The sequence below is a fragment of the Triticum urartu genome, chromosome 2A, assembly GCF_056163025.1.
Source record: "Triticum urartu cultivar PI428250 chromosome 2A, HENAU_Tu73, whole genome shotgun sequence".
NCBI lineage: Eukaryota > Viridiplantae > Streptophyta > Magnoliopsida > Poales > Poaceae > Triticum > Triticum urartu.
This window is the reverse complement of record NC_141874.1, coordinates 396,393,465-396,465,553: the sequence shown is the minus strand read 5'-3', so window position 1 is coordinate 396,465,553 and position 72,089 is coordinate 396,393,465. Positions and strand designations below refer to the sequence as shown.

The following is a 72,089-nucleotide window of genomic DNA, read 5'->3' as shown; positions in this document are numbered from 1 at the left end:
GAAATATTGCCTTAAAAATTGTTTTGGAATCGGTTTACTTACCGTACCACATACCTATTCCTTTTCGGAGTCTGAAACGTTTTGGAAAGTGTCCCTTATGAATTCCTCCGAGGTTACGGTTTCAATAGTATTGGTTTCAACATTTATGGGATTACCTGAGATATAATGTTTGATTCTTCGACCGTTTACCACCTTCAGATTTGTGCCTTCGAAGTTGTTGATTTTTATGGCACCGGAACGATAGACCTCCTCGATAACATAGGGGCCTTCCCATTTAGAGAGAAGTTTCCCTGCAAAAAATCTCAAACGAGAGTTGTATAGCAATACATAATCACCTACATTAAACTCACGCTTTTGTATCCTTTTGTCATGCCATCTTTTAACCTTTTCTTTAAACAACTTGGCATTTTCATAAGCTTGGGTTCTCCATTCATCAAGTGAGCTAATATCAAATAACCTCTTTTCACCGACAAGTTTGAAATCATAGTTGAGCTCTTTAATAGCCCAATGTGCCTTATGTTCTAGTTCCAGAGGTAAGTGACATGCTTTTCCATATACCATTTTATACGGAGACATACCCGTAGGATTTTTATATGCAGTTCTATAGGCCCATAATGCATCATCAAGTTTCTTGGACCAATTCTTTCTAGACCTATTGACAGTCTTTTGCAAAATTAATTTGAGTTCTCTATTACTCAATTCTACTTGACCACTAGACTGTGGGTGATACGGAGATACAATTCTATGATTGACGTCATATTTAGCAAGCATTTTACGGAAAGCACCATGAATAAAATGTGAACCACCATCAGTCATTAAATATCTAGGGACTCCAAACCTCGGAAAAATAACTTCTTTAAGCATTTTAATAGAAGTGTTATGATCAACACTACTAGTTGGAATAGCTTCTACCCACTTAGTAACGTAATCGACAACAACTAAAATATGTGTATATCCATTAGAGGCAGGAAAAGGTCCCATATAATCAAAGCCCCAAACATCAAATGGTTCAATAACAAGTGAATAATTCATAGGCATTTCTTGATGTCTACTAATATTACCAATTCTTTGACATTCATCACAAGATAGGACAAACTTACGGGCATCCTTGAAGAGAGTAGGCCAATAAAAACCGGATTGCAATACCTTATGTGCAGTTCTATCTCCCGCGTGGTGTCCTCCATAAGTTTTGGAGTGGCACTTGCGTAGGATCTGTTCCTGTTCATGCTCAGGTACACAACGTCTAATAACACCATCTACTCCTTCTTTATAAAGATGTGGGTCATCCCAAAAGTAATGTCTCAAATCATAGAAAAACTTTTTCTTTTGTTGGTATGTGAAGCTAGGTGATATGAATTTAGCAACAATGTAATTAGCATAATGAGAATACCAAGGAGTACTACGGGAAGTACTTATGACATTTAATTGTTCATCAGGAAAGCTATCATCAATAGGTAGTGGGTCATCAAGAACATTCTCTAACCTAGATAAGTTGTCTGCAACGGGGTTCTCAGCTCCTCTTCTATCAACAATATGTAAATCAAATTCTTGTAGCAAGAGAACCCATCTAATAAGTCTAGGTTTAGCATCTTTCTTCTCCATAAGATATTTAAAAGCAACATGATCAGTGTGGATAGTTACTTTAGAATCAACAATATAAGGTCTGAACTTATCACAAGCAAGTACAACTGCTAAAAGTTTTTTTCAGTAGTAGCATAATTTCTTTGAGCATTATCTAGAGTCTTACTAGCATAATGGATAACATTTAATTTCTTATCAACTCTTTGCCCTAGAACAGCACCTACAGCATAATCGCTAGCATCACACATAATTTCAAAGGGTAAATTCCAATCAGGTGGCTAAACAATAGGTGCAGAGACTAATGCTTTCTTAAGTATTTCAAATGCTTCTACACAATCATCATCAAAGCCAAATGGTATATCTTTTTGTAATAAATTAGTCAGAGGCTGAGAAATTTTTGAGAAGTCCTTAATGAACCTCCTATAAAATCCGGCTTGACCAAGGAAACTTCTTATACCTTTGATGTCCTTGGGACATGGCATCTTTTCAATAGCATCAACCTTGGCTTTATCAACTTCAATACCTCTTTCAGAAACTTTATGCCCCAAGACAATACCCTCATTAACCATAAAGTGGCACTTTTCCCAATTCAAGACAAGATTAGTTTCTTCACATCTCTGCAAAACTCGATCAAGATTGCTCAAGCAATCATCAAAAGAAGATCCATAGACGGAAAAGTCGTCCATGAAAACCTCACAAATCTTTTCACAAAAGTTAGAGAATATAGCCATCATGCATCTTTGAAAGGTAGCAGGTGCATTACATAAACCAAAAGGCATGCGTCTATAAGCAAAAGTACCAAAAGGGCATGTAAAAGTAGTCTTTGATTGATCTTTAGCCGACACATGTATTTGAGAGAAACCAGAATAACCATCTAGAAAGCAGTAATGTGTATGTTTGCATAATCTTTCTAGCATTTGATCGATAAAAGGTAAGGGGTAATGATCTTTCTTAGTAGCCTTATTTAATTTGCGGAAATCAATTACCATCCTATAACCTGTAATAATTTTTTGTGGAATCAATTCATCTTTATCATTAGGAACAACAGTAATACCTCCCTTCTTAGGGACACAATGAACAGGACTTACCCACTGACTATCAGCAACGGGATAAATTATACCTGCCTCCAGCAGCTTTAGTATTTCTTTTCTTACCACTTCTTTCATTTTAGGATTCAGACGTCGTTGAGGATCACGAACTGGTTTGGCATCTGCTTCCAAATTTATTTTATGTTGACGCAGAGTGGGACTAATGCCCTTAAGATCATCAAGAGTATATCCAATAGCAGCACGGTGCTTCTTCAGAGTTTTCAATAATCTTTCTTCTTCATGCTCTGAAAGGTTAGCACTAATAATAACAGGATATATCTTCTTTTCATCAAGATAAGCATATTTAAGATTATCAGGCAACGGTTTAAGCTCAAACACGGGATCACCCTTAGGTGGAGGGGGATCCCCTAGGATTTGAACAGGCAAATTGCGTTTCAGAATAAGTTCCTGTTTAAAGAATACTTCATCTATTTCCCTTCTTTCATTCATAAACATATCATTCTCATGGTCTAGCAAATATTGTTCTAAAGGATCACTAGGAGGTACGGCAATAGAAGCAAGACCAATAATTTCATCCTTACTAGACAATTCTTCTTCATGGTGTTGTTTACTAAATTTAGAGAAATTAAATTCATGAGTCATATCATCTAAGCCGATAGTAACAACATTCTTTTCGCAGTCTATCTTAGCATTAATAGTGTTCAAGAAGGGTCTACCAAATATAATGGGACAAAAGCTATCTTGTGGGGAACTAAGAACAAGAAAATCAGCAGGATATTTAGTTTTCCCGCACAAGACTTCAACATCTCTAACAATTCCCACTACTAAAATAGTATCTCTATTAGCAAGTTTAATTGTGACATCAATATCTTCTAACTCAGCAGGTGCAATTTCATGCTTGATTTCTTTATACAAGTCATAAGGTATAACACTAGCACTAGCACCCATATCACATAAGCCATGATAACAATGTTCTCCTATTTTAACAGAAATAACAGGCACGCCTACTACAGGTCTATGTTTATCTTTAGCACAAGGTTTAGCAATTCTAGCAGTTTCACCGCAGAACTCAATAACATGCCCATCAATATTATCAGAGAAGAGATCTTTAACAATAGCAACATTAGGTTCAACTTTAACTTGTTCAGGAGGTATATAAGTTCTAATATTGCTTTTACGAACCACAGTTGAAGCTTTAGCATGATCCTTTATTCTAACAGGGAAAGGTGGTTTCTCAACATAAGAAGTAGGAACAATAGGATCATTATAAGTGATAGTCTTTTCTTAATAGGTGCAGCTACTTTTACTTCTATGGGAGGATGATATTTAAACCACTTTTCCTTAGGGAGATCAACATAAGTAGCAAAAGATTCACAGAAAGAAGCTACTATCTCGGAATCAAGTCCATATTTAGTGCTAAACTTACGGAAATTATCGGTATCCATAAAAGATTTAACACAATCAAACTTAGGTGTCATACCTGACTCCTTACCTTTGTCAAGATCCCAATCTTCAGAGTTGCGTTTAATTCTATCCAATAAATTGTTGGAAATATGCCCTAGAGGCAATAATAAAAGCATTATTATTATATTTCCTTGTTCATGATAATTGTCTTTATTCATGCTATAATTGTGTTATCCGGAAATCGTAATACATGTGTGAATAACAGACACCGACATGTCCCTAGTGAGCCTCTAGTTGACTGGCTCGTTGATCAACAGATAGTCATGGTTTCCTGACTATGGACATTGGATGTCATTGATAACGAGATCACATCATTAGGAGAATGATGTGATGGACAAGACCCTATCCTAAACATAGCACAAGATCGTATAGTTCGTTTGCTAGAGTTTTTCAATGTCAAAGTATCTTTTCCTTAGACCATGATATCATGTAACTCCCGGATACCGTAGGAGTGCTTTGGGTATACCAAACGTCACAACGTAACTGGGTGACTATAAAGGTAGACTACGGGTATCTCCGAAAGTGTCTGTTGGGTTGACATGGATCAAGATGGGATTTGTCACTCCGTATGACGGAGAGGTATCACTGGGCCCACTCGGTAATGCATCATCATAATGAGCTCAAAGTGACCAAGTGTCTGGTCACGGGATCATGCATTACGGTACGAGTAAAGTGACTTGCCGGTAACGAGATTGAACGAGGTATTGGGATACCGATGATCGAATCTCGGGCAAGTAACATATCGATTGACAAAGGGAATTGCATACGGGGTTAATTGAATCCTTGACATCGTGGTTCATCCGATGAGATCATCGTGGAGCATGTGGGAGCCAACATGGGTATCCAGATCCCGCTGTTGGTTATTGACCTGAGAGTCGTCTCGGTCATGTCTGCTTGTCTCCCGAACCCGTAGGGTCTACACGCTTAAGGTTCGGTGACGCTAGGGTTGTGAAGATATGTATATGCAGTAACCCAAATGTTGTTCGGAGTCCCGGATGAGATCCCGGACGTCACGAGGAGTTCCGGAATGGTCCGGAGGTAAAGAATTATATATAGGAAATGCTGTTTCGGCCATCGGGACAAGTTTCGGGGTTATCGGTATTGTACCGGGACCACCGGAGGGGTCCCGGGGGCCTACCGGGTGGGGCCACCTGTCCCGGGGGGGCACATGGGCTGTAGGGGGTGCGCCTTGGCCTACATGGGCCAAGGGCACCAGCCCCACTAGGCCCATGCGCCTAGGGTTTCCATGGGGGAGGAGTCCAAGTGGTGGAAGGCACCTCTGGGTGCCTTGGGGGGAGGGAATCCTCCCCCTGGCCGCCGCACCTAGGAGATCAGATCTCCTAGGCTGCGCACCACCCCCCTTGGCCCTCCTATATATAGTGGGGGAGAGGAGGGACTTGACACACCAGCCCCTGGCGCCTCCATCTCTCCCTGTTACGTCTCTCTCTCGTAGTATAGGCGAAGCCCTGCTACTATGACGCCCTGCATCCACCACCACGCCATCGTGCTGCTGGATCTCCATCAACCTCTCCTTCCCCCTTGCTGGATCAAGAAGGAGGAGACGTCTCCCGTCCCATACGTGTGTTGAACGCGGAGGTGCCGTCCGTTCGGCGCTTGGTCATCGGTGATTTGGATCACGTCGTGTACGACTACATCATCACCGTTCTTTGAACGCTTCCGCACGCGATCTACAAGGTATGTAGATGCATCTGATGACTCATTGCTAGATGAACTCCTAGATAGATCTTGGTGAAACGAGTAGGAAAATTTTTGTTTTCTGCAACGTTCCCCAACAGTGGCATCATGAGCTAGGTCTATGCGTAGTTCTTCTTGCGCGAGTAGAACACAATGAGTTGTGGGCGTAGATTTGTCAACTTTCTTGCCGTTACTAGTCTTTTCTTGCTTCAGCGGTATTGTGGGATGAAGCGGCCCGGACCAACCTTACACGTACGCTTACGTGAGACCGGTTCCACCGACTAACATGCACTAGTTGCATAAGATGGCTGGCGGGTGTCTGTCTCTCCCACTTTAGTTTGAGCGGATTCGATGATCAGGGTCCTTATGAAGGGTAAATAGAAGTTGACAAATCACGTTGTGGCTTTAACGTAGGTAAGAAGACGTTCTTGCTAGAACCCTAAATCAGCCACGTAAAACTTGCAACAGCAATTAGAGGACGTCTAACTTGTTTTTGCAGCAAGTGGTTTGTGATATGATATGGCCAAAGTTGTGATGAATGATGAATGATCTATATGTGATGTATGAGATGTTCATGCTATTGTAATAGGAATCACGACTTGCATGTCGATGAGTATGACAACCGGCAGGAGCCATAGGAGTTGTCTTTATTCTTTTATATGACCTGCGTGTCATCGAGAAACGCCATGTAAATTACTTTACTTTATTGCTAAATGCGTTAGCCATAGTAGTAGAAGTAATGGTTGGTGAGCAACTTCATGGAGACACGATGATGGAGATCATGATGATGGAGATCATGGTGTCAAGCCGGTGACAGGATGATCATGGAGCCCCAAGATGGAGATCAAAGGAGCTATGTGATATTGGCCATATCATGTCACGTTAATTATTTGATTACATGTGATGTTTATCATGTTTTGCATCTTGTTTACTTAGAACGACGGTAGTAAATAAGATGATCCCTCATAACAATTTCAAGAAGTGTTCTCCCCTAACTGTGCACCGTTCCTAAAGTCCGTTGTTTCTAAGCACGCCGTGATGATCGGGTGTGATGGATCCTTACGTTCACATACAACGGGTGTTGACGAGCCTAGCATGTACAGACATGGCCTCGGAACACATGCAAAACACTTGGGGTTAACTTGACGAGCCTAGCATGTACAGACATGGCCTCGGAACATAGAAGACCGAAAGGTCGAGCATGAGTCGTATAGAAGATACGATCAACATGAAGATGTTCACCGACGTTGACTAGTCCGTCTCACGTGATGATCGGACACGGCCTAGTTAACTCGGATCATGTAATACTTAGATAACTAGAGGGATGTCTAATCTAAGTGGGAGTTCATTAATAATTTGATTAGATGAACTTAATTATCATGAACTTAGTCTAAAATATTTTACACTATGTCTTGTAGATCAAATGGCCCACGTAGTCCTCAACTTCAACGCGTTCCTAGAGAAAACCAAGCTGAAAGACGATGGCAGTAACTATACGGACTGGGTCCGGAACCTGAGGATCATCCTCATAGCTGCCAAGAAAGATTATGTCCTACAAGCACCGCTAGGTGATCCTCCCGTCCCACAGAACCAAGACGTTATGAACGCTTGGCAGACACGTGTTGACGACTACTCCCTTGTTCAGTGCGGCATGCTTTACAGCTTAGAGCCGGGGCTCCAAAAGCGTTTTGAGAGACATGGAGCATATGAGATGTTCGAAGAGCTGAAAATGGTTTTTCAAGCTCATGCCCGGATCGAGAGATATGAAGTCTCCGATAAGTTCTTCAGCTGTAAGATGGAGGAAAATAGTTCTGTCAGTGAGCACATACTCACTATGTCTGGGTTACATAACCGCTTGTCTCAGCTGGGAGTTAATCTCCCGGATGATGCGGTCATTGACAGAATCCTCCAGTCGCTTCCACCAAGCTACAAGAGCTTTGTGATGAACTTCAACATGTAGGGGATGCAAAAGACCATTCCTGAGTTGTTCTCAATGCTGAAATCAGCGGAGGTAGAAGTCAAGAAAGAACATCAAGTGTTGATGGTCAATAAAACCACTAAGTTCAAGAAAGGCAAGGGTAAAAATAACTTCAAGAAGGACGGCAAGGAGGTTGCCGCGCCCGGCAAGCAAGCTGCCGGGAAGAAGCCAAAGAATGGACCCAAGCCTGAGACGGAGTGCTTTTATTGCAAAGGGAAGGGTCACTGGAAACGGAACTGCCCCAAATACTTAGCGGACAAGAAGGCCGGCAATACCAAAGGTATATTTGATATACATATAATTGATGTGTACCTTACCAGTACTCGTAGTGACTCCTGGGTATTTGATACCGGTGCCGTTGCTCATATTTGTAACTCACATCAGGAGCTGCGGAATAAACGGAGACTGGCGAAGGACGAGGTGACGATGCGCGTCGGGAATGGTTCCAAGGTCGATGTGATCACCGTCGGCACGCTGCCTCTGCATTTACCTACGGGATTAGTTTTAAACCTCAATAACTGTTATTTAGTGCCAGCTTTGAGCATGAACATTGTATCGGGATCTCGTTTAATTCGAGATGGCTACTCATTTAAATCTGAGAATAATGGTTGTTCCATTTATATGAGAGATATGTTTTATGGTCATGCTCCTATGGTGAATGGTTTATTCTTAATGAATCTCGGGCGTATTACTACACATGTTCATAATGTGAGTACCAAAAGATGTAAGGTTGATAATGATAGTCCCACATACTTGTGGCACTGCCGCCTTGGTCACATAGGTATCAAACGCATGAAGAAGCTCCATGCAGATGGACTTTTAGAGTCTCTTGATTATGAATCATTTGACACGTGCGAACCATGCCTCATGGGTAAGATGACCAAGACTCCGTTCTCAGGAACAATGGAGCGAGCAACCGACTTATTGGAAATCATACATACTGATGTGTGCGGTCCAATGAGTGTTGAGGCTCGCGGTAGCTATCGTTATGTTCTCACCCTCACTGATGACTTGAGCAGATATGGGTATGTCTACTTAATGAAACACAAGTCTGAAACCTTTGAAAAGTTCAAGGAATTTCAGAGTGAGGTTGAAAATCAACGTGACAGGAAAATCAAGTTTCTATGATCAGATCGTGGAGGAGAATACTTGAGTTACGAATTTGGTGCACACTTAAGAAAATGTGGAATAGTTTCACAACTCACGCCGCCTGGAACACCTCAGCGTAACGGTGTGTCCGAACGTCGTAATCGCACTCTATTGGATATGGTGCAGTCTATGATGTCTCTTACTGATTTACCGCTATCTTTTTGGGGCTATGCTTTAGAGACTGCCGCATTCACTTTAAATAGGGCTCCGTCGAAATCTGTTGAGACGACACCGTATGAATTATGGTTTGGGAAGAAACCTAAGCTGTCGTTTCTAAAAGTTTGGGGATGCGATGCTTATGTCAAGAAACTTCAACCTGAAAAGCTCGAACCCAAGTCGGAAAAATGCGTCTTCATAGGATACCCAAAAGAAACTATTGGGTACACCTTCTACCTCAGATCCGAAGGCAAGGTCTTTGTTGCCAAGAATGGGTCCTTTCTAGAGAAAGAGTTTCTCTCGAAAGAGGTAAGTGGGAGGAAAGTAGAGCTTGATGAGGTATTACCTCTTGAACCGGTAAATGGCGTAACTCAAGAAAATGTTCCTGAGGTGCCTGCACCGACTAGAGAGGAAGTTAATGATAATGATCAAGATACTTCTGATCAAGCTCCTACTGAAATTCGAAGGTCCACAAGAACACGTTCCACACCAGAGTGGTACGGCAACCCTGTCTTGGAAATCATGTTGTTAGACAATGGTGAACCTTCGAACTATGAAGAAGCGATGGCGGGCCCGGATTCCGAAAAATGGCTAGAAGCCATGAAATCCGAGATAGGATCCATGTATGAAAACGAAGTATGGACTTTGACTGACTTGCCCGTTGAACGGCGAGCCATAGAAAATAAATGGATCTTTAAGAAGAAGACAGACGCGGATGGTAATGTGACCATCTATAAAGCTCGACTTGTCGCTAAGGGTTATCGACAAGTTCAAGGGGTTGACTATGATGAGACTTTCTCACCAGTAGCGAAGCTAAAGTCCGTCCGAATCATGTTAGCAATTGCCGCATTCTACGATTATGAGATATGGCAAATGGACGTCAAAACGGCATTCCTTAACGGTTTCCTTAAGGAAGAATTGTATATGATGCAGCCGGAAGGTTTTGTCGATCCTAAGAATGCTGACAAGGTGTGCAAGCTCCAACGCTCGATTTATGGGCTGGTGCAAGCATCTCGGAGTTGGAACATTCGCTTTGATGAGATGATCAAAGCGTTTGGGTTTACGCAGACTTATGGAGAAGCCTGCGTTTACAAGAAAGTGAGTGGGAGCTCTGTAGCATTTCTCATATTATATGTAGATGACATACTATTGATGGGAAATGATATAGAACTCTTGGACAGCATCAAGGCCTACTTGAATAAGAGTTTTTCAATGAAGGACCTTGGAGAAGCTGCTTATATATTAGGCATCAAAATCTATAGAGATAGATCGAGACGCCTCATAGGTCTTTCACAAAGCACATACCTTGATAAGATATTGAAGAAGTTCAATATGGATCAATCCAAGAAGGGGTTCTTGCCTGTGTTACAAGGTATGAAATTGAGCTCAGCTCAATGTCCGACCACGGCAGAAGATATAGAAGAGATGAGCGTCATCCCCTATGCATCAGCCATAGGTTCTATTATGTATGCCATGCTGTGTACCAGACCTGATGTAAACCTTGCCGTAAGTTTGGTAGGAAGATACCAAAGTAATCCCGGCAAGGAACACTGGACAGCGGTCAAGAATATCCTGAAGTACCTGAAAAGGACTAAGGAAATGTTTCTCGTTTATGGAGGTGACGAAGAGCTCGTCGTAAAGGGTTACGTCGATGCTAGCTTCGACACAGATCTGGATGACTCTAAGTCACAAACTGGATACGTGTATATTTTGAATGGTGGGGCAGTAAGCTGGTGCAGTTGCAAGCAAAGCGTCATGGCGGGATCTACATGTGAAGCGGAGTACATGGCAGCCTCGGAGGTAGCACATGAAGCAATATGGGTGAAGGAGTTCATCACCGACCTAGGAGTCATACCCAATGCGTCGGGGCCGATCAAGCTCTTCTGTGACAACACTGGAGCTATTGCTCTTGCCAAGGAGCCCAGGTTTCACAAGAAGACAAGGCACATCAAGCGTCGCTTCAACTCCATTCGTGAAAATGTTCAAGATGGAGACATAGAGATTTGTAAAGTACATACGGACCTGAATGTAGCGGATCCGTTGACTAAACCTCTCCCTAGGGCAAAACATGATCAACACCAGAATTCCATGGGTGTTCGATTCATCACAATGTAACTAGATTATTGACACTAGTGCAAGTGGGAGACTGTTGGAAATATGCCCTAGAGGCAATAATAAAAGCATTATTATTATATTTCCTTGTTCATGATAATTGTCTTTATTCATGCTATAATTGTGTTATCCGGAAATCGTAATACATGTGTGAATAACAGACACCGACATGTCCCTAGTGAGCCTCTAGTTGACTGGCTCGTTGATCAACAGATAGTCATGGTTTCCTGACTATGGACATTGGATGTCATTGATAACGAGATCACATCATTAGGAGAATGATGTGATGGACAAGACCCAATCCTAAACATAGCACAAGATCGTATAGTTCGTTTGCTAGAGTTTTTCAATGTCAAAGTATCTTTTCCTTAGACCATGAGATCATGTAACTCCCGGATACCATAGGAGTGCTTTGGGTATACCAAACGTCACAACGTAACTGGGTGACTATAAAGGTAGACTACGGGTATCTCCGAAAGTGTCTGTTGGGTTGACATGGATCAAGACTGGGATTTGTCACTCCGTATGACGGAGAGGTATCACTGGGCCCACTCGGTAATGCATCATCATAATGAGCTCAAAGTGACCAAGTGTCTGGTCACGGGATCATGCATTACGGTACGAGTAAAGTGACTTGCCGGTAACGAGATTGAACGAGGTATTGGGATACCGACGATCAAATCTCGGGCAAGTAACATATCGATTGACAAAGGGAATTGCATACGGGGTTGATTGAATCCTCAACATCGTGGTTCATCCGATGAGATCATCGTGGAGCATGTGGGAGCCAACATGGGTATCCAGATCCCGCTGTTGGTTATTGACCTGAGAGTCGTCTCGGTCATGTCTGCTTGTCTCCCGAACCCGTAGGGTCTACACGCTTAAGGTTCGGTGACGCTAGGATTGTGAAGATATGTATATGCAGTAACCCGAATGTTGTTCGGAGTCCCGGATGAGATCCCGGACGTCACGAGGAGTTCCGGAATGGTCCGGAGGTAAAGAATTATATATAGGAAATGCTGTTTCGGCCATCGGGACAAGTTTCGGGGTTATCGGTATTGTACCGGGACCACCGGAGGGGTCCCGGGGGCCCACCGGGTGGGGCCACCTGTCCCGGGGGGCCACATGGGCTGTAGGGGGTGCGCCTTGGCCTACATGGGCCAAGGGCACCAGCCCCACTAGGCCCATGCACCTAGGGTTTCCATGGGGGAGGAGTCCAAGTGGTGGAAGGCACCTCTGGGTGCCTTGGGGGGGAGGGAATCCTCCCCCTGGCCGCCGCACCTAGGAGATCAGATCTCCTAGGTTGCGCACCACCCCCCCTTGGCCCTCCTATATATAGTGGGGGAGAGGAGGGACTTGACACACCAGCCCCTGGCGCCTCCATCTCTCCCCGTTACGTCTCTCTCTCGTAGTATAGGCGAAGCCCTGCTACTGTGACGCCCTGCATCCACCACCACGCCGTCGTGCTGCTGGATCTTCATCAACCTCTCCTTCCCCCTTTCTGGATCAAGAAGGAGGAGACGTCTCCCGTCCCGTACGTGTGTTGAACGCGGAGGTGCCGTCCGTTCGGCGCTTGGTCATCGGTGATTTGGATCACGTCGTGTACGACTACATCATCACCGTTCTTTGAACGCTTCCGCACGCGATCTACAAGGTATGTAGATGCATCTGATGACTCGTTGCTAGATGAACTCCTAGATAGATCTTGGTGAAACGAGTAGGAAAATTTTTGTTTTCTGCAACGTTCCCCAACATAAATCCCATCTAAATCCAATAGTCTTCATCATAAAAGAGCCAGCACAAGAAGTATCGAGCATGGTGCGATTGTTTTCAGAAAGCCGAGCATAAATTTTTTGAAGAATTGTTTCTCTTGGGAGCTCATGATTGGGGCATGAATATAACATTGATTTAAGCCTCCCCCAAGCTTGAGCGATGCTTTCTCCTTCGCGAGGCCAAAAATTATATATATAATTGCGATCACAATGAACAAGATGCATAAGGTAATACTTTTGATGAAATTCCAATTTCAATCTTCTATAGTTCCGTGATCTCGTATCATTACATAGCCTATACCATATCAATGCGTCTCCCTTCAAAGATAAAGGGAAGACCTTCTTCTTAGCAACATCATCGGGTATACCTGCAAGCTTAAATAATTCACAAATTTTATCCACATATATTAGGTGTTCATCAGGATGCTTTGTTCCATCTCCTGTAAAAGGATTAGCTAGCAGTTTTTCTATCATACCCGAAGGATACTCATAAGGAATTTCATTTTCAATAGGTCCAGTAGGTTGAGGAGCAACTCTTTGCTCTACTGGTCGGGGTGAAGATACCCCGAACAAGCCCCTCAGAGGATTACTTTCCATAGTAACAAGTGACAGTAAATTTCAGCACACTATATAAATTTGTCCTTACCAAATTCCACCTACCAAAGGTGCTTCACTCCCCGGCAATGGCACCAGAAAAGAGTCTTGATGACCCACAAGTATAGGGGATCTATCGTAGTCCCTTCGATAAGTAAGAGTGTCAAACCCAACGAGGAGCAGAAGGAAATGATAAGCGGTTTTCAGCAAGGTATTCTCTGCAAGTACTGAAATAAGTGGTAACAGATAGTTTTGTGATAAGATAATTTGTAACGAGGAACAAGTAACAAAAGTAAATAAAGTGCAGAAAGGTGGCCCAATCCTTTTTGTAGCAAAGGACAAGCCTGGACAAACTCTTATATAAGGAAAAGCGCTCCTAAGGACACATGGGAATATCGTCAAGCTAGTTTTCATCACGTTCATATGATTCGCGTTCGGTACTTTGATAATTTGACATGTGGGTGGACCGGTGCTTGGGTGTTTTTCTTACTTGAACAAGCATCCCACTTATTATTAACCTCTATTGCAAGCATTCGCAACTACAACAAAAGTATTAAGGTAAACCTAACCATAGCATGAAACATATGGATCCAAATCAGCCCCTTACGAAGCAACGCATAAACTAGGGTTTAAGCTTCTGTCACTCTAGCAACGCATCATCTACTCATTACTCCCCAATGCCTTCCTCTAGGCCCAAATAATGGTGAAGTGTTATGTAGTCGACGTTCACATAACACCACTAGAGGCTAGACAACATACATATCATCAAAATATCGAACGAATACCAAATTCACATGACTACTAATAGCAAGACTTCTCCCTTGTCCTCAGGAACAAACGTAACTACTCATAAAGCATATTCATGTTCATAATCAGAGGGGTAATAATATGCATAAAGGATCTAAACATATGATCTTCCACCAATTAAACCAACTAGCATCAACTCCAAGGAGTAATTAACACTACTAGCAACCTACTAGCACCAATCCCGGACTTGGAGACAAGAATTGGATACAAGAGATGAACTAGGGTTTTGAGATGAGATGGTGCTGATGAAGATGTTGATGGAGATTGCCCTCTCCCGATGAGAGGAGCGTTGGTGATGACGATGGCGATGATTTCCCCCTCCGGGAGGGAAGTTCCCCCGGTAGAGCAGCTCTGCCGGAGCCCTAGATTGGTTCCGCCTCGTGGCGCCAGAGTCTCGTCCCGAAAGGTTGCTTCTGGTTTTTTTCTCGATGAAAGACTTCATATAGCAGAAAATGGTCATCGGAGAGCCACCAGGGGACCCACGAGGTAGGGGGCACGCCTCCCACCCTCGTGGATAGGGTGTGGGCCCCCTGGTCTTCATCTTTGGCGAGAATTTTTCATTATTTATTATAAGGTATTCCGTGGAGTTTTAGGACTTTTGGAGTTGTGCAGAATAGGTCTCTAATATTTGCTCCTTTTTCCAGCCGAGAATTCCAGCTGTCAGCATTCTCCCTCCTTATGTAAACCTTGTAAAATAAGAGAGAATAGCCATAAGTATTGTGACATAATGTGAAATAACATCCCATAATGCAATAAATATCGATATAAAAGCGTGATGCAAAATGGACGTATCAGTGATGGAGGATGGTTGATGATGACGATGGCGACAGATTCCCCTCTCCGGAGCCCCGAACGGACTCCGGATCAGCCCTCCCGAGAGAGTTTAGGGCTTGGCGGCGGCTCCATATCGTAAAATGCGATGAATCTTCTCTCTGATTTTTTTCTCTCCGAACACGAATATATAGTGTTGGAGTTGAGGTCGGAGGAACTCTAGGGGGCCCACGAGGTAGGGGCGCGCCCCCCACCCTCGTGGATAGGGTGTGGGCCCCTGATCTTGATCTTTTGCCAGTATTTTTTATTATTTTCAAAAATAATCTCCGTGAAGTTTTAGGTCATTCTGAGAACTTTTGTTTCTGCACATAAATAACACCATGGCAATTCTATTGAAAACAGCGTCAGTCCGGGTTAGTTCCATTCAAATCTTGCAAGTTAGAGTCCAAAACAAGGGCATAAGTGTTTGGAAAAGTAGATACGACGGAGACGTATCAACTCCCCCAAGCTTAAATATTTGCTTGTCCTCAAGCAATTCAGTTTACAAACTGAAAGTGATAAAGAAAAACTTTTACAAACTCTGTTTGCTCTTGTTGTTGTAAATATGTAAAGCCAGCATTCAAGTTTTCAGCAAAGATTATAAACTAACCATATTCACAATAACGCTTAGGTCTCATGGTTACTCATGTCAATGCCATAATCAACTAGCGAGCAATAATAATAAATCTCGGATGATAACACTTTCTCAAAACAATCATAATATGATATAACAAGATGGTATCTCGCTAGCCCTTTCTGAGACCGTAAAACATAAATGCAGAGCACCTTTAAAGATCAAGGACTGACTAGACATTGTAATTCATGGTAAAAGGGATCCAGTCAAGTCATACTCAATGTAAACTGATAGTAATTAATGCAAATGACAGCGGTGCTCTTCAACTGGTGCTTTTTAATAAGAGGGTGATGACTCAACATAAAAGTAAATAGATAGGCCCTTCGCAGAGGGAAGCAGGGATTTGTAGAGGTGCCAGAGCTCGGTTTTGAAATAGAGATGAATAATATTTTGAACAGTATACTTTCATTGTCAACATAACAACCAAGAGATGGCGATATCTTCCATGCTACACACATTAAAGGCGGTTCCAAAACAGAATGGTAAAGTTTATACTCCCCCTCCACCAACAAGCATCAATCCATGGCTTGCTCGAAACAACGAGTGCCTCCAACTAACAAGAGTCCCAGGGGGAGTTTTTTTGCAATTATTTTGATTTGATTTGCATAAAGCATGGGACTGGGCATCCCGGTGACCAGCCACTTTCTCGTGAGTGAGGAGCGGAGTCCACTCCTCTTGAGAATAGCCCGCCTAACATGGAAGATACGGACAGCCCTAGTTGATACATGAGCAATTCGAGCATACAAAATAGGATATTTATTTGAAAGTTTAGAGTTTGGCACATACACATTTACTTGGAACGGCAGGTAGATACCGTATATAGGTAGGTATGGTGGACTCATATGGAATAACTTTGGGGTTTATGGGATTGGATGCACAAGCAGTATTCACGCTTAGTACAGGTGAAGGCTAGAAAAAGACTGGGAAGCGACCAGCTAGAGAGCGACAACAGTCATGAACATGTATTAAAATTAATCAACACCGAATGCAGGCATGAGTAGGATATAATGCACCATGAACATAAATATCATAGAGGCTATGTTGATTTTGTTTCAACTACATGCGTGAACATGTGCCAAGTCAAGCCACTCGAATCGTTCAAAAGAGGATACCACCCTATCATACCACATCACAACCATTTTAATAACATGTTGGCACGCAAGGTAAACCATTATAAGCTCCTAGCTAATTAAGCATGGCATAAGAAATTATGATCTCTAATTGTCATTACAAACATGTTTATTCATAATAGGCTGAATCAGGAACGATGAACTAATCATATTTACAAAAACAAGAGAGGTCGAGTTCATACTAGCTGCTCACATCTTAATCAGTTCATCATATATCGTCATAATTGCCTTTCACTTGCATGACCGAACGATGTGGATAATAATAATAGTGCACGTGCATTGGACTAAGCTGGAATCTACAAGCATTCAATAAACAGGAGAAGACAAGGCAATATGGGCTCTTTTGTCAGATCAATAATAATGCATATAAGAGCCACTTCAATAATTTAATCATGGTCTTCTCCTATCGACCCCCAAAGAAAAGAAAAAAAATAGAACTATTTACACGGGAAAGCTCCCAAAAAGCAAAAAGAAGAACATAAAATCTTTTTGGGTTTTCTTTTTAATTACTATTACAAGCATGGAAATTAAAACTAGCTAAAAGCTACAACTATTTTTTTTGTTTTTCTTAATGTTTATTAAACACACAAGAAGAAAGCATAAAAAGAGAAAATAAACTAGCATGGATATTACAATGAAAAAGTATAAGCACCGACATCTAGCAATAAGTGTGTGAACATGAATGTAATGTCGGTGAAAAATACGTACTCCCCCAAGCTTAGACTTTTGGCCTAAGATGGTCTAATGCCACGGATGGCCTGGCGGATATCCAAATTTGTAGTTGGGGTCATACTGAGATGCAATAGTCATTGCATCGTGGGCTGCAGCTTGGAGGCGAGCTATCTCAGCCCTCCTCTTATACTCTTCCGCCTCCTCTCTGGTTATAAAATATCTCCCCTTTGCCTGAAAGTCAAAGAAAGTAGAAGCAGGGAGAGCGACGTGATAGGTGCGTCGTCTGTCAAAGATTAGTCGGTACTGGAGGAACTGATCGTTCCTCTCAACAAACTGATGACGAACCATAGCCTCATAATCCAAATAAGCAAGGGGCAACTCAATATCATCCTCACGTATGGTTATACCAAGAAAATTAGCTATGCGGGTTGCATAAATTCCACCAAAGAAATCTCCATTAAATCTATTAAGATGCAACCTACGTGCAACAATGGCTCCCAAATTATAAGATTTATCTCCTAACACAGCACTCCTAATAATACTGAGGTCAGGGACACACATGTGACATGCTTAATCTTTACCATTAATGCATCTACTTATGAAGAGAGCAAAATAATGTAGAGCAGGAAAATGAATGCTCCCTATGGTAGCTTGTGCTATATCTCTAGACTCTCCCACAGTTATACTAGTAAGAAAATCTCTAAATTCAGATTTGCGAGGTTCACTAGCACTACCCCACTGTGGAAGTTTGCAAGCTGTGGTAAAATCCTCTAAGTCCATAGTATAAGAATTTTCATAAAGATCAAACAGGACAGTTTGAGAATTGCGTGAAGATGAAAATCCAAACCTCCTCACAAAGGAACTAGTGGGATAGTTGTACTGACGGCACTTTTCTGCCTCGAAGCTCGCAAGATCAGCATTACGCAAATATGCATTAAATTTTCCTTAATTCCTGCTCGATCCATGAAGTCCTCTGAAGGCCATTCATAAGGCCGCACTGGAGCGTCCCTTGGTGGCTCATCATCAGCATCACGCATTGCAAGCTTGGATCCTTGTTTCCTTGAAGAACCACATTGGTACATTTTCCTAAACATATTTCTTCCTCTGAAAAATTTCTGAAATTTTTAGTAACTTCAAAATAAAAGTGAACCAAACTCAACAAAATTGATAGCAACTACTCCTACAAGTGCCTAGAGCCTATATCATGCATCAAAACTACTTGGAACCACATAAATTTGACATGCAAGCTCAAGAATAGGGTCACCTAAGCAGCAAAAATATTCTATGAATAAAGCACTAGAACAAAAACTAATTGGACCATTGGAGGAGTCACATACCAAGGAACAATCCCCCAAAGCAGTTTTGTGAGAGGTGCTTTGGGCAAGGAGATCGAAAATCGCAGCAAAATGAGCTGGATAATGGTGTTTGTGGGGGGAAGAAGGAGTGTGTGGGTGCAGGAATAAGTGGAGGAGGGCCACTGTGGGCCCATGAGGCAGGAGGGCGCGCCCAAGGGTAGGGCGCGCCCTCCACCCTCGTGGCCAGGTGGATGCCCCCCTGCTGTGTTCTCAGTGCCAAATATTCTCAAATATTCCAGAAAAATTCATATTTAAATTTTAGGGCATTTGGAGAACTTTTATTTTCGGGGTATTTTTATATTGCACGGATAATCAGAGAACAGACATAAATTACTATTTTTATTTTATTTAATATAAATAACAGAAAGTAGAAAGATGGTACAGAGAGTTGTTTTTTCTAAATTCATCCATCTCATGATCATCAAATGGAATCCATTAACAAGGTTGATCAAGTCTTGTTAACAAACTCATTCCGAATAACATGGAACCGGAGAATTTTCGAATAACACTAGGTTACCTCAACGGGGATATGCACATCCCCAACAATAAGAATATCATATTTCTTCTTGACAGTAGGAAGAGGAAATTCAAAACCTCCAAAAATAATCGATGGAATTTTTCCAATAGAATTGATACTGTGGACTTGAGGTTGTTTCCTCGAAAAGTGCACCGTATGCTCATTACCATTAACATGAAAAGTGACATTGCCTTTGGTGCAATCAATAACAGCCCCTGCAGTATTCAAAAAGGGTCTTCCAAGAATAATAGACATACTATCATCCTCGGGAATATCAAGAATAACAAAGTCCGTTAAAATAGTAACGTTAGCAACCACAACAGGCACATTCTCACCAATACTGACAAGTATAGCAGTTGATTTATCAGCCATTTGCAAAGATATTTCAGTAGGTGTCAACTTATTCAAATCAAGTATACGATATAAAGAGAGAGGCATAACACTAACACCGGCTCCAAGATCACATAAAGCAGTTTTAACATGGTTTTTTAATGGAGCATGGTATAGTGGGTACTCCTGGATCTCCAAGTTTCTTTGGTATTCCACCTTTAAAAGTATAATTAGCAAGCATGGTGGAAATTTCAGATTCCGGTATCTTTCTTTTATTAGTAACAATATCTTTCATATACTTAGCATAAGGATTCATTTTGAGCATATCAGTTAATCGCATACGCAAAAAGATAGGTCTAATCATTTCAGCAAAGCGCTCAAAATCCTCATCATCCTTTTTCTTGGACGGTTTGGGAGGAAAAGGCATGGGTTTTTGAACCCAAGGCTCTCTTTCCTTACCGTGTTTCCTAGCAACAAAGTATTTCTTATCATAACGTTGATTCTTTGATTGTGGGTTATCAAGATCAACAGCAGGTTCAATTTCTATATCATTATCATTACTAGGTTGAGCATCAACATGAACATTATCATTTACATTATCACTAGTTTCATGTTCATTACCAAATTGTGTTCAGCATCAGAAATAGAAATATCATTTGGATTCTCAGGTGTTTCAGCAATAGGTTCACTAGAAGCATGCAAAGTCCTATCATTTTTCTTTTTCTTCCTTTTAGAAGGACTAGGTGCATCTATATTATTTCTCTGAGAATCTTGCTCAATTCTCTTAGGGTGGCCTTCAGGATAGAAAGGTTCCTGAGTCATTTTACCAGTTCTAGTAGCCACTCTAACAGCATAGTCCTTATTTTTACTATTCAATTCATTGAGCAAATCATTTTGAGCTTTAAGTACTTGTTCTACTTGAGTGGTAACCATAGAAGCATGTTTACTAATAAGTTTAAGTCCACCTTTGACATTGGCCATATAATCACCCAAGTGTTCAAGCATAGCAGCACTGTGTTTTAATTCTCTACCGAAATAAGCATTGAAGTCTTCTTGCTTAACCATATATTTATCAAACTCATCTAAGCATGGGCTAGCAAACTTAGTAAATGAGATTTCAGCTTTATCATATCTATAGAGAGAATTTACCTTTACTACCTGTGTCGGGTTATCAAGACCATGTGTTTCTTCAATAGGTGATGGATTAAAACCATATATTTCTTCAATAGGCAGTAAATTAAGACCATGTATTTCTTCAATAGGAGGTAAATTCTTAACATCTTCAGCTTTAATACCCTTTTCTTTCATGGATTTCTTTGCCTCTTGCATATCTTCAGGACTGAGAAATAGAACACCCCTTTTCTTCGGAGCTGGTTTAGGAATAGCCTCAGGAGTTGGCTCAGGAAGTGTCCAATTATTTTCATTTGTCAACATATTATTCAATAGAATTTCAGCTTCATCCGGTGTTCTTTCCCTGAAAACAAAACCAGCACAACTATCCAGGTAATCTCTGGAAGCATCAGTTAGTCCATTATAAAAGATATCAAGTATTTCATTTTTCTTAAGAGGATGATCAGGCAAAGCATTAAGTAATTGGAGAAGCCTCCCCCAAGCTTGTGGGAGACTCTCTTCTTCAATTTTCACAAAATTATATATATCCCTTAAGGCAGCTTGTTTCTTATGAGTAGGGAAATATTTAGCAGAGAAGTAATAAATCATATCTTGGGGACTACGCACACAACCAGGATCAAGAGAATTAAACCATATCTTAGCATCACCCTTTAATGAGAACGGAAATATTTTAAGGATATAAAAAGTAGCGAGTTCTCTCATCATTAGTGAACATGGTGGCTATATCATTTAATTTAGTAAGATGTGCCACAACAGTTTCAGATTCATAGCCATAAAAAGGATCAGATTCAACCAAAATAATTATGTCAGGATCAATAGAGAATTCATAATCCTTATCAGTAACAAAGATAGGTGAAGTAGCATAAGTAGGATCATATTTCATTCTAGCATTCAGAGTTTTTTGTTTAAGCTTAGCTAATAATTTCTTAAGATCACTTCTATCATTGCATGCAAGAAAAGTCTTTTTTAGTTTCTTCATCCATAACATAGCCCTCAGGCACAACAGGTAATTCATATTTATTAGGAGAGGCTTCATAATCACTTTCATCAGTATTATCAGTTTCAATAATTTCATTCTCTCTAGCCCTAGCGAGTTGTTCATCAAGAAATTCACCGAGTGGCACAGTAGTATCAGGCATAGAAGTAGTTTCATCATAAGTATCATGCATAGCAGAAGTGGCATCATCAATAATATGTGACATATCGGAATTAATAGGAGAAGCAGGTTTAGGTGTCGCAAGCTTACTCAAAACAGAAGGTGGATCAAGTGCAGAGCTATATGGCAGTTCCTTACCTCCCCTCGTAGTTGAGGGATAAATCTTGGTTCTTGGATCTTTCCAGTTCTTCATAATGATAAGCATATATAAATCTCAAGTGACTCAAAGAATAGAGCTATGCTCCCCGGCAACGGCGCCAGAAAATAGTCTTGATAACCCACAAGTATAGGGGATCGCAACAGTTTTCGAGGGTAGAGTATTCAACCCAAATTTATTGATTCGACACAAGGGGAGCCAAAGAATACTTTCAAGTATTAGCAGCTGAGTTGTCAATTCAACCACACTTGGAAACTTAATATCTGCAGCAAAGTGTTTAGTAGTAAAGTAATATGATAGTAGTGGTAACGGTAGCAAAAGTAATATTTTTGGTATTTTGTAGTGATGATAACAATAGCAACGTAAAAGTAAATAAGCGAAGAACAATATATGAAAAGCTCGTAGGTAATGGATCGGTGATAGAGAATTATGCCGGATGCGGTTCATCATATAACAGTCATAACCTAGGGTGACACAGAACTAGCTCCAATTCATCAATGTAATGTAGGCATGTATTCCGAATATAGTCATACGTGCTTATGGAAAAGAACTTGCATGACATCTTTTGTCCTACCCTCCCGCGACAGCAGGGTCCTAGCAGAAACTAAGGGATATTAAGGCCTCCTTTAATAGAGTACCGGACCAAAGCATTAACACACAGTGAATACATGAACTCCTCAAACTACGGTCATCACCGTAAGTGGTCCCGATTATTGTCACTTCGGGGTTGCCGGATCATAACACATAGTACGTGACTATAGACTTGCAAGATAGGATCAAGAACTCACATATATTGATGAAAACATAATAGGTTCAGATCTGAAATCATGGCACTCGGGCCCTAGTGACAAGCATTAAGCATAGCAAAGTCATAGCAACATCAATCTCAGAACATAGTGAATACTAGGGATCAAACCCTAACAAAACTAACTCGATTACATGATAAATCTCATCCAACCCATCATCGTCCAGCAATCCTACGATGGAATTACTCACGCACGGTGTTGAGCATCATGAAATTGGTGATGGAGGATGGTTGATGATGACGATGGCGACGGATTCCCCTCTCCGGAGCCCCGAACGGACTCCAGATCAGCCCTCCCGAGAGAGTTTAGGGCTTGGCGGCGGCTCCGTATTGTAAAACGCGATGAATCTTTCTCTCTGATTTTTTTCTCTCCGAACACGAATATATAGAGTTGGAGTTGAGGTCGGAGGAGCTCCAGGGGGCCCACGAGGTAGGGGGGCGTGCCTAGGAGGGCAGGAACGCCCCCACCCTCGTGGCTAGGGTGTGGGCCCCTTGGTCTTGATCTTTTGCCAGTATTTTTTATTATTTCCAAAAATAATCTCCGTGAAGTTTCAGGTCATTCCGAGAACTTTTGTTTCTGCACATAAATAACACCATGGCAATTCTGCTGAAAACAGCGTCAGCCCGGGTTAGTTCCATTCAAATCTTGCAAGTTAGAGTCCAAAATAAAGGCAAAAGTGTTTGGAAAAGTAGATACGACGAAGACGTATCACTATACTATTAACCATGCTCTTAGAGCTCTGTGCTTCTTTTTTATCTCTCTTGTCCATATACACAAAAGTACCATGTAAATAGGCTTATAGCCCATTAAATAATTTAATTATTTAGCAACTAAAATTTTTCATGCATTGGTTGATGGACATTTTACGTAGGTCCAAGTGTTATCTTGATTACCATAAGAGCAAGTATAATAAGGTATAGTCAGCAGGCTGTAAGAATTAAACTATTATATTTTTGTTGAGTTGGATGAGAGAGAATAGGACAGAGAAGAGAAGCGGGCTGCAGATTAACAGCCAGCTGTAGCACGGGCTCCAATAAACAATATGAGGGTGTAAGGTGGACCATATATTAATAAAGTACTAGTAGTTCTTAGCAACTTGCTACTATGCATGTTGGCTATTAGGTCGATTATATGTGACATGGCAACTTCATATAGCAGGTAGTTGGCTATACTATTAACCATGCTCTGAATACTCTCTCTCATTTTTAAATTCTTTGTCACACCAGTTTTCTTATCTACTGTAAAGATATTGTAGGAGTATATGACATACTTAGCACCTGGTTACTTTTTTTGCATCGAACTATGACTTTATTCGATGAAGGATCATTCGGTTACAGTCTGCCCTTAGGCCATTCACAAGAAAATCTGGGCTCTGGGCTCTCCTCGAGCCAACACTCCGTGCCCTCCGATGCACAAGTACATTGCGCACACAGAAGGGCTGAAAAATTAAAAACCCTACTAACATGCTGCACCGAAAATGACACAAAATTAAGGACTAAAACATATAGTTCTCGAAAGATAGGCGCTGCAACGGAACGTGAGTTGCCGCGCCAGTTCCATTAGGTGACCAGCTCCATGCAATCGACCTCCATTATCACATGTGACATCCCGCGCAGCTGAGCAAAGATCACACCCTCCCGGAATGCTAGGAGTTCAGCAATGAAAGGGTTCGAGACCCCCTCTAGCGGCTTGCACCAGGCCCCAATGAACGATATGTGAGACCGGGCAACCGGGAAAACCGAACCATCAGTATTGATGGTGATCCACCCCCACGTCAGGGGGGGTTCCAGCCTTGCCCCGTCTGTACTCTTGGCCAACGGGCAGGTATATTGAGTATGGACAAGGTTTCATGCATCCACTTAAGCGCCTGCACTGGGGAGAAACCCTCTTGGTCATGAGTCCATTTATTCCTGAAGGTCCATACGACGTGCATGATCGTAATGATGTTGCAACGAGTATCATCAGAAAACATATCATCGAGCACTCCATCCCGTGCCCATGTTAAGGGATGCAGCCTCGGTAGGTGAAGATCGAACCGATCCTACGCCGCAATCCAGGACTGCTTGACATGTGAACATGAGATGAGCGCATACATTAAGTCTTCGTCCATGGCCTGACAGATGTCGCAGCGGCCGAGTGGCTTGATGTGTCGGTGCTTCAAGGTCATGGAGTCTGGCAAGATGCCACGGAGAACCCTTCATCAGAACACTCTGACCTTCGGCACCACTCGTAACTTCCAAAGTGCAGTCTATAATTGTTTTTTGGCTGATGAAGCACCTGATCACTGTGAGCACAGAGAAGAAAGGCCTTCGAGCGCGGTTGCGCTGTCTGGCTAATCGGTACGTACGTATTCACCACGTAAACGCAGCTTCGACTCCCAAGTCCCAAACTAAAACTAGTGGTAGAACGTTTGGGGAAAGGAGAGAAAGCAATAGATAAGTGAGAAAGGACGCCTTAAAATATCCCCGGTCGGAGGGAGTCCACGCATACACGCTGCCCTGGCCCCAGCCAAACGCCAGTCTGTCTGTCATGTTCCTCATTCCCCTGCCCTTCCCTTCCTCCTTGTATATATATAACAGGCCCTCCCATTCCTCCACTTCCATCGCCGTCTCAAAGCTCAAGCTCACACAACAACATCACAAACATCACCACAAACCTAGTCCAGTATAAAATGGGGATCTGCATGTCTAGCGGCGGCGCGGCGGCGGCGGTGCGGGCAGAGGGGCAGCCTGCCTCCACGGCTATGGTACTGCTGCCAACCGGGGAGCTGCGGGAGTACCCGCGCCCTGCCACAGCGGCGGAGGCGCTCGAGGACAACTCCGTGGCTGGGGACGCCGGGTGGTTCCTGTGCGACGCCGACGCGATGGGCTTCGAGGGCCCCGTGGCCGCAGTCGCCGGGGCCGAGGAGCTCCGCCCGGGGCAGATCTACTTCGTGCTCCCCGCCGAGGCCCGTAAGAACGGGCTACGGCGCGAGGACCTCGCCGCGCTCGCCGTCAGGGCGTCCGCGGCGCTCGTCGGTAAGGCCAACGCCAACGCCTCCGGCAGCGGCGGACGGAGGAGGCGCGCCGGCTCTGTTTCGCCGCTCGTGTTCGCCCCGCCGCCGGAGGTGGACGGGACCCTCGCGTACAAGACCGTGCCGGCGCTGGCGGCGAAGAGGCGGCCGGTGGCGCGCGCGAAGAGCGCCGGGAGGATGCAGCCGCGCTTCTCACCTGACCTGACCGCCATTCCCGAGTGCGAGTGAACCAGCACAATGGCGTCGCCGTCGCGGATGGATCGATCTGCGAGTTCCCATGCAAGACCGCTCGTCCGCTCGAATATGGAAAAAATGGAATATGGAGAGGCTCCGACGATTCCGGAAACAGAGCAAAGGAAGGTGTCGCCAGCTATGGGATTTTGATTGGATGGGCGGTGTTTGTTTCCACTTGCGGGCGATGGCCGATGGGGAGGTTGATTAGATAGAGCCTGTAATTTGTAGGAGCAAAATTTTGGTCGGTTTAGTCGAGTTTGTGGTCTCACGTCTCAAGAGACAACGAAATGTGAATATAAATTCCCGAGGTCCTCATTTTGCCAAAACACGCACACTTTTTTTGGGTGTAGTTTCTACACTTTTCTTGGTCCGACATGCTGGAAACCTGCAATTAGACTAGCCATAATGGGAAGTAACATACACTAGTAACATACGTGTATTCTTATACTATGTTACTACCTTTATAGTAGGTAGTAACATAGGAGTAAGTGTGGTAACATGCATAGCTTCATTTATTAGGTTATAGACTCATATTGCATTGGGACATGTGATGTTACAGTAACTAGCTAAGTTACTACTACTACCTCTCTCCTCATTAACTCATTGCCACATAAATAAATTTGCTGAGTTGGATTCAATGTTACTGCTGAAGTTACTCCCACTGTGGCTAGTCTTAGACGGAACCACCGAGCTGTAGCACGCAATATTAACTGTGTCTGTGTGTGTCCGATCTTATACAGACTAAGGCTAGTCATAGTAGGAGTAACTTAGATAGTAACATAGGGTATTTTAAGAAAATTTTACTTATGTGATAAGTAATTAATGAGAGATGGTAACATAATATGTTACTGTAACATAGCGCTTTCCGAGACAAGATGAGTCTACAAGTTAATAAATGAAGCCATATATGATAATACTATTATGTTACTTTGTATTATGAAGATAGTAATTTAGACTAGTGTCGACACTAGTCTAACTTACTCCTTACTATGACCAGCCTAATGTTGATGCGACATGCGAGTGCGACAGAGCCCTGTATTCCGTTTGCAGCTCGGTTCGCCTGTGGATACAGCACGGCCGCCGCTTCTCGGTCGTTTCTACGATGTCGGTCTCCTGCGTGAAAGCGTGCTGGCGCAGGGCCGCTACCGCGTGCCAAGTAGCGGCGCATGCTGCTTTGGCCCTAGGATTTTCAGCGCTACGGTGGCCAACCATTGCGTATCTGTGGGCATGAAGTCCCGTGCAGGAGTATTTGGTGAAGTCTGGCATCAGGTGAAAAGCGACGCTATACATCTGCGTACGTACTCGGTGAGCCCAACTTGATGCCCGCGCATGTTGCATGGGAGTGTAACCCCGATCGTCGTAGAGTACGCGCGTGTGATCATGGCGTGCTACGTTTCAAGGTCAGCTCGGGCAGCGTCGCCGCCATGGTCACGGCGTCACCCATGCCGATCGCACGTCGCTACGGCCTACGGGTTTAGGCTGCGGCGAACAGGCCATGCATTGCATTTGCACGAATGGCTGCTCCTCCTATGATTGGAGTGCATGCCTGATGAATCCTCTTGGCATGTTCCCACTCTACATGCTCTCTACGTTCGTTGGCGCGTAACCGCGTATACCAAACAAAGACAGCAAGCAAATTTTCTTGACACGATCTTCTCAAACAGAAACATCCTGCTGCGTCTGTTTGTTTCAAGCAGGCTGGCTGGCAACGTGCGTGTGCTGGATTCAGATTCCTCCTAGTACATGGAAAGTACACATCAGTTACTAATAATATACTCCCTCCGTCCCACAATATAAAATCGTTTTGCAAGTTGTTTTAACTAGCAAAATGATCTTATATTATGTGATGCGGGCACTAGTAAACTCGTATGTGTTATTCTATAGCCGAATCAAAATAGCAGATGCTAATTCTTCCAGCAAGGAAGACAACAATAAATACTACTTCCTCAGTTTCAGGCTCTGTTCGTTCACACCTCTTCCCACAGGGATTAGAGGGGATTTGGAGGGAATTTGACTTGTAGGAGATCTAATCCCCCTTAATCTCTGCCAAACCTCTTCAATTCCCTGTGAACCAAACGCAGCCTAATATAGTTTTCTTCGGTTTCATAACATGGTGCATATAGATTCTTTTAAAAGTCAAACTTTGCAAACTTTTTTTAGGTGAATGTCTTATATATTACCGTCTTTTTAAATAAGGTAAATAATGTTTTTTTATAGGAAGGTAAATAACGTTTAGTTTCAGAGTACAATGGGATGAGCTAAAAGAACATCTTAATTTCACAGGTAGGTATAAACCAATTAAATTTGCACGTCAAACAATATCATGTGTTGGGAGTGTGGGAGCAATGGTAACCCGAAATTGTCGCAAAATCCATCAAACCAGACCTCAATATCCACACACGTCTCAGCCTGAACATTGCTATTCAGTGGACACATCAGGAGAACCATCCAACAAAAACACCAAGGCTAACGGAAACAACCAACGGCAAAGGGGAAATCATGGTCACTCCTAACCAAGAGGAACAGGGCATACCGGCTGACGACGATCTATCCACACATTACTAAACTACTCCCTTCGTTTTGAATTACTTGTCTTGGATTTGTCTAGATATGGATGTATCTAGACTCATTTTAGTGCTAGATACCTCCATATCTAGACAAATGCAAGACAAGTAATTCGAAACGGAAGGAGTACATAAAGGCACCGCCAGCGGAAAAGAATGTATAAAATTAGCAAACACCTCAACCAAACCTACAACGAGGATAAAACAACAGTAGATCATGTGAAAAAGACCCACAAAAATGACCAACACCCCACTGATCCACGGCTATCCACAGCACCACATCCAATCAGGCAGAAAGCGTCTAATCCAAACCCGAGTGGATCGCAAAAAGAGCAACACATGAATGAAGATACACATGAAGCATCCAGCGGTGCAGCCCATATCATATAATCCCAGAGCCCAATCGGCGAGCACCGGCGAGCAAACAGCACCACAAACAAAAAGGAAACAACAAAGGAGGAAGCAAACAGAAGGCGCCAATCCGCCGGGAGATAACCGCATCCACAGCCGGACCTAGCTGGCATGTCCACGGACGACCGGTCACCCCTCAATTTTTCGTATCCACAACCGTATACCCCATTAGCATGTCCTCAAATCTATACAATTACATAGTACAATGTAAACTTAACTCATGTAATACAACTCGATCTCAGGCATCACGTCCGGCTACTTTATCATGCATCTCATCGCAAATCGACATGCTGTACTACTACATCATACTACATGCCATTAAACTATTAAAACTTTGCATGTTCTACGTACTTTCGTACTAAAAGTATGAAGAAAGTTCATCCACGCATGCCCTTGTCTTGCTGTTGCTCTTGCCGTCTTTGTCACAGAAGTAGCGATCAAAGAACAGGAGTTACAGCTCAGGTGTTAACGAGCCAGTACATATTCTGTAGGTTTTGTATATTGTGTATTCTTGTTGTAACTTATTTCTACTTTTATGGATCACAACCACTCTCCACGTACTGGCCTGCGTGCCTTGGTTCACTGAAGACGTTGGGTGCTCCGCTATATGTATCTGTAAACTCTTGCATAATGAGATGTGACAGCACAGTGAGCTTTCTTCTCCCTTTAGCTTGGTATCAGACACCATGGCATTTGAGGACATCTTCGGTGACCTTTCCCCTTCCGCCGCCGCCGCCGCCACCACGGCCGCCGCGTCCTCCCCTCCTGGGTCCTCGCCTAGCCTCACCCATTGCTCTTCCCGCTGCCTCTTCTGCTCTCTCCACCATGGCCGCACCTCCTGCTATCCCTTCCCCTGATCCACAAATCCTTTTGAACTTCCACCAAGATCACATCTCCAACCACATCACCTTCAAACTTGATCCTGCTGCCAACAATTACATCAAATGGCGCACTTTCTTCAACTGCGTTCTCCTCCAACATCGCGTCCAGGACCACGTTCTTCGTCCACCCCCAGTGCGCCCCGACGCTGCCTAGACCGCTGTCGATCAGCGGCTCATCCTGTGGATCCTCTTCACCCTTGCCGACTCCCTCCTTGAACTCATCATGGGGGGCGCCAATGACGCCTACACTGTCTGGTCTCGCATCCGGGACTACTTCCAGGCCAACCAGGGCGCCCAGTATCTTCATCTCACGCGTCAGTTTGGCAACCTCAAGCAGGGTGACTCCACTGTCTCCGACTACGCCAAGCGCCCGAAGGCCCTTGCTGATGGCCTCGCCGACACGGGCAACCCCGTCTCCGACCATGATCTGAGGATGCAGCTTCTTCATGGACTCGACGCCTGCCTCGACACCATCCGCACCCTACTCGGCGACACGGTACCTCTGCCCTCCTTCGCTGCCACTCGCGCTCGCTTGGATCTAGCGAAGTACAACATCAACCTTCGCGCGGCTGAGGCGAGCTCGGTTGCCCTCACCATCTCTGGCGGCTCCAACGGCGACCGCGGGGACCGCGGCAACGACCGCAGGGATCGTGCCCCCGCCCCGGGTCGCGGATCTGGTGCATCTCGCGGCAACAACAACACCGGTGGCAACGATCGCGGCCGTGGACGTGGTCGTGGCCGTGGACGTGGTCGCTCTGACTCCAGTGGTCGTGGGCAGCCGCCGCCCTCGCCGTGGACCGGGTATTTCGCCCCATACGGCATGGCGCTCCCACCACCCCGTCCCAGTTGGATTCCTCCGAACGTTGCGGGTGTCCTGGGTCCTCGTCCTAGCTCTCACTCCCAGGCCTACCCGTTGATGTTGTCTGGGTCGTCTTCATCGTACCAGCCGCCGCCATCTTCACTATACCCATCCGGCGCGCCGTCCTGGGATCATGCAGCTCTGTTCCAGCACGCCTACAGCCAGCAGGGCCTCCCTCCTCATGGTGCTGACTGGATCCTCGACTCTGGCGCCGCCACGCACGTCACCGGCAACCCTGGTAACCTCTTCTATTTTCATTTGTTTCCAAAGCATTCTTCTTCAAGTATCATTGTCGGCAATGGTGATCGTCTTCCTATCATTGGCATGGGCTCCACCATCCTCCCTCCCACTAATCTCTCCCTTCGGGATGTTGTTGTTTCCCCACGCATTGTTAAAGATCTCATATCTATTCGCAAATTATCCACTGATAGTCATGTTGCTGTCGAGTTTAATTCCTCTGGTTTCTCTGTGAAGGAACTTCCAACCAGGACTCCCATCATGACGTCCAGTAGCCCCAGTCCTCTCTACCCGTTCTACGGTCAGCAGTCCATTGGTGGCGCCACTTTCTTCACATCCTCCGGCGATTTATGGCATCGACGCCTTGGCCATCCGGGCAAGGCCACCCTAGATGCTCTCTCCAAGGATTTCCTTTCCGATTGTAATAAAGTGGCTCATTCTCCTTGTTCTGCCTCACAACTTGGGAAGCAGCCCCGTTTAGCTTTTTCTTCCTCAAATAATTGTACTAGTGCCCCCTTCCAAGTCATCCATTGTGATCTGTGGATGGCACCCGTTGTTAGTTTTTCGGGTTATCAATACTATCTTATCATTCTCGATGATTACTCGCATTACTCTTGGTCTTTTTGTTGGGTTTCGTAGTAATTTCAAAAAAATTCCTACGCACACGCAAGATCATGGTGATGTATAGCAACGAGAGGGGGAGAGTGTGATCTACGTACCCTTGTAGATCGACAACGGAAGCGTTAACTGGGTTGATGTAGTCGTACGTCTCCACGGCCCGACCGATCAAGCACCGAAACTACGGCACCTCCGAGTTCTAGCACACGTTCAGCTCGATGACGATCCCCGGACTCCGATCCAGCAAAGTGTCGGGGAAGAGTTCCGTCAGCACGACGGCGTGGTGATGATCTTGATGTACTACCGTCGCAGGGCTTCGCCTAAGCACCGCTACAATATTATCGAGGGCTATGGTGGAAGGGGGCACCGCACACGGCTAAGAATATGATCACGGGGATCAACTTGTCTCTAGGGGGTGCCCCTACCTCCATATATAAAGGTTCAAGGGAGGGGGCCGGCCGGCCAGGAGAGGCGCGCCAGGAGGAGTCCTACTCCCTTTGGGAGTAGGACTCCCCCCCTTTCCTAGTTGGAATAGGATTCGTGGGGTGGGAAAAGAGAGAGAGAGAAGGAGGGGGGCGCCGGCCCCCTCCCTCCTTGTCCTATTCGGACTAGGGGTGGAGGGGCGCGCGGCCCAGCCCTGGCTGCCTCTTCTCTTCTTCCACTAAGGCCCACTAAGGCCCATATACCTCCCGGGGGGTTCCGGTAACCTCCCGGTATTCCGGTAAAATCCCGATTTCACCCGGAACACTTCCGATATCCAAACATAGGCTTCCAATATATCAATCTTTATGTCTCGACCATTTCGAGACTCCTCGTCATGTCCGTGATCACATCCGGGACTCCGAACAACCTTCGGTACATCAAAATGCATAAACTCATAATATAACTGTCATCGTACCCTTAAGCGTGCGGACCCTACGGGTTCGAGAACAATGTAGACATGACCGAGACACGTCTCCGGTCAATAACCAATAGCGGAACCTGGATGCTCATATTGGCTCCTACATATTCTTCGAAGATCTTTTATCGGTCAGACCGCATAACAACATACGTTGTTCCCTTTGTCATCGGTATGTTACTTGCCCGAGATTCGATCGCCGGTATCCCATACCTAGTTCAATCTCGTTACCGGCAAGTCTCTTTACTCGTTCTGTAATACATCATCCCGCAACTAACTCATTAGTTGCAATGCTTGCAAGGCTTAAGTGATGTGCATTACCGAGAGGGCCCAGAGATACCTCTCCGACAATCGGAGTGACAAATCCTAATCTCGAAATACGCCAACCCAACATGTACCTTTGGAGACACCTGTAGAGCTCCTTTATAATCACCCAGTTACGTTGTGACGTTTGGTAGCACACAAAGTGTTCCTCTGGCAAACGGGAGTTGCATAATCTCACAGTCATAGGAACATGTATAAGTCATGAAGAAAGCAATAGCAACATACTAAATGATCGGGTGCTAAGCTAATGGAATGGGTCATGTCAATCAGATCATTCAACTAATGATGTGATCCCGTTAATCAAATAACAACTCTTTGTCCATGGTTAGGAAACATAACCATCTTTGATTAACGAGCTAGTCAAGTAGAGGCATACTAGTGACACTCTGTTTGTCTATGTATTCACACATGTATTATGTTTCCGGTTAATACAATTCTTGAAGGAAATATGCCCTAGAGGCAATAATAAAGTTATTATTTATTTCCTTATATCATGATAAATGTTTATTATTCATGCTAGAATTGTATTAACCGGAAACATAATACATGTGTGAATACATAGACAAACAGAGTGTCACTAGTATGCTTCTACTTGACTAGCTCGTTAATCAAAGATGGTTATGTTTCCTAACCATGGACCAAGAGTTGTTATTTGATTAACGGGATCACATCATTAGTTGAATGATCTGATTGACATGACCCATTCCATTAGCTTAGCACCCGATCGTTTAGTATGTTGCTATTCCTTTCTTCATGAGTTATACATGTTCCTATGACTATGAGATTATGCAACTCCCGTTTGCCAGAGGAACACTTCGTGTGCTACCAAACGTCACAACGTAACTGGGTGATTATAAAGGAGCTCTACAGGTGTCTCCAAAGGTACATGTTGGGTTGGCGTATTTCGAGATTAGGATTTGTCACTCCGATTGTCGGAGAGGTATCTCTGGGCCCTCTCGGTAATGCACATCACTTAAGCCTTGCAAGCATTGCAACTAATGAGTTAGTTGCGGGATGATGTATTACAGACCAAGTAAAGAGACTTGCCGGTAACGAGATTGAACTAGGTATAGGATACCGACGATCGAATCTCGGGCAAGTAACATACCGATGACAAAGGGAACAACGTATGTTGTTATGCGGTCTGACCGATAAAGATCTTCGTAGAATATGTAGGAGCCAATATGGACATCCAGGTCCCGCTATTGGTTATTGACCGGAGACGTGTCTCGGTCATGTCTACATTGTTCTCGAACCCGTAGGGTCCGCACGCTTAAGGTTACGATGCCAGTTATATTATGAGTTTATGCATTTTGATGTACCGAAGGTTGTTCGGAGTCCCGGATGTGATCACGAATATGACGAGGAGTCTCGAAATGGTCGAGACATAAAGATTGATATATTGGAAGCCTATGTTTGGATATCGGAAGTGTTCCGGGTGAAATCGGGATTTTACCGGAGTACCGGGAGGTTACCGGAACCCCCCGGGAGCTATATGGGCCTTAATGGGCCTTAGTGGAAGAAGAGGAGAGGCAGCCAGGGCTGGGCCGCGCGGCCCTCCCCCCTAGTCCGAATAGGACAAGGAGAGAGGGGGCCGGCGTCCCCCTCCTTCTCTCTATCTCTTTTCCCACCTCGCGAATCCTATTCCAACTAGGATTGGGGGAGAAGTGCTACTCCTGGAGGGAGTAGGACTCCTCTTGGCGCGCCCTATGATGGCCGGCCGGCCTCCCCCTCTTGAGCCTTTATATACGGAGGCAGGGGCACCCCAGAGACACACAAGTTGATCTTCGTGGTCGTTCCTTAGCCGTGTGCGGTGCCCCCCCTCCACCATATTCCACCTCGGTCATATTGTAGCAGTGCTTAGGCGAAGCCCTGCGACGGTAGAACATCAAGATCGTCATCACGCCGTCGTGCTGACGGAACTCCTCCCCGATGCTTTGCTGGATCGGAGCCCAGGGATCGTCATCGAGCTGAACGTGTGCCAAGAACTCGGAGGTGCCAGAGTAACGGTGCTTGGATCGGTCGGATCGGGAAGACGTACGACTACTTCCTCTACGTTGCGTCAACGCTTCCGCTTCGGTCTACGAGGGTACGTAGACAACACTCTCCCCTCTCGTTGCTATGCATCACCATGATCTTGCGTGTGCGTAGGAAATTTTTTGAAATTACTACGAAACCCAACAGTGGCATCCGAGCCTAGGTTTTATATGTTGATGTTATATGCACGAGTAGAACACAAGTGAGTTGTGGGCGATATAAGTCATACTGCTTACCAGCATGTCATACTTTGGTTCGGCGGTATTGTTGGACGAAGCGGCCCGGACCGACATTACGCGTACGCTTACGCGAGACCGGTTCTCCCGACGTGCTTTGCACATAGGTGGCTTGCGGGTGACAGTTTCTCCAACTTTAGTTGAACCGAGTGTGGCTACGCCCGGTCCTTGAGAAGGTTAAAACAACACCAACTTGACAAACTATCGTTATGGTTTTGATGCGTAGGTAAGATTGGTTCTTGCTTAAGCCCGTAGCAGCCACGTAAAACTTGCAACAACAAAGTAGAGGACGTCTAACTTGTTTTTGCAGGGCATGTTGTGATGTGATACGGTCAAAACGTGATGAGATATAAGTTGTTGTATGAGATGATCATGTTTTGTTAAAGTTATCGGCAACTGGCAAAAGCCTTATGGTTGTTTCTTTATTGCATAAGATGCAAGTGCCAAATAATTGCTTTACTTTATCGCTATGCGATAGCAATAGTTGCAAGAGCAATAGTTGGCGAGACGACCGTGTGATGACGCATTGATATAGATCAAGATGATGGAGATCATGGTGTCATGCCGGTGACGATAGAGATCATGACAGTACTTTGGAGATGGAGATCAAAGGCGCAAGATGATGATGGCCATATCATGTCACATATTTTGATTGCATATGATGTTTATCTTTTATACATCTTATTTTGCTTAGTTTGACGGTAGCATTTTAAGATGATCTCTCACTAATTATCAAGAAGTGTTCTCCCTGAGTATGCACCGTTGCGAAAGTTCTTCGTGCTGAGACACCACGTGATGATCGGGTGTGATAGGCTCTACGTTCAAATACAACGGGTGCAAAACAGTTGCACACGCGGAATACTCAGGTTATACTTGACGAGCCAAGCATATACAGATATGGCCTCGGAACACGGAGACCGAAAGGTCGAGCGTGAATCATATAGTAGATATGATCAACATAGTGATGTTCACCAATGAAACTACTCCATCTCACGTGATGATCGGACATGGTTTAGTTGATTTGGATCACGTGATCACTTAGAGGATTAGAGGGATGTCTATCTAAGTGGGAGTTCTTAAGTAATATGATTAAATTGAACTTAAATTTATCATGAACTTAGTCCTGGTAGTATTTTGCAAATCATGTTGTAGATCAATAGCTCGCGTTGTTGCTTCCCTGTTTATTTTGATATGTTCCTAGAGAAAATTGTGTTGAAAGATGTTAGTAGCAAAGATGCGGATTGGATCCATGATATGAGGTTTATCCTCATTGCTGCACAGAAGAATTATGTTCTTGATGCACCGCTAGGTGACAGACCTATTGTAGGAGCAGATGCAGACATTATGAATGTTTGGCTAGCTCAATATGATGACTACTTGATAGTTTAGTGCACCATGCTTAATGGCTTAGAATCGGGACTTCAAAGACGTTTTGAACGTCATGGACCATATGAGATGTTCCAGGAGTTGAAGTTAATATTTCAAGCAAATACCTGAGTTGAGAGATATGAAGTCTCCAACAAGTTCTATAGCTAAAAGATGGAGGAGAATCGCTCAACTAGTGAGCATGTGCCCAGATTGTCTAAGTACTACAATCGCTTGAATCAAGTGGGAGTTAATCTTCCAGATAAGATAGTGATTGACGAAATTCTCTAGTCACCATCACCAAGTTAGTAGAACTTCGTGATGAACTATGATATGCAAGGGATAACGGAAACGATTCCCAAGCTCTTCGTAATGCGGAAATTGATGAAGGTAGAAATCGAGAAAAACATCAAGTGTTGATGGTAGACAAGACCACTAGTTTCAAGAAAAGGGCAGAGGGAAGAAGGGGAACTTCAAGAAGAACAGCAAGCAAGTTGCTGCTCAAGTGAAGAAGCCCAAGTCTGATCCTAAGCCTGAGACTAAGTGCTTCTACTGCAAAGGGACTGGTCACTGGAAGTGGAACTACCCCAAGTGATTGGCGGATAAGAAGGATGGCAAAGTGAACATAAGTATATTTGATATACATGTTATTGATGTGTACTTTACTAGTGTTTATAGCAACCCCTCAGTATTTGATACTAGTTCAGTTGCTAAGATTAGTAACTCGAAACGGGAGTTGCAGAATAAACAGAGACTAGTTAAGGGTGAAGTGACGATGTGTGTTGGAAGTGGTTCCAAGATTAACATGATCATCATCGCACACTCCCTATACTTTCGGGATTAGTGTTGAACCTAAATAAGTGTTATTTGGTGTTTGCGTTGAGCATAAATATGATTTGATCATGTTTATTGCAATATGGTTATTCATTTAAGTAAGAGAATAAATTGTTGTTCTGTTTACATGAATAAAACCTTATATGGTTACACACCCAATGAAAATGGTTCGTTGGATCTCGATCGTAGTAATACACATATTCATGATATTGAAACCAAAAGATGCAAAGTTAATAATGATAGTGCAACTTATTTGTGGCACTGCCGTTTAGGTCATATTGGTGTAAAGCGCATGAAGAAACTCCATGCTGATGGGATTTTGGAATCACTTGATTATGAATCACTTGATGATTGCGAACCATGCCTCATGGGCAAGATGACTAAGACTCCGTTCTCCGGAGCGAGCAACTGACTTATTGGAGATAATACATACTGATGTATGAGGTCCGATGAGTGTTAAGGCTCACGACAAGTATCGTTATTTTCTGAACTTCACAGATGATTTGAGCAGATATGGGTATATCTACTTGATGAAACATAAGTCTGAAACATTTGAAAAGTTCAAAGAATTTCAGAGTGAAGTGGAAAATCATCGTGACAAGAAAATAAAAGTTTCTACGATATGATCGCAGAGGTAAAATATTTGAGTTACGAGTTTGGCCTTCAATTAAAACAATGTGAAATAGTTTCACTACTCACGCCACCTAGAACACCATAGTGTAATGGTGTGTCCGAACGTCATAACCATACTTTATTAGATATAGTGCGATCTATGATGTCTCTTACCGATCTACCACTATCGCTTTGGGGTTATGCATTAGAGACAGTTGCATTCACGTTAAATAGGGCACCATCTAAATCTGTTGAGACGACACCGTGTGAACTATGGTTTGGCAAGAAACCTAAGTTGTCGTTTCTTGAAGTTTGGAGTTGCGATGCTTATGTGAAAAAGTTTCATCTCGATAAGCTCAAACTCAAATCGGAGAAATATGTCTTCATAGGATACCCAAAGGAGACAGTTGGGTACACCTTCTATCACAGATCCGAAGGCAAGACATTCGTTGCTAAGAATGGATCCTTTCTAGAGAAGGAGTTTCTCTCGAAAGAAGTGAGTGGGAGGAAAGTAGAGAACTTGATGAGGTAACTGTACCTGCTCCCTTATTGGAAAGTAGTTCATCACAGAAATCTGTTCCTGTGACTACTACACCAATTAGTGAGGAAGCTAATGATGATGATCATGTAACTTCAGATCAAGTTACTATCGAATCTCGTAGGTAAACCAGAGTGAGATCCGCACCAGAGTGGTACGGTAATCTTATTCTGGAGGTCATGTTACTTGACCATGACGAACTTGCGAACTATGAGGAAGCGATGATGAGCCCAGATTCCGCGAAATGGTTTGAGGCCATGAAATCTGAGATATGATCCATGTATGAGAACAAAGTATGGACTTTGATGGATTTGCCCGATGATCGGCAAGCCATAGAAAATAAATGGATTTTCAAGAGAAAGACGGACGCTGATAGTAGTGTTACTATCTACAAAGCTAGAATTGTCGCAAAAAGGTTTTTGACAAGTTCAAGGTGTTGACTACAGTTTCTCACTCGTATCTATGCTTAAGTTTATCCGAATCATGTTAGCAATTGCCGCATTTTATGAAATCCGGCAAATGGATAAACAAAACTGCATTCCTTAATGAATTTATTAAAAAAGAGTTGTATATGATACAACCAGAAGGTTTTATCAATCTTAAAGGTGCTAACAAAATGTGCAAGCTCCAGCGATCCATCTATGGACTGGTGCAAACATCTCGGAGTTGGAATATATGCTTTGATAAGTTGATCAAAGCATATAGTTTTATACAGGCTTGCGGTGAAGCCTCTATTTACAAGAAAGTGAGTGGGAGCACTACAACATTTCTGATAAGTATATGTGAATGACATATTGTTGATCGGAGATAATGTAGAATTATTCTGTAAAGCATAAAGGAGTGTTTGAAAGGAGTTTTTCAAAGAAAGACCTCGGTAAAGCTGCTTACATATTGAGTATCAAGATCTATAGAGATAGATCAAGACGCTTGATAAGTTTTTCAATGAGTACATACCTTGACAAGATTTTGAAGTAGTTCAAAATGGAACAGTCAAAGAAAAAGTTTCTTGCCTGTGTTACAAGGTGTGAACTTGAGTAAGACTCAAAGCCCGACCACGGCAGAAGATAGAAAGAGAATGAAAGTCATTCCCTATGCCTCAGTCATAGGTTCTATAAAGTATGCCATGATGTGTACCAGATCTATTGTATACCATACACTGTGTTAAGAGAGGGAGTACAATAGTGATCTAGGAGTAGATCAATGGACAGCGGTCAAAATTATCCTTACTGGAATAAGGATATGTTTCTCGATTACGGAGGTGACAAAAGGTTCGTCGTAAAGGGTTACGTTGATGCAAGTTTTGACACTGATCCAGATGACTCTAAGTCTCAATCTGGATACATATTGAAAGTGGAAGCAATTAGCTAGAGTAGCTCCATGCAGAGCATTGTTGACATAGAAATTTGCAAAATACACGCGGATCTGAATGTGGCAGACCCGTTGACTAAACTTCTCTCACAAGCAAAACATGATCACTTTTTGGGTCTTAATCACATAGCGATGCGAACTAGATTATTGAATCTAGTAAACCCTTTGGGTGTTAGTCACATGGAGATGTGAACCAATCACATAAAGATGTGAACTATTGATGTTAAATCACATGGCGATGTGATCTAGATTATTGACTCTAGTGCAAGTGGGAGACTGAAGGAAATATGCCCTAGAGGCAATAATAAAGTTATTATTTATTTCCTTATATCATTATAAATGTTTATTATTCATGCTAGAATTGTATTAGCCGAAAACATAATACATGTGTGAATACATAGACAAACAGAGTGTCACTAGTATGCCTCTACTTGACTAGCTCGTTAATCAAAGATGGTTATGTTTCCTAACCATGGACCAAGAGTTGTTATTTGATTAACGGGATCACATCATTAGTTGAATGATCTGATTGACATGATCCATTCCATTAGCTTAGCACCCGATCGTTTAGTATGTTGCTATTGCTTTCTTCATGACTTATACATGTTCCTATGACTATGAGATTATGCAACTCCCGTTTGCCAGAGGAACACTTTGTGTGCTACCAAATGTCACAACGTAACTGGGTGATTATAAAGGAGCTCTATAGGTGTCTCCAAAGGTACATGTTGGGTTGGCGTATTTCGAGATTAGGATTTGTCACTCCGATTGTCGGAGAGGTATCTCTGGGCCCTCTCGGTAATGCACATCACTTAAGCCTTGCAAGCATTGCAACTAATGAGTTAGTTGCGGGATGATGTATTACAGAACGAGTAAAGAGACTTGCCGGTAACAAGATTGAACTAGGTATAGGATACCGACGATCGAATCTCGGGCAAGTAACGTACCGATGACAAAGGGAACAACGTATGTTGTTATGCGGTCTGACCGATAAAGATCTTCGTAGAATATGTAGGAGCTAATATGGGCATCCAGGTCCCGCTATTGGTTATTGACCGGAGACGTGTCTCGGTCATGTCTACATTGTTCTCGAACCCGTAGGGTCCGCACGCTTAAGGTTACGATGCCAGTTATATTATGAGTTTATGCATTTTGATGTACCGAAGGTTGTTCGGAGTCCCGGATGTGATCACAGACATGAAGAGGAGTCTCGAAATGGTCGAGACATAAAGATTGATATATTGGAAGCCTATGTTTGGATATCGGAAGTGTTCCGGGTGAAATCGGGATTTTACCGGAGTACCGGGAGGTTACCGGGACCCCCCGGGAGCTATATGGGCCTTAATGGGCCTTAGTGGAAGAAGAGGAGAGGCAGCCAGGGCTGGGCCGCGCGCCCCTCCCCCCTAGTCCGAATAGGACAAGGAGAGAGGGGGCCGGCGTCCTCCTCCTTCTCTCTATCTCTTTTCCCACCTCGCGAATCCTATTCCAACTAGGATTGGGGAGAAGTCCTACTCCCGGAGGGAGTAGGACTCCTCCTGGCGCGCCCTATGATGGCCGGCCGGCCTCCCCCTCTTGAGCCTTTATATACGGAGGCAGGGGCACCCCAGAGACACACAAGTTGATCTTCGTGATCGTTCCTTAGCCGTGTGCGGTGCCCCCCTCCACCATATTCCACCTCGGTCATATTTGTAGCAGTGCTTAGGCGAAGCCCTGCGACGGTAGAACATCAAGATCGTCACCACGCCGTCGTGCTGACGGAACTCCTCCCCGATGCTTTGCTGGATCGGAGCCCAGGGATCGTCATCGAGCTGAACGTGTGCCAAGAACTCGGAGGTGCCGGAGTAACGGTGCTTGGATCGGTCGGATCGGGAAGACGTACGACTACTTCCTCTACGTTGCGTCAACGCTTCCGCTTCGGTCTACGAGGGTACGTAGACAACACTCTCCCCTCTCGTTGCTATGCATCACCATGATCTTGCGTGTGCGTAGGAAATTTTTTGAAATTACTACGTTGCCCAACAATTCTAGCATGAATAATAAACTTTTATCATGATATAAGGAAATAAATAATAACTTTATTATTGCCTCTAGGGCATATTTCCTTCACTTTTCCGTTCGCAATAAATCCGACACGTCTCCTACCCTCCAGCGCTTTTTCACGTATATACTTACCCAATTTCGCACGCTCATCCAATGTATGCAATGTGATAATGGCGGTGAATTCATCAACACCTCTCTCCGCACCTTCTTCTTCACGAATGGCATCATTTACCGTCTCTCTTTCCCCCACACTTCTCCACAAAACGGCAAGGCCGAGCGCATGATTCGCACTACAAACGATGTCGTCCGCACTCTTCTCCTTCAGGCCTCTCTCCCACCACCATTTTGGGTTGAGGCCTTACACACTGCCACACATTTACTCAACAGGTGCCCCTCTGTTAAAACCTCACCCAACACTCCCTACTTTCTCCTCACCGGCATCCATCCTTGTTACGATCACCTTCGGGTCTTCGGCTGCCTCTGTTTTCCTAACCTTTATGCCACTACCCCTCACAAACTAGCGTTGCGGTCTACAAGATGTGTCTTCCTTGGCTACCCCTTAGAACACAAAGGATATCATTGTTTTGACCTCACCTCACGACGGGTTATTGTTTCTCGTCACGTCATATTTGACAAAACAGTGTTTCCTTATGTACCACCCCCACCAGCGGCCACAGATTCGTCCTTCGCACCCGATCCCGCACCTTCCGCTACACACTGCGCCATCCCCCTCGGGATCCCCGTCAGCCCAACCTTGGACGCCAGTGGCCCCACGCGATCTACCTCGCCAATCACTCCACCCATCCCCCCTCCCCACGCGTCCCAACGCTCCCCCACCGAGCCGACCGGGTTTGCGCCCACACTCCCCCCGAGCCACGCGCCCCTCTGACCTCGCCTGATCCGATCGGATCTCTCGGGTGACCCGCCCCTGCCACCCTTGACTCTCCCGCGCCTGCCTCTCCCACTCCTCCTAGGGCCCCACCGAATCTCCCTCAACAACCGAGCCCTCCACTCCCAGCCCGCCACGTCGCCCGGTTGTCCCCGTCGCCCCACCCGTCAATACACATAAAATGACGACCCGGGCAAAACGTGGATTCGCTCAGCCTCGCCGTTTATTCTTCCTCACCACCTCTCCCACTATTTCCCTTCTTCCCTCTTCATACAAAACAGCCCTAAAAGATTCCCATTGGTACGATGCGATGCTTGATGAATTTGATGCTTTGCTAACAAATGATACTTGGAGTTTGATTCCTCGCTCTGCAGGTGTTAACGTGGTAACCGGCAAGTGGATCTTCCGTCACAAATTTCACCCCGATGGCTCTCTGGCACGGTACAAAGCGCGGTGGGTGCTTCGTGGCTTCACTCGGAAAGAGGGTATCGATTTCACGGAGACTTTCAGTCCGGTCGTCAAACCGGCCATCGTCCGCGTCATCCTCAGCATCGCCACCGCGCACTCTTGACCCATCCATCAACTCGATGTCAAGAATGCATTTCTTCATGGCGATCTTGGTGAGACGGTTTACTGCTCCCAACCGGTGGGGTTTGTTGACTCCTCTCGTCCCAACCATGTTTGCCTCCTCAAGAAATCCTTGTATGGCCTCAAACAAGCTCCTCGGACGTGGTTCTTGCGCTTCCAATCCTTTCTCCTGTCCTTGGGTTTTGTGGCATCCAAGTGTGACTCGTCCCTCTTCATCTACCGCCATGGCTCCTCTGTAGCCTACCTCCTCCTATATGTGGATGATATCATCCTCACGGCAAACACCACTCCTACACTTCACTTCATCATATCCTCCCTCAAATCCAAATTTGCCATGACAGACCTTGGGGATATTCACCACTTTCTCAGAGTCAATGTCACTCGCAACCAATCCGGCATCTTTCTCTCCCAACAACAGTATGTCCTGGAGATCCTAGACCGCGCCAATATGCTAAACTGTAGTCCTATTCCTACTCCTGTGGACACCAAAGCCAAACTTTCCCTCACTGATGGCGACCCCCTTCCACAATCCACCCTCTATCGTAGCTATGCCGGTGCCCTCCAATACTTAACCCTCACCCGCCCCGACATCTCTTACGCAGTTCAACATGCTTGCCTCTTCATGCATGCACCACGCACCACGCATATGCAGCTCATCAAACGCATCTTGCGCTACCTCAAGGGCACATCCCACTTCGGTCTTCAGGTCTATAAGTCGCCATCCCTCGACCTCACCGCTTACTCCGACGCCGACTGGGCCGGCTGCCCGAATACGCGTAAGTCCACGTCCGGCTTCTGCGTGTTTCTCGGCGACAACTTGATCTCCTGGTCGTCCAAGCGCCAGCATACAGTATCTCACTCCAGTGCGGAAGCTGAGTACCGGGTCGTCGCAAACTGTGTGGCTGAGACCACCTGGCTTCGCCAATTGCTTCACGAGCTTCGTCGCCCACCTGCTCGCGCCACTGTTGTTTAATGTGACAACATCTCCGCCACATACCTCTTGTCCAATCCGGTTCAGCACCAACGCACCAAACACGTCGAAATCGACCTCCACTTTGTTCGTGATCGTGTTGCGTTGAGTGAAGCAAGAGTTCTACACGTTCCCTCTGGTTCCCAGTATGCCGATGTCTTCACCAAAGGCCTCCCTACCGCGGTTTTCACCGATTTTCGGTCCAGCCTGAACATCCACCCGGGCGGAGTTCCGACTGCCGGGGGGGGGGGGGGGGTTAACGAGCCAGTACATATTCTGTAGATTTTGTATATTGTGTACTCTTGTTGTAACTTATTCCTACTTTCATGAATCACAACCAGTCTCCACGTACTGGCCTGCATGCCTTGGTTCACAGGAGACCTTGGGTGCTCCGTTATATGTATCTGTAAACTCTTGGATAATGAGATGTGACAGCACAGTGAGCTTTCTTCTCCCTTTAGCTTCAGGTGCACACGGCACGCAGAACAATACAGGACCGGCGCTGCTGCTTCTCGTGTGTGTGTGTTTGTCTCTCAAGTCTGAACACCTTACGCCGTGTCTCATCTATTCCCTTCTAGAGATGTGCTAGCTTAGCTGCGTTGCTCTCTCTGTTTTTTTATTGGCCGCCCAAGACCGAGAGTGGCCTCGTGCACGTAGCCGCGAAGCATCCGCAGGCAAAATGGATCTACCAGAAGTAGCCTTCATCTCTGTCTCGTGTTTAGTCGGCTCGTCCATGTAGCCAACTACCTGTGGGCATGCTTTTTTTTTTCTTTTGGAAAAGAGACGCCGTGGACGGCGATCGAGCCAGTGGCAGTGTGGAGTATATATCTATAGAGATACTAAGCTCCCATGATTTGAAGCGTTGTGGTGCATCAGGAGTTATGGCTCGGTGAGGGCCCCACTTGTAAGATTGTATGCTGTTTGGTTTTGTTTGTCCTTTCCTTTTATATTTTATTTTCCACATTTTAATTCACAAGTGCTTAATAAAATTTGTAAACATCAAAAAACAAAACATTGTTTACATTCGTTAGTATTTATTACATTCACAGATATTTTTGACGTTCACGGTCATTTTTAAAGTTTGTAAACACTTTTAAAATTCAAAAACTTGTTTAATTTGTGAATATCTATTAAAATTCATGAATACATTTTAAACTCGTGAATGTTTTCTAAAATTCATGGTTTATAAATTCATAATATATTTTGAAATCCTTGAACCTTTTTTAATTAAACTAACTTTTTCAAATAGAAAAGGATCGTCAATTTTTTTCCTTAGCTAGCATTAGGCGAGCGGAAAAAAACTAAGTGAGCAAGAGGAGCAGGGAGCCAAGCTAAGCGGACATGAGATTCGTGGGCTGGCATATGTGAGTGTTATAGCAACAATTTTTCACAGTTTTAGTATGGAATGGAAGCTCTCAAGAGGCTCAGTCGACCACCACCAATTGACACCAAGGCCGAAACGTGTAAATACACCACAACCACACACCAAACAATTCCATTCTCCTCTGGAAACAAATACAGTCTCCAATAGAAGAATGGAAAAACACCGTCAAAACATAATTAAAACACAAGTCAACACAGATAAATCCAACGAAAACAACTAATCACAATAGTTTACTCGATATAAAAGAGTTAATCGCAGAGTGAAAAACGGCGCGGCAAAGCGCAAGTTACCCTCTAATGAGAAACTAAACCGTGTGCTCTCGCCATCACGGCAGCTTGCATTGCATTGCATGCAGCTGCAGAAAGCGACGCTATGTACGTACACCTATATTTCTTTCTTTATCGTGCTCACACTTATGAACGGGTGCGTGTCTAACTTAATCACTTGGTAGGCAGGTGGGCACGCTTAGATTAGATAGAGTAGACACTCACACCAAGAGACGGCTCGCGTGGATGGACTCGTAGGTCGCTGTCACTACCAGCACGACTGCTGCTCTAGCTGTGGACGTACACGTACTACTCCAGCCGTATTAAGAAAGCTACTACTAGTAGCACTAGTAGACGAATCCAAAACAATAAGGTGTGTATCAAGGGCACCTCCTCGCGTGTTCCATCTCATCGTTTTTACTGTTACTGGATTGGGTAGCTCTCTCTCCTAAGGAAATATCTCCCCCAGATGCACCCTCCCTGGCGCTAGCACGCGTTCCCCTTTCTCCCTCCTTGCACGCAACCTCCTCGTCTCCAGCGCTCTCGCCTCTGCTCCACCACCCCGCGCCGCCACATCCCACACGCCGACGTCGGCCTCGCCCCAGAAATCCGCCCGCACCGCGGGGCGGCGGGTGTGGAAGATGCTCAAATTGATCGCAATCACCACCGGCGAAGAGGATGAGGACATCCTTGATATGTAGCCACGCAAGGTGGATCCCTCGTCTCGTCGAGGCCGTGAGAAGAGGAGCCCAACCCGGACGACTTCCTCCCGTCCCCCGCGGATGGTTCTGCTTCCATTGAGACGCCCAGGCCTGACAGATCCTGCTCGTCATCAGCCCAGGGCCGGGTCGGCCGGGGCAGTCGGAGAGGAGTGGCGGATGTGCGTCCTCTTAGATGCCGTCGGTCAGAGAAGGGCGGGGATGATTGGATTGCAGCGAGGGAGGAGGCCCGGCTCGGACAGTCCATGGCGCTAGCGCAATGGCTCGCCTCCTCTTCCGGCATGGCTATTGTTTTGGTCCGCGCCGTTTCTGCCTCGACGGACATTATCGTCGTAGGTACCGATGAGGGACGAGCCGCCAGCGATGGATCCCGCGAGGCCAACCTCCAGCGCCCCTTCTCCAGCTGGCCTCGGACGACCTTCTCCCGCCGGAGCTCGGTGGGTCGATGACCCGCTGGATGGGAGCCGGCATGTCCAGCCACCACCTCTGGTGCCCCGTCGCGCACCTGCCCGCCGCCAGGGGCCCGAGGGCCAAGTTGCGGGGTTGTGCGGTCGCGCTGGTCATCCCCCGTCCGCTCCAGGAAGCATCTCGCCGGGGTTGGGGTCAATCCCGGGTAGGCCTGAGGAGGAGAGAGGGCGGCCTCCATCAGTCCTCTCCGGTGAGGCCTCGAGGGGCAAGATGCTACCAAGTGCCATTTGCTTCAGTGCATTTTGTTCGATGTGAGTTCTTCCTCAGCTTCTTCTTTGGTGGATTTTTTGTTCCTGCTACAATGGACAGCCAGCGACCATGGCCTCTGAAATTTTGTCTGTTCGTGGCCTTGGAAAGCCGACACTCTGCTTCTTGTGCAGGAATCTGCAGTGCTAACAAAGAAGATGGAAAAGGTACTCTTAGAAAGTGAAAAAGAGAAGGAAACAACAATCTTGCAAAAGATTAAACAAAGAATAGCTTGCTCACAAAATTTTCCATCAGTGACATTGCTTCTCTTCACACATATAATCCGACTCGTGGAAAGTTTTTGAGCAAGCTGTTCATATTTACATAGTACATATATTAGTTACTTCTTTTAACGATATATGTGTGAAGAGAAGCATTGCCACTCATGGAAAGAGTACTTCTGTTATGTTTCTACATGTTTACATACATATATTAGTTTCTTAGGTCATGCACATTTCTTAGAAAAATTTATCTCCTTCCGCCTGTTAAGCTTTTGAATAACATGAAAGGATAGTTAAAATGCAATAGATTTCCTTATTATTCATGGCACATTGGATTCAGATAATATTTGCTTTGTTTTACTCGCTCCAAATTTAATTATTACAATTCCTTATTAAGCTAAATAGCTAATTATGTCGATATGATCTGATCTGATTCATTTATCCAAGTAAAGAGTGCATGCTCATGTTTCCACTGATCAAGGTAAAGAATAAGTTCCGTAGACACACTGAAATCAATTTTAGAGGTTGTAAGTAGGGAGAAGATCCACTCATGTTGTGATCTATCATGATTCTGCTTGAAAGTTGTGTTCAAATGAAATTATGCATCAAATCCCCTCACACAATTGTTTTCTGCATGTTATGTGTTTAATGAGATTCCTCCAAGCCAGCTGTTCAGTGAGCCCCCCTAATTCAGTTGTTTCGGTTGGTTAGAATTGCCCTTTGATTCACTTATTGATCAATTAATTAGATTGATTTTTGAGTATGTTCATTCGGCTTATTCAAATAATCACATTCACAGGTTTAGTTTGGTTTGGTTACCCATATATACTCCATAGTTCTTTTAGTCTTGTCCGTGTTGAGAATTTCTGAAATCAAATGTACAATTCGCGTAGTTAAAAGGTATCAAAGTGATGTTTGTATGCATAGTTTCTGCCTATTGTAGCTAGAAAATTGTGACTGCAAATTTTGTCAATCATTTATAGTTCCTGCCTGTTTTCCGAACTTTTTCTAGGAAGGAATAATAGTAGGACATGCATGTGTTATTTTCCAAGACTTGTTCGAGATAAAGACCCAATGAGTCGTCGGAAACTTCCCCTGTCTCTGCAGCAGCATATGATTGTTCAGAGTGAGAGTTTGTCTGAAAATTGTTCAAAATGAGGCTCTAGCATGCTGCACACGGTGTACCAAAGGTATGGCAACTTCCATTTATATTTGTTTTTTGAGGTTAGCACGCTGCACACGTACATCTCTATGTGTAATTTTGAGACTTTGTTAGCTTGTTGATGCAACAACAGCCGAGGAAGTGACGTGTGTCTCATGTTTTTACTGGAAAACCTTCCATGAAACAACTTATTCCAGTATGTTTTTATCTTCTCCTATGATTTATATTTAGTCAAGTTTAGCCTCTGCGATGAAATTGTCTATAGTGTTAGCCTATAAAAACATAAGTTGTTCTGTTCACTTTCATAAGTGAACCACAAAGATTTCTCGCCAGAAAAAACCCATATGGATTAGTATCCCTTGGGTAAATAAGAAAAAACAATTATTTCAAGGATTTCAGTCATCCTTGCAGTTTTAGGAACTATAACAACAACTTATGTATATACTTCTATACTGTATTCTCTATACTTGAAATTTTTTTGGTGCAAAGTATCCAATATCCATGTATATCTTTTTGGCTGTGCTTATGCTCTTGAATAATAGAGCCATTTTCTTGGAAATTCACTCCTGATTTAACTCTCTTCTTTTCTGAATCAATTTAACTGTGTTGGTCATACAGTTCCCTCGGAGCAAGAGCAAATTTAACAAGGCAATACAACAAAACGTGGAGCAGCTAATGGACATCCAATCAGCTCTCAAGGCATTCGAGGAGGTACTGCTCTTTGACTGAACAACATGGTCATATTTTTTTATTGAGGGAAGCATGCTCACGTGGAGGCGCCCAGAAGTTGTGTGTGGACATGTATGACGTTGGCATAGTCATATGCTGATTTTTGGAGATATCATTGTATCCTTGACTTTAACCATCAGTTGTAAATAAGCCGAGGAGCTGTACCTAGGTGTTATTTATCCCTTGCATCAAAATGTAGAATTTTCTCACTAGATTTGCACAACATAAATATACTGTATATATTTTCTCAAGTATTTGCAATGACCAGATCTTAAGAAATGATGTGCATATTAAGGCCTAAAACTTTTATTTGCATTTACTTCCTTGGTTACTGCAATAGATCACCTGAACTGACAAAATAGTGGGTTAGCATACTTTGAAAAGAACAACACTTGAGCATATGTAGCCATGTAGGCCAACGAAGTTGCTTTCTTGATACTTTTAGATACGTGCTACCACATGCATGTTGGATTTGTGCTCTATCTAGATTTCAGTATAAGCATGTGAGAAAATAAGCCGTTTTAAATTGAGTGCCTGACATATTTTGTTTTCCACTTTGAGCTTCTGTTACAGCGAGGAACAATGGATATATCGAATAAAAAATGTAACCAGCTTTCCCCGGGTGAAGAATCCTCCACTAATAAGGAGCCTCAGGTACATCCTACTCAGGTTAGTTTTGTCGCTAAAAGACATGGTGCATTCAATAGTTCTCCATTTATCCATGGAGATAGCATAGCATGCTTTATTTCCTTTACAAATAAACTGTTGCAGAATCAATTTAATTCTGTTAGTGGGCAATCCCTCTATATTTGATACATACATCGTGGCATGCCTTTTTAGCATCATCTTCTATCATGTTATATTATTGCCTACTGCCTAACAATTTTTTGCCGAAGGGGGCAGATGACATAGGAGAGATCTACAACCAGTTTTCCTTAGGTTCTTCTGTTGACAACAAGCCTGCACAACAACATGCTCGCGCACACCACAACCATAGAGATATACCGCGACACATACCAGGTCAGTGACTGACATATCATCTATTTCACCCTTCAAATGCATCATCTTCTTCCTCGCCCCCCCTTTTCAGGGCGATCAGAAGGGCAAGATCTGCATTTTTATATTTTCCATTACAGTTGGTCATAAATTTTTACTTTGTTTTGCCATGAGAGTTGTGCTTCATGTAGCTATTACAGCAGGATAATTGTATGCTTGCGTTGAAGAAGAGGTTATACCAACCGAGGCCAAGTGCACTGAACTTACCCATGCCTCGTATAGATGGCTATTCTAAATTGGATGCCCTTGTTTCCAGATTTCTCTTCGTTTCCTGATTTTGTTAATTTTCAACTATTTCACATTGCCATGCACGTTTGAGGCTCAAATGTGGAGACCTCTCCTCCAGGGGACAACATCACAATGTATTTTCATAGAATACTTATGTAGGTCTTCTCCTCTCGGAAGTATTAACATTCTTCGTTCTTCAAGTGAGTTTTCATATGCTTGAGGTTGTGGGAAGAAAACGTGCTGTAATATCTGAAAGATATGTAAATAGTTCAAGCAATTCAAAGATATCACTAATATAAATAAATAAATAAATATACATATATGTTGTATACAACTCTATTATGAAATATACATTTTGACTTGTGAGTAGAGTCCTTTCTTTAGTCAATTAGATATGGACATCAAATAACTAAGCGAAATTAGCATGACCATGTATCAGTTAGCACGTGGATTGATGAAGTGGGGGTATGGTCGCACATGTTTGTTCATATGTACATGCTGGGTTCAGGGAGGGCAAAACTTAAGGTTTCTTCATTTAAGATGGTTCCTTTATTTTCTTTCACAAATCTCTCTTGTTTTCATATTTGTGTATATTTTCCATCATCAAAACAGGCTTCACAATTCCTTGATTTCATGGCTAATGGGGTTGCATGCTGTAAAAATCAGCCGAAGTACATATTGTACTCTCATTCTTAGTCTTGTTTCGTGTGGAATTACAGAGAGCGGTCGGTGCAGATGTGGCTTATAAAGTTTTATACTTCAAATCCAGTACTTCATAAAAAAAATTCAAAGTGTGCATAGGTTTATTGTTTTGTGTTGTATTCCTGGACTTGGTGTGGTACGAGCTGCTGAATTTTTTTGGTTTTTGGTTTGGCTGTACCTGCAAAAATTTTGGCATGTTTAGCACTTTAGTTATGCTTCTTGAGTAGCATTGGAATGGTTCTCAGACTACTTTCTCAGACTACTTTCTTCTATGACAGACTTGGCAAGAAAGGCGGCAGCTGACGAAAGGAGGACACCACCAAGATGAGCGAGACCGTGCCAACGGACTCAGGTGTGCCCTTGTTGGTGGTTTCAGTTTGATAATTCTCATTACTTCTCTCTATTTATGGGAATTTTGTTTGTCATTGCATTATCGAATACGTGCAAGCAGGATGAAAAGCAGCGACCAACGGCGCATCATCCACAGAAGCGGCCAGCATGGGGCTAAGCCTGCCATTCCTCCGCGTCAATGAACAACAGGACCTAAGATAGCTGAGGTGCGCTCCTGCAAGAGATGAGGGAGCAGCTGGTGGTCCGGATGGCGAAGATCAGGTCAACGTCGGCTGCTTTGCTGTGCCATTGCCACACTTCAGCTGAACATGCTCGGACGGGCATGGCGCCGGCGCCATTTCTTCATCTTCTCTGGAGCCACACCATTTCTGCAGGATAAGCGAGTTGGAGGAAGATGGGAGAGATGAGTCGCTTACTCACTGACAGAAAATCATTTGGGCAGAACCTCCTTTTCACGAGAGATGATTGATTGTTTTTCCACCTTCGCTTTTGTGCCCCATGTGTTGCTTGTGAACCACTGTTGTTTATGTCGTCGGTCATGTAAACTATAAGGACATATTAATATAATATGACTCCTAAGCCACTTCCTTTTAACACTGTTCAGTACATTCAGCAACGTGGAAAGGGCGCATCCAACCTGGCACCGTCCAACTATCTATCAGGCGGCGCGCCCCAACCGCTAGTAGAGGAGTAAAGTCTTTGGAACGCTTGGAGGTCAACTACTCCAGCCGTATTAAGAAAGCTACTACTAGTAGCACTAGTAGACGAATAGAGGAGTAAAGTCTTTGGAACGCTTGGAGGTCAACGTCTCCATCACCCGTGCAGATCGCGCAAGCTAGGACGCGGCCAACAGACTCTGCACCTGCTACTCGCCAGCCATCTCTCATATTCATTTCTTCTACTTGTAGATTGCACTTTTTAACTGAAATTGGTAATCCCAAGGACAAGGCAACTCCAAGTGAAAATCGAGATTTCAGGTATGTAGTTGTATAACTTAACTAGAGACAGTGCAGTGAAGCATGAACTACATTCAGACGCATGGCAGAAAGCCAAAACACGCACTGGCAAGACGGTGATCACGTGCAAAATGCATGCACGCAGCTTCATACAGTACAGTAGCTCGCACGCAGTTTCTTTGCTTCCTTCATTCATACGGCAAGCCTATGCCAATTAGTACCCGCAACAGGAATACATACATACAGCAACCAAACAAAACTGCATTCCCTGCTTTGAATTGAAACATCCCCGTATCCGTATGCATGCGCTGGGTTCAGATTCCTGCTGCACAGCAAGCCTGCATCACAGCCCATCTCTCTTCTCAATCAGATTACATGTAAAGCTATTCATTCATCAGGGCATAAAAGTACAGGAAATGCCTTCACTGCTCGGCAACAGACTCTGCTCAACAATTGAGACAACATGGACAGAGCAAAAAACCTAGGGCCCCAACAGGTTGTGTGTCCGCCTGCATATGAACGGAATCATTGTTATATTGCTATCAATTAGGCAACATAAACACTAATGAATCCGCCATAATGACGACGATGAACGACAAGTGGTTTAACAGCGGCATCATACATAAGCCGCTCAACATTCAGGGCTAAAGAGGGAAATACGTAGGAAATATCCAAGTAGAGAGCATTATACAAGAAACAACTCGCGGCCGCAGTTCCTACACAACACCAAGAGGACCAGCTAACAGAGCCTAATATTCACACGGCCCGGTTCCGGATTCAACCTAGGCCGTAGCTTGCATTTGGGGCATCAAGGCTGCTGCCAAAGGGGATCTCAACTCTTTCCTTCACAACGCAGTGCGCCCGGCCATCTCCTCCAAGCACCATTACCTTCCCAGGAGGGCACTGTAGAGTAGGAGGAACCTGCTCTTTTGCACCAGCCGCCTCTTTACCCAACAGACCTGCAATGTCCAGTTTTATGCCGCTCCTCCCTATTGTGGGCTCGTAGCCAGCAGCCTTCATGATTGATATGGCGCCCACAATCATGACCGCTGTTTTAGCCATCCATCCGATCAAAGATCTGATCCCTCCTGGTGAATTACGGCTTGATGTGCCAGGGATTCTGTTTTGCGTCCCGTTCGTCCTTGTGCCATCTTCAGTCATTCCATCAGAACGCAGTCCGTTGTGCAGGCACTTGGGCTTGGACACGTAGTTTGCAGGATAGAGATCATTGAGCACAAATGAATTGGTGACATGGCCCGAGTAAGGAGGTAGGATGAGACCATCATCATTTTCGATTTTTTCACCAGCAAATGCAGCAGCCTCATGGATTGCTTCACAGTCCTCTCCCTTGTATTCTTTCAGCTTGTTAAGGAGAGATGTTCGACTCCGATCAATCTGGCTCAGGACAGTTTCTCGTTCATATCTTTGTTGGTGTTGGAGGTCCTGGCAGTGGCAATAAGGTGGTAAGCTACTTATTTTCCAAAACAGAAACATGTACTCCCTCCGTCCGGGTTTATTAGGCCCCCTCTTATTTTGGGTTAATATAACCTATGAATTTAACTAATAAAATATAAACTATATGTTACAAAAATTATATCATCGGAAAACTCTTTCAAATACAAATTCAACAATGTGCCTTTTGTAGCATATACTTTATATTTTATTTGTCATACAGATGGTCAAAGTCTGGCTCAAAATACTTAGGGGCCCAATAAACCGGGACGGAGTTAGTAAGCTTTGTGCACAAAATGGTACTCCCTCCGTAAGGAAATATAAGAGCGTTTAGATCACTACTTTTGTGATCTAGATGCTCTTATATTTCTTTACGGAGGGAGTATCAAGCTAAGAACACCATATGCCTGGTACAGTTACTGATGTCCAAAAGAAAATACTCCCTCCAATCCATATTAATTGTTGCTGATTTAGTACAAGTTGTACTAAACCAACGATAATTAATATGGATCCAAGGGTGTACTAATTTCTTGAGGCAAGTGTCATCCAATGGGCTCACATATAGCAGTAGTAATGTAAGTACTTCGCACGTTTGATACCCTTTGGGTTATTGTGCGTAAATGTGTTTATGTCATTATCTTAAACTAAGCATTTTGTACAATAAGGTCAGAAACTCGGCAACATTTTACAGTTTAGTGAGCACGAAGCAGAAATTTTCATCTCAATGGATGATTGTGTCTCTTAGCAGAATGACCTTCCTTTTTGTGCTAACATAGGAAAATTCCATACAGTTCTTAACAGTTGATATTCCATGCAAGAAGAAACACATAGGCAAATTTCCATATGATGGAATACCAGTTTTTTCACAAAAAACAGAAGAAAAGCATGCGAGCTTGTGCTACAAGGAATGCGCAGATGTGCTGGCCACTGATACTTCCCATAAGCTACAGTAAGCAAAGTGAAAATTATCTCTCTTTGTAAACCACGCAGTGTAACATACATTTGACATTTTTCATTTGTGTTCACTCAGTAATCTCTACCTATTTCTTGTCGCAAAATGCGTTTTAATACAATCTGTACCTTACCCACAATTAGTTAACCAGCAATCCTGTTCCTGAGAATCACAGAATCCATCTTACACTACCCCCTTTTGCTCTAGTCCAATGCCAAATGAGGCTGGAATTGGATGCAGCCACCAGGCAATGAACAACTAATTAGGGCTATCAATCTTTTCCTCTGTCTGTAACATCATGCTAAGCAAGGGTAGATTTGGTTCCTCACGAAAATACAGTAAGACGTTGAACAAAAATGCAGTAATTGAACCCCAAACCTACCATATGATCATATCAACTCCAGCTCGTGGCACAAAACAATAACTATAGGCACAACAGCAGGCTAGCAGAGCAACAATAAAAAACCCATCTTTATGGAATGACCAACCAGGAATAGGAACCGGACCTGCAGGGAGGCGAGCTGCCGCTCGAGCGACTCGAGCGCGTCGTTGATGCCTACCAGGCTCTCCACCTCCACCTCCTCTTCCTCCTCCTCTCCGCCGTCGTCCTCCTCCCCGGCACCCAGCCGCGGCGGTGGCCGTGCGGCGGCAGCGCAGGCGGAGATCCTGGAGCGAAGGTCGGAGGCGCGGGCGAGGACGAGGCCGATCTCCTCCTCCCCTTCCATGGCTTTCGCTGGCGGTGCGAGGGGTGCAGAACCCTGGCTAACCCCCCCAACCCGCTGCTGGCGGCGAGCAGTGGAAGCTGCAATCTTGCACTTCGCGGCGAGTCTTGTGTTCGTTTTTTTGGAGACAAGAGTCTTGTGTTCGTGGCTACGAGAGGGACTGACGGAGGCGTATCCGAAGAATTTTGTCTTTTGTTCTCTCGAACTACCTGACTCGCCTTGGGCCTTGTTGTGCTCAACTGGGTGGCCCAGATCAGGTACTGAAGTTCTCATGGGGTAGGCCTTCTCATGGGCAATCCCTATATGGCGCCTAGGTCGCTCCCTATCCACATAGCGCGTACCCCAAAATCATTAAAAAAAATTCAGGGAACCGAAATCACTAATTAAGGAGTATTTCTTTCAAAAATCACTCCCACCTTCTCAAGTTATGACAAGGGCGCGCTGCATGTGCGCCACTTGTCGTAACATGTGAGTTTTCCTTTTTCATAGATCTGTTTATTCAAAACGTTTTATCTCTTAAAGTGTGCGTCTAAATCTCGAACCATTTTCATCGTTGGATTCCTCACGTTGAGATCTTCAAAACTAAATACAATGTTGGTAGGTTTTGACGAAATTTTTTCCGCAAAAAACGGACGATAAAACCGAACCGGAAGCATGCTTTTTTTCCTTTCTGGAAGCCGTTTCAAAAAGGCACGACCATGCATCTCACGAAGCAAATCCGTACCTCTCGAGAAAGCAAAACCATGCCTGTCAATGAAGAAAAAAAGAAAAATGTGTTTTTTCGTTTCTGAAAGGCATAACCGTGCCTCTCGTGGAAGCAAAACGGTGCCTCTCACAAAAGAAAAGAGGAGAAAACGTGTTTTCTCGTTTCCAAGAGGCATGGCCGCGCCTCTCACGGAAGCAAAAATGTGCCTCTCACGGAAGAAAAAAAGGAAAACATACTTTTTTTCATTTTCGGGAGGCACGACGCCGTGCCTCTCGCGGAAGCAAAACCATGCCCGAGTAAAGCGCATTTTTCGTGAAAAAATCAATTTTTTTGTCAAAAAGTTAAGGAAGACCGGTGGAAAACCGAAAAGTCAAAAAATTATTCAGAAAACCCCTATCTAAAAAGCCAGAAACACGTGCAAAACATAAAATTTAAAAAATTTGGGAAGAGCGCCCAAAGTGCAACACGTGGCTCTGAGCCCACCCCATGTGATTGTTGGGGAGGCTCCAGAAGGACAGCTCATTAACTAGTTGATCTCCGTACCCACCCCCCTCCAGCGCTGGAATTTCTATGGGCCGGCTCATTTTCGGGATTCATCCCCAACTGGTTTTGGAAGGTCCTAGATCCTTTCTTGAACCGGTTTTTATGGTTTCTTTTTTCTTTTGCTTTTTTATGTTTTTCCTTTTTGTTCCTGCTTTCACTTTGTTTTTTCATTTTTATTCTTATTTTTTCAATTTGCGGTAATCTTTTAAGTTCATGAATTTTTTATTCTTTTTTGTTTAATTTTATTTTTGCAAAAATATTTTTTCAAATTCATGCAATTTTTTGAAATCATGAATACTTTTCAAATACGTGAGATTTTTTTTGAACTTATGTACTTTTTCACCTTTATTCGAATTTTCTTTTTAAATTCACAAATACTTTTTTGTTCGTGGAATTCAAAAAATGTTCATCAATAGAAAAATGTTCAACAATTTAAAAAATCTTCATCAAATCCAATTTTGTTCATCGGATTTAAACAATGTTTATCAAAATTCAAAATTTGTTCATCAAATTGAAAAAATGTTCATCAAATTCCAAATTTATTCATAGATTTTCAGAAATTTTTCATCAAATTCAAAAAAATTACATCCATTTTTTAGAAAAAATCTTGAATACAATTTTTGTTTATCAAGTTCAAAAAATGTTCATCAAATAAAAAACTATGTTTGTCATTATTAGAAAGTTCTCGTAAAAATTGCTCATCAAAATAAAAATAGTTCATTCTTTTGAAATTGTGAACATTTTTTGAATTCAAGAACTATTTTTTAATTTGGTGAATGTATTTTTAATCCGTGAGCTTTTATCATTTCCTAATTTTTTTTATAATCATAAAACAATTTTTGAATTCATGGGCATTCACAATTTGCAACTTTTTTATATATTATTTTTAAAAAGGAAAAAAGTTAAAACAAAGAAATGCAAAAACAAAACATAAGGTGTTTGCCGCCCCGCACATGGGCTGGCGCAAGAGGGGCACGGTGGGAGGGGGTGCGCGCTCGCTGGTTCATAGCACGTACAACGCGGAATAGGAGCTCCCCTTCTCATGCACCGCCACATTTCTGATCTGTAGTATACTACTCTAAAAAATGTAGTATACTATATATTATATTTTTTTCTCACCATTTCTCACCAAAAAAAACTTAATACTATTGACCGTCCGTCTGATCAGAAACTACTTGAATGGATATGATGACTAGCAAAAGAACCCATGTGTTATGACAAGAGAGAAAAAAATATACCACACTTCCGTAATCTAATAACAATGACTCAAGACCCTAATAGGTCCAAATCTTTTATTTCAATATGGCGTTAGCAAATGAACCTGCTCATTGCAACAGGAGAGAAAAGATATCACACAACCCTAATCTAATAATCATGACTCAAGACCTCAATAGGTCCGGGTGCATCTCACATGTGTTACGGCTTATCCTCCTTCCTCCTTGCTGACATTTGTCGTCTCCGATGTGGTTTTCATGAGGTGTTGATTTTCAATCCGGATCTACACCGGTACGAAAAAGACAGGTCATGTGACATTGATTAAGATTGCACCACAAATAGCATCTTAAATATGTTTAACAGGTAAAACAACATTATATCAGATTCTACACATTTTTCTAATCAATTTTCATATATAACATGTCAAAATTAAAGTTAGGATTTAAAAGATATGGATATTTTTAAAAAGCATTTTAATCAGCCCATGGACTATGGTTTATTAAACAAAATAGCACAGGGTTTCATGCAAAATCCAAAAAGTTTTCTGGACTCACTTAAAGCAGGAGCACGGGTTGACTAAACGAAAGATTAGGGGTGTTTCTGCAAAAATGAAACCTTTTTCTATACCCACTTAAAAAGAACTGCATGTTGATTTTAATAAACTACAAGGGGTTTCTGTAAAAGGTGTGATGGACGGGCAGAAGCATGAATCCCTTTATTAGTAGGTATACATGTGTACCTTACTCTGATACATATGATACATGATAGACCATGAGACATGAGATGCCCACCTGCATGAGTGCATGGGCGAGAAATGCAGAAATAATATCATGACTTGTGTTCATTCAGTCTATAACTTTATGAGGTTTAATGGGACAATTAAAAATATTCTAAGGATTTATGAGGAGGGAACAAGACAATTATTGAGTTATGATAAGTGATGTTTTTTGTTTGGAAGAGATACACTCTCGAAAATCAAGTGGCCACTATGGCAATATTAAAAATTACAACTAATTGTTTTGATGATAAATATTTGGGCTTATCAGTGCCAATTGGAAGAATGAAGGCGGGAAAGTTTCAATCAATCAAAGGTAGAGGTTTGAGAAGGCTTTAGGGCTGGATTGAAAAATATGCTTGGTGGAAAGGAAATTCAATTCAAATCAGTTATACAGGCTCTTCCGGTCTATGCTATGGCTTAAATTTCTGGCTTCTGTTTGTGAGTAATTGTCTCAGATTATTCAAAAAATGGTGGGGAGATGAATAAAATAGAAAGAAAACTCATTTGGTTGGCCTGGGATAAACCAACAAGACCTAAATGCAAAGGAGGTATGGGTTTTCGGGATTACTAGTTATTTAAGTAGATGGTGCCCCACACGTTGTTGTGGGGATATTTCATAATATTTCAATGAGATTTTGGTTATATGAAACATCAACATTTGAAATGATAGTTTTTTAAAGTATATAAAAATTAAATCTAAACAGTATAATAAAATGGAATTTCACATGCATGCATGTTTGCATGTTGAAGTGGATTTTTAATATGCATAGTTGCATGTTGAGGTGGACTTTTTCTATGCATGTTGAATGATGAGGTGGCATGCTTGCATGTTGAGAGAAATATGTTAGTGGGGGCTAGCTATTTAGATATGGAAGATGAGGCTCTTTTGTCAAAACAGGCTTGACATTTATTGGTAAAACCGGGTTCGCTTTGTGCAAAATTAATAAAGGCTAAATATCATCCTCAGGGGCATCTACTTGACAAGGTCTTTCGGTAGTCAACTTCAGCGACTTGGCAGGGTATTATGCATGACCCAAAACGTCTTTTAAAGGGGGTTATTTGGAGAGTGGCAGATAGATCATATATAAATATTTGGAGAGATAATTGGATCCTCAAGAGTTCTATCCTAAAAGTATCGGCTAAAAAGAATAGAACCAGGATCAAAGTGGGTGTCTGATTTATTGGTTAGTGGGACGAGGAGATGAGTTGTGAATTTAATCTCATATTTGTTTCTTCCCCATGATGTTGATGCGATTATAAATATGTTATCCAATCGTCGGGGGACGACGATTTTGTTGTGTGGCACTATAAGAAGAACGATATGTTCTCTATAAAAAGTGTATAAGTTGGCGATGAAGCTTAAGGAGAATAAGAGAGATTATGGGCAATCTAGCAATGATGTGAACGTGGAATATCATATGGAAGGCTAATGTCCCTCGGAAAATAAGAATTTATGCTTTTTGTGTCGCATCTAATTGCATGGTGGTCTAGACCAATAGGCTACCTCGGTTATGTGCTCTATCTGTGGGGTGGAAGACGAAAGTATTTTTCATGCTTTGGTGATTTGTCCTAAGACAAGGGCTTTGCGCATGGAGTTGAGAGAAATTTGGAATATTTCGAGGGAATAGGTTTTCAGTTTATCTGGCCAGATTGGTTGCTTATCTTGCTGGATCAATTAAGCTCTCCGATTTATGAGCAAGTCATTTTCATCTTTCGAAGAGCTTGGCAATTAAGGAATGATCTGAATTCTGGTAAGGGTAAGGAATCTATCTCCGTCTCTCCTAATTATTTGGAAAACTATTGGTTATTCTCATCTTGCCAATCCAATGCAAAGTTGGCCCCTAACTTCAAAGGCAAGAGAGTTGTGGTTGTTGTTTTTTTTGAAAAGGAGGATTACCCCGACCTCTGCATCAGGCGACGCACACAACCATTTTATTAATCAAAGTAGCAGCAAAGTATGAAGTTCGACACAAAGGCACAAACAAGTCTTAATAAAAAGGAAAAAATGCAACAACCAGCGGAAATAGGGTGAAATGACTAGACACATATTCTATTGTTGGACCGCCGTCCAAACCGATTTTATCTATCCCGTGCTACCGTCTCCCAATGGTTGCACCCTAGGCCATAAGCTCCGTGTGATTCGCATGTCTAAGTGACGACCATGTACGGATCCATCCAGATGACCGGAAGATGACCTGCAAAAAAATTGTGATTGTTTGTTTGTTAAATGTGACGGTATTTCAACAGTTTCATATAGCCCAAAGTAATGCACATACTCTGACTCGAACATGCACCGTTGTTTTAGGCTCTATCTCATTAACCATGTCCCAAATAACCTAGAGATGCTATTGGGAGGTCATACATTAACAGACACATGTATTGTATGCCACAATAACTTGGCTAGTGAGAATTTTAAGAATAAATGTTGGATTGATTTGTCCCGATCACAAAAGCAACACCATTTACTACCCTCCCAACTACGCTTTGTCAAGTTGTCCTTAGTCAAGATCACTCCCTTGTGCACAAACCACATAAATATCTTAATTTTCCAAATCTGCAGCAACTTTGGGATAGGACTGGTGTTTATCAAATCTACACACATAGATTTAACTGATAATACTCCAGACACTAAAAGTTTCCACTGTAAGGTATCCAGTGATGGGGAACGTTGCATGAAATCAAAAAAATTCCCTGAATCAACCAAGATCTAATCTAGGAGATGCATAGCAACAAGAGTTGAGTGTGTCCATGTACCCTTGTAGACCGAAAGCGTTAGCGTCGTAACGTGGTTGATGTGGCTGTACTCGTCGTGATCTAATCTAATCTAGTGCCAAATGGACGGCACCTCCGAGTTTAGCACACGTACAGCTCGGCCGCGTACTCTCCTTCTTTATCCAGCAAGCGAGGGTGAGGAGGTAGATGAGATCTGAACCAACACGATGGTGTGGTGGTGGTAATGGCATCGAAACACCGACAGGGCTTCGCCAAGCACTGACGGATCGAGGTGGAGGCTTATTGAGAGAGAGAGAGAAAGAGAGAGAGAGAGAGAGAGGAGAGGATGCTTGGGTTTGGTGTGTACAACCCTTGCGCCCCCTCCATCGATGTCAAAACTAGCGGATCTCGGGTAGGGGGTCCCGAGCTGTGGATCCAGGATCGATGGGGAACAAGGGACGATGAACACACTGTGTACCCAGGTTTGGGCCCTCTCTAAGAGGTAAAACCCTACGTCTTGCTTGATTGTATTGGATGTATAATATGGTTACAGAGTAGATCTACCTCGAGATCAGATGAGCTAAACCCTAAATTGATGAGGTGATGAATGTAGCTCTAGTCCTAAAGACTAAAAAACCCCAGTTTATATAGGCACCGGTAGCGTTACGGTTACATGCGATCGATTACAAAGAAAGGAAGATCCTGCCTAATCTTGACTTGGAGGACACACCACGGCTCCGAAGATTCCTTATCCGGTCATGGATCCGCACTCCATCTCGGCCATCGATCGGGCCCAAACATAATAGGCCGGCAGCCCGAGGACCCCTTAATCCAGGACTCTGTCAGTAGCCCTCAAATCCACCTCCAACGATAGGGCTTGTGTCTGGCATCCGCACACTTCATGGTCTTCGGCTTGCGAGGCGAGTTCTTCATCATGTGATAACTCACAAGTATAGGGGACCGCAACAGTTTTCGAGGGTAGAGTATTCAACCCAAATTTATCGATTCGACAGAAGGGGAGCCAAAGAATATTCTCAAGTATTAAAAGCTGAGTTATCAATTCAACCACACCTGAAAGACTTAATATCTGCAGCAAAGTATTTAGTAGCAAAGTTGTATGGAAGTAACGATAATGGTAGCAAAAGTAGCAGTAGCAGTTTTGTAGAGATTGTAACAGCAGTAGCAGCGAAAGTAACTTAGCAAAAATCAATATATAAAAAGCTCGTAGGCAATGGATCGACAATGATAATTGTGTTGGATGATATTCATCATGTAGCAGTCATAACCTCGGGTGACACAGAACTAGCTCCAATTCATCAATATAATGTAGGCATGTATTCCGTATATAGTCATACATGCTTATGGAAAAGAACTTGCATGACATCTTTTGTCCTACCCTCCCGTGGTAGCGGGGTCCTAATGGAAACTAAGGGATATTAAGGCCTCCTTTTAATAGAGAATCGGAACAAAGCATTAGCACTCAGTGAATACATGAAATCCTCAAACTACGGTAATCACCAGAAAGAATCCCAATTGTTGTCACCTTGGGGTATGCGGATCATAACTCATAATAAGTGCCTACAACTTGCAAGATAGGATCAAGAACACAAATATATTCATGAAAACATAATAGGTTCAGATCTGAAATCATGGCACTCGGGCCCTAGTGACAAGCATTAAGCATAGCAAAGTTGTAGCAACGTTAATCTCAGAACATAGTGGATACTAGGGATCAAACCCTAATAAAACTAACTCGATTACATGATAAATCTCATCCAACCCATCACTGTCCAGCAAGCCTACGATGGAATTACCCACGCATGGCGGTGAGCATCCTGAAATTGGTGATGGAGGAAGGTTGGTAATGATGATGAATCCACCTCTCCGGAGCCCCGAACGGACTCCAGATCAGCCCTCCCGATGAACAATAGGAGGAGGAGGCGGCTCCGTATCGTAAAACGCGATGGATCCTCTCCTTGATTTTTTTCTCTCTGAATAGGGTTATATAGAGTTGGAGTTGAGGTCAGAGGAGGTCCAGGGGGCCCACAATCCCTCTAGGCGCGCACCAAGGGGGGCTCCCCCAGCCTTGTGGCCTCTAGGTGGACCCCCTCTGATTGATTCTTTCTCCAATATTTTTATATATTCCAAAAATATTCTCCGTAAATTTTCAGGTCAATCCGACAACTTTTATTTCTGCACAAAAAAACACCATGGCAATTCTACTGAAAACAACGTCAGTCCGGGTTAGTTCCATTCGAATCATGCAAGTTAGAGTCCAAAATAAGGGTAAAAGAGTTTGGAAAAGTAGATACGATGGAGACGTATCAACTCCCCCAAGCTTAACGCATTGCTTGTCCTCAAGCAATTCAGTTGATAAACTGAAAGTGACAAAGAAAAACTTTTACAAACCCGGTTTGATCTTGTTGTTGCAAATATGTATAGCCAGCATTCAGGTTTTCAACAAAGATTATGAACTAACCATATTCACAATAAAATTTAGGTCTCACATTTACTCATATCAATAGCATAATTAACTAGCGAGCAATAATAATGAATCTCGTATGGCAACACTTTTTGAAAACAATCATGATATGATATGACAAAATGGTATCTCACTAGCCCTTTCCGAGACCGCAAAACATAAATGCAGAGCACCCCTGAAGATCAAGGCCTGACTAGACATTATAATTCATGGAAGAGAGATCCAGTCACACTCATACTCAATATCAATTAATAGCAAAGCATACAAATGATAGTGGTGCTCTCTAACTGGTGCTTTTTTGTAAGAGGATGATGACTCGGCAATAAAAGTAAATAGATAGGCCCTTCGCAGAGGGAAGCATGGATTTGTAGAGGTGCCAGAACTTGAGCTTTAAAACAGAGATAAATATAATTTTGAGCAGTATGCTTTCATTGTCAACATAACAACCAAGAGATCTCGGTATCTTCCATGCCAGATACATTATAGGTGGTTCCAAAATAGAGTGGTAAAGTTTTTACTCCCCCTCCACCAACAAGCACACTCCACGGCTGATCCGAAATAACGGGTACCGTCCATACCAACAACAATCCTGGGGGAGTTCTGTTTGAAATTATATTTTGATTTGGTTTGACCATGGAACTAGGCATCCCGAATACCAGCCACTTTCTTGTGAATGACAAGTGAATAAACACTCATCGTGAGAATAACCCACACCTAGCATGGAAGATGCTGACACCCCCAATCGCTACATGAGCGATTCAGGCATACAAAACAGATTATTATTTGAAGGTTTAGAGTTTGGGACATGCAAATTTACTTGGAACGGCAGGTAAATACCACATATAGGTAGGTATATGGAACAACTTTGGGTTTATGGAAGTGGATGCACAAGCAGTATTCCCGCTTAGTACAAGTGAAGGCTAGCAAAAGATTGAGGAGCGACCAACTAGAGAGCGACAAAGGTCATAAACATGCATTGAGATTAACCAACATTGAGTGCAAGCATGACTAGGATATAAATCACCATGAACATAAATATCATGGAGACTATGTTGTTTTTGTTTCAACTACATGCATGAATATGTGCCAAGTCAAGCCACTCGAATCATTCAAGGGAGGATACCATCCTATCATACTACATCACAACCATTTTAAAAGCATGTCGACACGCAAGGTAAATCATTATCATTTCCTAGCCGATTAAGCATGGCATGAGTAACTATAATATCTAATTGTCATTGCAAACATGTTTCCTTCATAATGAGCTGAATCAAGAATGATGAACTAATCATATTTACAAAAACAAAATAGGTCGAGCTCGTACCAGCTTTTCTCCATCTCAATCATTTCAACATATATCATCATTATTGCCTTTCACTTGCACGACCGAACGATGTGGATAATAATAAGAGTGAACGTGCATTGGACTAAGCTGAAATCTACAAACATTTATTCAAAGGAGAAGACAAGGTAATATCAACAATAATGCATATGAGAGCCACTCAACATTTTCATCGTGGACTTCTCCTCTCGACCCAAAGAAAAAGAAAAGAATTTCAAAGAAACACACTGAAATATTTTTTTGAAATTTTTGTTTTTCTGAAGAAAGCAAAACAAGAACGAGAAAACTATTTACACGGGAACGCTCCCAACAAGCAAAATAAGAATGAGAAATCTTTTTGGGTTTTCTTTTGATACTACTACTAAAAGAACTAGAAAGGAAAACTAAAAAGAAGCGACAACTAATTTTTGGGATTTTCTCAAAGTTTTTCAAACACACAAGAAGAAAATGAGAAAAATAAACTAGCATGGATAATACAATGAAATAGTATGGACACCAACAACTGGAATGAGTGTGTGAACATGAATGTAATGTCGGTGAGAAATACGTACCCCCCAAGCTTAGGCTTTTGGCCTAAGTTGGTCTAGGGCCACAACTGGCCTGGTGGATATCCAAAGTTGTAGCCGGGGTTGTACTGGGACGCGACAACCACTGCTTGGAGAGCTGCCTCGTGGAGGCGAGCAGCCTCCCCTGCTCTCTTATACTCATCTACCTCCTCTCTGGTTATGAAGTATCTCCGTTTCACCTGAAAGTCAAAGAAGGCAGGAGCGGGAAGCGTAACATAGAAGACGCGCACCCTGTCAAAGATTAGTCGGTACAGGAGGGACTGTTCGTTTCTCTCGAGAAACCAGTAGCGTATCATAGCATTATAATCAAGAAAAGTAGGTGGTAACTCAATGTCATCCTCCCTTATGGGTACCCCAAGATAATTAGGTAAACGGGTGGCATAAATCCCACCAAAGAAATCTCCATCTTTAGCATTATGATGTAACCTCCTCGCAATAATAGCCCCCAAGTTATATCGTTTATCACCCATTACAGCACACTTAAGGACACTAAGATCTGATGCACAAAGGTGGCTATGATCATGTTTACCATTGATGCATCTACCTATAAAGAGAGCAAAATAATGTATGGCAGGAAAGTGAATGCTCCCTATGGTAGCTTGTGTAATATTTCTAGTTTCTCCCACAGTGATGCTAGCAAGGACATCATTATAATCAGTTTTACGAGGTTCACTATGAATGCCCCACTGTGGAATTTTGCATGCATCATTAAAATCTTCTAGGTCCATGGTAAAATATTTATCCTAAAGATCAAACAGGACATAATGAGTATTGTGCTTAGATGTAAATTCAAATCTCCGCACAAAGGAATCAGTGAGGTGATAGTACTGCCGGCACTTATCTAACACGAAGTCCTCAACGCCAGCATTTTGTACGTATGCATCAAACTCCTTAAAACTTGCATGATCCATGAATTGATCCAACGACCACTCGCAAGGACGCACTAGAGCTTCCCTTGGTGGTTCAAGGTTCGGCTCACATATCGCGAGCCTTGGGGCTTGCTTCCTCGAGGAACCACCTTGGTAAATCTTCCTAAACATTTTTCTTTCTCTGAAAAATTTCTAAAATTTTAAGTGACTCAAAATAAAAGTGAACAAATTCCAAAAAAATTGATAGCAACTACTCCCACAAGTGTCTAGAGGGGCTATATCATGCATCAAAACTACTTTGAACCATATAAATTTGACATGCAAGCTAAAAAACAAGGTCACCATAGCAGCAAAAATTTGCAATATATAAAGCACTAGAACAAAAACTAATTGGACCATTAGAGGAGTCACATACTGAAGAATAATCCCCCAAAACAGTATTGCGAATGGATCTTTTAGCTAGGAGATCAAAAATGGCAGCAAAACGAGGTAGAACACATGTTTGAGCAATGGTGGGATTTTTTCTGGAGGAAGACAAAGTGGATGGGTGCTGAAATAAGTGAGGGGGATCCACATGGGACCCACAAGCCGCCTAGGCGCGCCCTATGGGCTTGTGGCCCACTGGTGCTGCCCCCTGGTGTGTTCTCGGTGCCAAAAATTCTCAAAAATTCTAGAAAAAATCATACTAATTTTTCAGGGCATTTGGAGAACTTTTATTTTCGGGACATTTGTTATTGCATAGATAATTCAGAAAACAGGGAAATAATTGTATGTTTGTTTTATTTATTATAAATAACAGAAAGTAAAAAGAGGGTACAGAAGTTTGTGTTTACTAAATCCATCCATCTCATGCTCATCAAAAGGAATCCATTAACAAGGTTGATCAAGTCTTATTAACAAACTTCTTCCGAATGACATGAAACCGGAGAATCTTCGTATAACACTAGGTTACCTCAATAGGGATATGCATGTCCCCAAAAATTCGGATATCATATTTATTTTTTACAGTAGGAAGAGGAAATTCAAAACCTCCAATAACAATAGTTGAAATTTTCCCAATAGAATTGATGCTATTAACTTGAGGTTGTTTCTTCGGAAAATGTACCGTATGCTCAATACCATTAACATGAAAAATGACATTTCCTTTGTTGCAATCAATAACAGCCCCTACAGTATTCAAAAAGTGTCTACCAAGGATGATTGACATACTGTCGTCCTCGGGAATATCAAGAATAACAAAGTCCGTTAAGATAGTAACGCTTGCAACCACAACAGGCACATCCTCAAAAATACCGATGGGTATAGCAGTTGATTTATCAGTCATCTGCAAAGAGATTTCAGTAGGTGTCAACTTATTCAAATCAAGTGTACGATACAAAGAGAAAGGCATAAGACTAACACCGACTCCCAAATAACATAAAGTAGTTTTAACACAGTTTCTTTTAATGGAGCATGGTATAGTAGGTATTTTCGGATCTCCTAGTTTCTTTGGTATTCCACCCTTAAAAGTGTAATTAGCAAGCATGGTGGAAATTTCAGCTTCCGGTATCTTTCTTTTATTTCTAACAATTTCTTTCATATACTTAGCATAAGGAGATATTTTTAGAATATCAGTCAAACGCATACACAAAAAGACAGGTCTAAGCATTTCAACAAAGCGCTCAAATTCCTCATCATCCTTTTTCTTGGATGGTTTAGGAGGAAAGAACATGGGTGTTTGAACCCATGGTTCTCTTTCTTTACCATGTTTCCTAGCAATGAAATCACTCTTATCATAACGTTTATTCTTGGGTTGTGGGTTATCAAGATCAACAACAGGTTCAATCTCCACATCATTATCATTACTAGGTAGAACATCAACATGAACATCATCATTAACATTATCACTAGGTTAATGTTCATCACCAGACTGTGTTTCACCATCAGAAATAGAAACATCATTTGGATTCTCAGCTGTGTCTATAAGAGGTTCACTAGAAGCATGCAAAGTCCTATCAGTTTTCTTTTTCTTCTTTGAAGGACCAGGTGCATCAGTATTAACTCTCTGAGAATGTTTTTCAATTCTCTTAGGATGACCTTCAGGATACAAAGGTTCCTGAGTCATTTTACCACCTCTAGTCATAATTCTAATAGCATGATCATTCATCTTATTATTCACCTCATTGAGCAAATCATTCCGTGCTTTGAGAACTTGTTCTACTTGATTTTTTACTATGGAAGCATGTTTACTAATAATCTTGAGATCATTAACAGTTCTACACATATAGTCACCCAAGAAGTCAAGCATATAAGCATTATGTTTCAATTGTATACTAACATAGGCATTGAAATTTTCTTGTTTAACAATAAAGTTATCAAACTCATCCAAGCATTGACTAGCAGACTTATTATGAGGAATATCACCTTCATCAAATCTGTAGAGAGAATTTACCTCTACTACCTGTGTCGGGTTATCAAGACCATGTATTTATTCAATAGGCGGTAAATTCTTAACATCTTCAACTTTTATACCTTTTTTTCATAGATTTCTTTGCCTCTTACATATCTTCAGGACTGGGAAATAGAATACCTATTTTCTTCGGAGTTGGCTCAGGAAGAGTCCAATCATTATTATTACTCAATATATTATTCAATAGCACTTCATCTTGTTCAACAGTTTGTTCCCTGAAAACACAACCAACACAACTATCTAGGTGGTCCCTAGAAGCATCGGTTAGTGAAAGGATCGATATGGTTGACTAGAGGGGGGGGGGGTGAATAGGCAACTGACAATTTTTAGATTTTCTTCACCAAATTAAACTTTGCATCAAATTAGGTTGTCTAGATGTGCAACTAGGTGAGCAACCTATATGATGCAACAACAACGAACACACAAACAAGCAAGAGAAGTAACGCTAATAAGCTTGCACAAGTAAAGGTGAGAGATAACCAAGAGTGGACCCGGTGAAGACGAGGATGTGTTACCGAAGTTCCTTCCTTTTGAGGGGAAGTACGTCTCCGTTAGAGCGGTGTGGAGGCACAATGCTCCCCAAAAAGCCACTAGGGCCACCGTATTCTCCTCACGCCCTCACACAATGTGAGAAGCCGTGATTCCACTATTGGTGCCTGATACGTCTCCAACGTATCTACTTTTCCAAACACTTTTGCCCTTGTTTTGGACTCTAACTTGTATGATTTAAATGGAACTAACCCGGACTGATGCTGTTTTCAGCAGAATTATCAGGGTGTTATTTATGTGCAGAAACAAACGTTCTCAGAATGACCTGAAACTTCACGGAGTCACTTTTCAGAAAATATGAAAAATACCTGCAAAAGATGAAGGCCAGGGGGCCCACCACCTCTCCACGAGGGTGGGGGGCGCGCCTGCCCCCCTAGGGCGCGCCCCCTACCTCGTGGGCACCCTGTTGCCTCTCCGACTCCAATTCCAACTCCATATATTGTGTTTCGGGGAGAAAAAAAATCAGAGAAGAAATCATCGCATTTTATGATACGAAGCTACCGCCAAGCCCTAAAACCTCTCGGGAGGGCTGATCTGGAGTCCGTTCGGGACTCCGGAGAGGGGAATCCGTCGCCATCATCATCATCAACCATCCTCCATCACCAATTTCATGATGCTCACCACTGTGTGCGAGTAATTCCATCGTAGGCTTGCTGGACGATGATGGTTTGGATGGGATCTATCATGTAATCGAGTTAGTTTTGTTAGGGTTTGATCCCTAGTGTCCACTATGTTCTGAGATTGATGTTGCTATGACTTTGCTATGCTTAATGCTTGTCACTAGGGCCCGAGTGCCATGATTTCAGATCTGAACCTATTATGTTTTCATCAATATATGAGTGTTCTTGATCCTATCTTGCAAGTCTATAGTCACCTATTATGTGTTATGATCCGTTAACCCCGAAGTGACAATAATCGGGATACTTACCGGTGATGACCGTAGTTTGAGGAGTTCCTGTATTCACTCTGTGTTAATGCTTTGTTCCGGTTCTCTATTAAAAGGAGGCCTTAATATCCCTTAGTTTCCGTAAGGACCCTGCTACCACGGGAGGGTAGGACAAAAGATGTCACGCAAGTTCTTTTCCATAAGCACGTATGATTATGTTCGGAATACATGCCTACATTATATCAATGAACTGGAGCTAGTTCTGTGTCACCCTAGGTTATGACTGTTACATGATGAACCGCATCCGGCATAATTCTCCATCACTGATCCGTTGCCTACGAGCTTTCCATATATTGTTCTTCGCTTATTTACTTTCTCGTTGCTATTGCTATCATCACTACAAAACACCAAAAACATCACTTTTATTACTGTTACCTTTTGCTACCGTTACCACTACTATCATATTACTTTGCTACTAAACACTTTGCTGCAGATATTAAGTTTCCAAGTGTGGTTGAATTGACAACTCAGCTGCTAATACTTGAGAGTATTCTTTGGCTCCCCTTATGTCGAATCAATAAATTTGGGTTGAATACTTTACCCTCGAAAACTGTTGCGATCCCCCTATACTTGCGGGTTATCAAGACTATTTTTTGGCGCCGTTGCCGGGGAGCATAGCTCTATTCTTTGAGTCACTTGGGATATATATCTGCTTATCATTATGAAGAACTCAAGAGATCCAAAAACCAAGATCTATCCCTCAACTACGAGGGGAGGTAAGGAACTGCCATCTAGCTCTGCACTTGA

At 43.2% G+C, this 72,089-nt stretch overlaps 3 protein-coding genes and 1 pseudogene across 18 annotated transcripts; 3 read left to right on the top strand and 1 right to left on the bottom strand.

Annotated features, from left to right (window-relative positions):
- The first annotated feature begins 25,576 nt into the window (after positions 1-25,576).
- On the top strand, positions 25,577-26,654 carry LOC147985244 (uncharacterized). The gene has a single exon (XM_087539858.1). The coding sequence runs from the start codon at positions 25,727-25,729 to the stop codon at positions 26,294-26,296; it is 570 nt and encodes a 189-aa protein (XP_087395984.1). The 5' UTR covers positions 25,577-25,726; the 3' UTR covers positions 26,297-26,654.
- A 3,309-nt stretch (positions 26,655-29,963) lies between these two features.
- Positions 29,964-43,584, top strand: LOC147985243 (uncharacterized; annotated as a pseudogene).
- Positions 43,585-46,688: 3,104 nt separating this feature from the next.
- LOC147985242 (uncharacterized) lies at positions 46,689-52,697 on the top strand. 16 transcript variants are annotated; one of them, XR_015616534.1, is made up of 9 exons: positions 46,689-47,659; positions 47,789-49,065; positions 49,152-49,233; positions 49,656-49,748; positions 50,328-50,435; positions 50,663-50,787; positions 50,935-50,994; positions 52,031-52,104; positions 52,204-52,697. XR_015616534.1 is itself a non-coding variant. In XM_087543979.1 (8 exons), the coding sequence occupies exons 3-7, from the start codon at positions 49,216-49,218 to the stop codon at positions 52,078-52,080; spliced, it is 393 nt and encodes a 130-aa protein (XP_087400105.1). In that variant the 5' UTR covers positions 46,689-47,659; positions 47,789-49,065; positions 49,171-49,215; the 3' UTR covers positions 52,081-52,104; positions 52,204-52,697. The 16 variants fall into 16 exon arrangements, 8 of the variants coding, with proteins under 8 accessions (XP_087400105.1, XP_087400109.1, XP_087400107.1 ...); XR_015616532.1 differs by having other exon boundaries at positions 50,935-51,205; XR_015616533.1 differs by having other exon boundaries at positions 50,935-51,250.
- Positions 52,698-53,428: 731 nt separating this feature from the next.
- On the bottom strand, positions 53,429-56,359 carry PDV2 (plastid division2). Its single transcript, XM_087543977.1, has 2 exons — positions 55,970-56,359; positions 53,429-54,502 (listed from the first exon to the last, which is right to left on the bottom strand). The coding sequence occupies exons 1-2, from the start codon at positions 56,186-56,188 to the stop codon at positions 53,837-53,839; spliced, it is 885 nt and encodes a 294-aa protein (XP_087400103.1). The 5' UTR covers positions 56,189-56,359; the 3' UTR covers positions 53,429-53,836.
- Between the last annotated feature and the right edge of the window lie 15,730 nt (positions 56,360-72,089).

What these genes read in the sequence shown, in the direction of transcription:
- LOC147985244 (XM_087539858.1), top strand. Translation starts at nt 25,727, where the DNA reads ATGGGGATCTGCATGTCTAGCGGCGGCGCGGCGGCGGCGGTGCGGGCA.
- LOC147985242 (XM_087543979.1), top strand. An exon ending in CTCTCAAGGCATTCGAGGAG is followed by an intron (nt 49,749 to 50,327) that starts GTACTGCTCTTT and finishes TTCCACTTTGAG; the next exon opens with CTTCTGTTACAGCGAGGAAC. An exon ending in TATACCGCGACACATACCAG is followed by an intron (nt 50,787 to 52,030) that starts GTCAGTGACTGA and finishes CTTCTATGACAG; the next exon opens with ACTTGGCAAGAAAGGCGGCA.
- PDV2 (XM_087543977.1), bottom strand. Translation starts at nt 56,188, where the DNA reads ATGGAAGGGGAGGAGGAGATCGGCCTCGTCCTCGCCCGCGCCTCCGAC. An exon ending in GGCAGCTCGCCTCCCTGCAG is followed by an intron (nt 54,503 to 55,969) that starts GTCCGGTTCCTA and finishes TGCCACTGCCAG; the next exon opens with GACCTCCAACACCAACAAAG.